Source organism: Hemiscyllium ocellatum, chromosome 4 (assembly GCF_020745735.1).
Source record: "Hemiscyllium ocellatum isolate sHemOce1 chromosome 4, sHemOce1.pat.X.cur, whole genome shotgun sequence".
NCBI lineage: Eukaryota > Metazoa > Chordata > Chondrichthyes > Orectolobiformes > Hemiscylliidae > Hemiscyllium > Hemiscyllium ocellatum.
This window is the reverse complement of record NC_083404.1, coordinates 26,679,331-26,751,419: the sequence shown is the minus strand read 5'-3', so window position 1 is coordinate 26,751,419 and position 72,089 is coordinate 26,679,331. Positions and strand designations below refer to the sequence as shown.

The 72,089-nt window shown below is 41.4% G+C and overlaps 1 protein-coding gene across 4 annotated transcripts; it reads right to left on the bottom strand.

The window, feature by feature from the left end:
• Positions 1–23,001: 23,001 nt before the first annotated feature.
• med30 (mediator complex subunit 30) lies at positions 23,002–71,133 on the bottom strand. 4 transcript variants are annotated; one of them, XM_060824175.1, is made up of 5 exons: positions 70,998–71,133; positions 64,579–64,787; positions 55,296–55,454; positions 38,401–38,511; positions 23,002–23,765 (listed from the first exon to the last, which is right to left on the bottom strand). In XM_060824175.1, exons 2-5 carry the CDS (start codon positions 64,747–64,749, stop codon positions 23,670–23,672), a joined length of 537 nt encoding a protein of 178 aa, XP_060680158.1. In that variant the 5' UTR covers positions 64,750–64,787; positions 70,998–71,133; the 3' UTR covers positions 23,002–23,669. The 4 variants fall into 4 exon arrangements, with proteins under 4 accessions (XP_060680158.1, XP_060680161.1, XP_060680159.1 ...); XM_060824178.1 differs by having other exon boundaries at positions 38,410–38,511; XM_060824176.1 differs by having other exon boundaries at positions 71,001–71,133.
• Positions 71,134–72,089: the final 956 nt, after the last annotated feature.

Below are 72,089 nucleotides of genomic sequence, written 5' to 3'. Positions count from 1 at the left end.
GAGTGGGGAGAGAAATATATCCCTGGTGGTGGGGTCTTTTTGGAGGTGGTGAAAATGTCGGCGGATGATTTGGTTTATGCGAAGGTTGGTAGGGTGAGTACCAGGGGCGTTCTGTCCTTGTTACGATTGGAGGGGTGGGGTGTGGACGAGATGCGTTGGAGCGCATCTTTAACCATGTGGGAAGGGGAATTGCGGTCTCTAAAGAAGGGGGTCATCTGGTGTGTTCTGTGGTGGAACTGGTCCTCCTAGGAGCAGATACAGCGGAGGCGGAGGAATTGGGAATACGGGATGGCATCTTTGCAAGAGGTAGAGTGGGAAGAGGTGTAATCCAGGTAGCTGCGAGAGTCGGTGGGTTTGTAAAAAATGTCAGTGTCAAGTTGGTCATCATTAATGGAAATGGAGAGGTCCAGGAAGGGGAGGGAGGTGTCAGAGATGGTCCAGGTAAATTTAAGGTCAGGGTGGAATGTGTTGGTGAAGTTGATGAATTGCTCAAACTCCTCACGGAAGCACGCAATGGCGCCAATGCAGTCATCAATGTAGTGGAGGAAGAGGTGGGGAGTGGTGCTGGTGTAATTACGGAAGATCAACTGTTCTATATAGCCAAAAAAGAGACAGGCATAGCTGGGGCCCATATGTGTGCCCATGGCTACCCCTTTAGTCTGGAGGAAGTGGGGGGATTCAAGGGAGAATCTTTCTCCCCACCCCCCCTCCTCTAGCTTATCTCTCCATGCTTCAGGCTCACTGCCTTTATTCCTGATAAAGGATTTTTACCCGAAACGTCGATTTCGCTGCTCGTTGGATGCTGCCTGAACTGCTGTGCTCTTCCAGTACCACTAATCCAGAACCTAGATTATGATTATGGTCAATGATGGCTTTTCCATTGTGCCTCCATATCTGTAAATCAGCAGAACCTCCCCAGTAGCTTCCTTCCCAGATAGGCCATGAACTGTTTTTGTCTGCATTGATGTTCTTCTGGAACAGTGGGAATGCCAAATGACATGGACAATCATCCTGCAGGGTATCCAGAATGTAGTTAGAGAGCTGCTACTTTCATCTAGCTTCACTTAGCAATAACCATTTGCAATTAAGGTGGTGAAAACTTTTACACTTGTAGGACATGGAAAAATCATTTTGATGGTTAGGTTAGGTTAGGTAGTGAGATCTCTTCAGGGCTTAGATCCTTTGAGTCAATGCGCATACTCAGCTTTCCAAGTTGGTTTACTGTGACCATGCTCCTGATGTGTTCTATAGTTGTCTCTTCCTTGATTATACTTGAAGGATTACTCTCCTCTTTTTCAGGTTCTGTCTACCTTGTCTTTCAGGCTGGCCTTATGGCAACTGCACACTTCCCCAGCAGATGCTGAATTGATCTTGCATTCTCATCTACTTTTAAAGTGATAACCTTCTGGAATACATCCTAAACTCTTTAAACACATTGTTGTATTTATCTAGGATGTGTTCCATGGTCAGTGGATTATTTTGCTGGGACACAGTGCAAACCTCTTTCAGCACATTGAGGGTTACAAGCCCAAATGTTAGACTTATGCCCACTGAAATGACTGGCATTTGCTTGGTCACTTTGTTTCATAAAATAGAGTCACACTGATGTACAGGATGGAAACAGACCCTTTGGCCCAACCCATGCTGACCAGATATCCCAACACAATCTATTCCCTCCTGCCAACATGTGGCCCATATCCCTCCAAACCCTTCCCGTTCATATACCCATCCAGATGTTTTTTAAATGTTGCAATTGTACCAGCCTCTACCACATCCTCTGGCAGCTCATTCCATACACACACCACTTTCTGCATAAAAAGTTTGCCCTTTAGTCTTTTTTTTATATCTTTCCCCTCTCACCTAAACCAATGCCCTCTAGTTCTGGACTCCCCCACCCCAGGAAAAAGATTTTGTCTACTTATCCTATCCATGCCCCTCATAATTTTGTAAACCTCTATAAGGTCACCCCTCAGCCTCTGACACTCCAGGGAAAACAGCCCCAGCCTGTTCAGCCTCTCCCTGTAGCTTAAATCCTCCAACCCTGGCAACATCCTTGTAAAAGTTTTCTGACCCTTTCAAGTTTCACAACATCTTTCCAATAGGAAGGAGACCAGAATTGCATGCAATATTGCAACAGTGGTCTAACCAATGTCCTATACAGCCGCAACATGACCTCCCAACTCCTATACTCAATACTATGACCAATAAAGGAAAGCATACCAAACTCTTCCACAATATTTGCATCCTGCCCTTTGTTTCTGGAGTAACTGTCAGCACAATGCTAGCGCTGGTCTTTACTGCCATGAATATGCTCTCACCATTGATTCATAACCTCAGCAATTTTGCATCAATCTTCTCCTGAGTGTAATGCTCTCCAGATCTGCTCCTATCGTTCACATTTTTATTGCACATTGTGCATGTTTATAACATTTGCATACATTGCAGGAATGCAAATTGTGGGCTCCAAGGACACTGGGTTCAGATCCATAGATTTGAATTACACAAATCCAGATTTTATTTGTGATATCAAATGGAGCAATGCTGATTTACTTTTAATTTGTCTGCAACTTAATGGGCGAGGCAGTAGAAGTCTTGCTTCTGATGCCATCTATTGGCAAGTTGGTGTGTTTGCAGGACATCATTCTTGGGGAGGTAGATAAGCCAGAAGTCCATAGACCACATTGGTCCCAATGACATAGATAGTGGGATGAGGTCCTGAAGGTATATTGCAGGGAATTCTGAAGAAAATTTAAAAAGTAGGACCTCAAGAGCAACAATCTTAGGATTACTCAAGTGCCACATGCTAGTGAGCACCAGAGGATCGATAGATTGAATATGTGGTTGGAGAACTAATGTAAGATGGAGAGCATCAGATTTCTGAGGAATTGGGACTGGTTCTGGCACCTGTACAAGCTGGATGCATTACACTCCAACAGGACTAGGTCTGATACCCTCACAGAGAGATTTGCTAGTGCTGTCAAGCAGGTTATAAACTATTTTGCCAGGAGGATAGAAATGTGAGGGGTGGCCCAAACTGGGAGAAAGTAAAGCTGGTAACAGGACCAAAAGATACTCAGGTCACTATAAAATGGGAGAAACAAGACAAGTTGGGGGCACTCTACCCCGCATGCAGCATTCACAACAAAGTACATCCATTAAAGGTACAAATAAAGATACATGGATGTATCTAATTGCCATTACAGAAACATGGCTGCAATGTGACTAGGACTGGGATTGAATATTCAGGGATGATGGATGTTTAAGAAGGAGAGACAAGAAGTAAATGGAGATGGACTTGTGCTGAGGACTGGGATCAGTACATTAGGAAGGGGGGAATCTCAGGTTGGAAGAACAATGAGTAGATTATATTAGGGTGGAATTAAGGAAAAGCAACAGGTAACAGATTATGTTTGGAGTTACTTACAAATCACCAACTAGTAGTGTTGTGGGGAATATCCTAATGAGGAGACATGAGAAGCATGTAGAATGGACAACACGGTAATCATGGATGACTTCCATCTGCATTTAAACTGGGTAAATCGATGGAGGACTCACGGTTTGAATGATGAGTTTCTAGAGTTTGGGGCAGCATGGTGGTTCAGTGGTTAGCACTGTTGCCTCATAGCACCAGGGTCCCGGGTTCGATTCCAATCTCAGGTGACTGTCTTTGTGGAGTTTGCACATTCTCCCCGTGTCTGCGTGGGTTTCCTCCTGGTGCTCCGGTTTCCTCCCACAGTCCAAAGATGTGCAGGTTAGGTGAATTGGCCAAGTACATTGTCAATTAGGTGCATTAGTCAGAGGGTAAAAAAGTTTGGGTGGGTTACTCTTCGGAGGGTCAGTGTGGACCTATTGGTCCAAAGTGCCTGTTTCCACACTGTAGGGAATCTAATCTAGAGTATGTCAGGGATTAATTTCTGGAGCAGTATATTAAGGGGACTTGCTAGTTTACATCCTGTATTATGTAAAAGTAGCAATTAATAATTAACAATAATCCTTAGGGGTAAGTGACCACAATGTAACAGAATTTTACATTATGTTTCACTCTGAAGCAAGGGTGCTAAATTTGAATAAGGGAGAGTATGAAGACATGAGGCACAATTGGCTGAGGTGGACTGAGAAAATACATTAAAAGGTGATGCATTGGTGATTACCTAACAAAATTCCATAGATTCTGAAAAGATTCCTGCAGATTGGAAGGGAGCAAATGTCACCTCACTGCTTAAGATGGGAGGGAGAGAAAAACAGGGAACTACAGACCTGTTAGCTTTATATCACTAGTATGAAAAATGCTACAATTGATTGTAAAGGATGCAATAGATTGGATAATAATGATATGATTGTGATAGCATGGATTTGTGAATGACAATCATGCATTGATTAACATCGTGGCGATTTTTTGAGGATGCCACAAACAAAACAGATAAGAGAAAGTCAATGGATGTAATCTACTTTGATTTTTGGGAGGCTTCTGATAAAGTGCTGTGCTGGATACCAGTTAGAAATGTTCAAGCATGTGTAGTAGGAGGCAATATAAAGCTGGTGAAAGCAGGGTAGGAATACATGGATCCTTTTCATAGGTTGTTGGCTGGTTGTGATAGGTGGGGGACTACAAGGATCACCACTTGGACCTCAGCTGTTCAAAAAAAAAATCAACATTTTCAGAGGCAGGGACCAAGTGTGCAAAATTTGTAAAATTTGCAGCTGATATAAAGCGAAGTGGGCACGTGTGCAAAGTGAGGAACATGTAAAGCAGTTTCAGGAGATTTCGACAGATGTAGTGAGTGGACAAGAACATGACAAATGAAATACAATGTGGAAAAATGAGAGGTTAACCATTTTGGTAAGAGTAACAAATATGCAGAATATTCCTTAAATCATAAATGGTGGGAAAATGTAAATATACAAAGGGATCTAGGTGTCATTGTTGATAAGTCACTGAAGGTTACCATGCAGGTACAGTGAGCTATTATGAAGGCTAATAGAATGTTAGCCTTTATCACGAGAGGTTTATGCACAGGATTAGTGAATTCTTGGTTAGACTACACATGAATAACTGTGTGGAGCATTGATCTCATTATCACAGGAAAGATATTAATGATGGAAGGAGTGCACATTAGGATCACCAGGCTTGTTCCCAGGGTGACATGACTGTCCTACAGAGAAAGACTGGGCAAACCAGGCCTATATCCTGTAGATTTCCATGGAATAAGAGGTGATCTCATTGAAACTCAGAAAACGATTATGATTAGACTCCTTACAGTATGTAAACAGGCCTTTGGCCCAACAAGTCCATACCAACCCTCCAAAGAGTATTCCCTACCCTGTATTTACCCCTGACTAATGCACCTAACATTATGGGCAATTTGGAATGACCAATTTACCTGACCTGCACATCTTTTGACTGTGGTTTGACCAGAGCAAACATGACAAGAATGGGCAAACTCCACACAATTGTCCAAGGTGGGAATCGAACCCAGATCCTTGGAGGTGTGAGGTAGCAATGTTAACCACTGTGCTACATGCCACCCAGTTAAAAGGAGAGGGTAGAAGTAGGTAAGATGGTCCTCAAAGTGGGGGATTCTAGAAGCAGGGAGCACAAGTTAAAAATTAGGGGAATCATAGACTCCCCACAGTGTGGAAGGAGGCCGTTCAGCCTATTGAGTCCACCACCGACTCTCCAAAGAGCAACCCAACCAGACCCACTCCATCCCTGTAACCCTGAATTTCTCATTGTTAATTCACTTAGCCTGCACATCTCTGGACACCATGAGCAATTTAGCATGGCCAATCTACCCAACCTGCACATTTGGACTCTAGGAGGAAACCAGAGCACTTGGAGGAAGCTCATGCAAACTTGGGAGAATGTGTAAACTCCACACAGACAGTTGCCCGAGGGTGGAATCAAATGCAATTCTGTGGTGCTGTGAGACAGCGGTGTTAACCACTGAAACACCATATTGCCCCATGGACTTATGTCCAAGAGGAGGAGAAATGATTTAATTCAGAGGGTTTTGAATCTTTGAAATGCAGTACAACAGAGAGCTGTAGATGTTCACTCATCGAGAATTATAAAGGAAGAGATTGATACATTTTTGATCAGCCATGATGTACAACGTTCTGAGGTTGGGGTGAGCCAATAATTGTGTTCATACTGAATTGCAGGATAGGCACAGTGGGCTCCTAAGCCAATGTTTGCATGTGTTTGACATAGTCAGCCTGTCTTTTATAAAAGCTTATCGAGGGCAAATTGGGCTCAATCATAAGGGATCTCATCATTCATGATTACTCTGCTGAGATTCAATATGCAAGAATGCACAATGCTGGGCTGAAATTTACAGGGGTAAGGAGCGATGATGTGCTACCATTGGGCGAAGACCACATTCCAAAGACAGTATCTTCCTTTACCCTCACACTTTTAAAAGCTTTGATAAAAAGACAAGCTGACTACTCTCACTCACTTACCCATACCAAGCTCAATTGGCCTTAACTATTTACATACAAAGATATTAAATAGGAACAGATGCCAACCATTCAGCCCCTGAAGCCTGCTCCGCCATTCAGTAAGATCATGACTGTGTTTCAAGTTCTACATTCTCAGTAACCCCAATAACCCTTTGGTTCCCCTGCCTAAGAAGAATGTATCCACCTCCATTTTAAAACTATTCAATGATCCTGCCTCCATTCTCGAAGCAGGATTTTCCAAAGTTGCAAAATACTGACAGCAAAAATATTTCTCCTCAGCTCCATCTCAAAAGGCTAATCCTTAATTCTAAATCAGTGATTCTAGTTTTGGCCTGACCAAAAGTTCCTGTCCACAAACACCTTTCTGAATCTTATAAACCTTAATGAAACTATTCCCATTCTGCTCAATTCTAAAAGAAACAAGTCCAATCTGTCCATGTAATAAGAGAACTCCCTCATTCCAGTTATCAAATCTCTTCTGAATTACTTCAAATGCATTTCCATCCTTCCTTGAATAAGGTATCAAAACTGTACACAGTATTTGTGACATGGTCTCACCAATGTCTTGCATAACTGAACAATAGCATCCTTAGTTTTATGTTCAATTCCCCTCATATTAAAGAATGGCATCCAATAGCATTCCTTATTGTATTTTGTATCTGTATAGAAACCTTTTATAAGCTGTTAATTATTGATGAATGGTGGGCAGGCTGCCAATTTTGACACCCAGATGTTATGGACGGGTGGGTGTTGGATTTGGCACCCAAACTATTTTACACGCCCCTACTAAGACCACTCCCAGCAAGAGCATGGAAAATCCTGATGAAGGGCTCTGGCCCAAAACGTCGAATTTCCTGTTCCTTGGATGCTGCCTGACCTGCTGTGCTTTAACCAGCAACACATTTTCAGCTTGATCTCCAGCATCTGCAGACCTCACTTTTTACATGGAAAATCCTGCCCAGTTTCAATATATTGTTGCCTGTGGATTCCTCTTTCAGTTTTGGCCAGCATCTTTCCTTACATGGGAAAAACAAAAGTTGTGGTACTGCCGTTCTTATTTTTAAAAAATACTTAAGTCATTATTTGGTAAATTGTTCTCTGCTCTATTCCCAGCAGGAAACATCAGTCATGCCCTCCAGATGTTTCTTATTTTTGACACAGGAAGGATTTCAGATTCCTCCCCATCACATGTCCTGACCTTCCTCCCAAAAGCAGTTAGTTTGATGCTGATTCAAAGGTCCTGAACAGCACAAGGCAAAACTAAACTTTGATGAAATGTGTCCTTTCTCAGAATACATCAAGTTCCTTATGACTAAATGGCAATCAGTCTATTGTTGGAATGAGATCAGAAGGAAACCTCCAGCGCCCAAAGTTCAGACAGTCTGCTGATGTTCAGGAGATAGTGACGTGTAGTCTGTCTACAGTAACAGCTGAGTTAGCCATTTCCTACTGTCAACCCACTGGTATATGCTCATAACAAGATTCAAGGTTGACAGTAAATATATTTACATAACCTTTGAAGTTTTAAATTCCTGCTGCACAAGACAGTAGAACGGGAACATTCCCTCATTTGTTCAATGGTTTTAACCAAAAATGGTAAGTGTAGAACATAGTAGGAAAATACTTAATTTCAGATTGGCTGCTATAAATACCACAGTGTGAATCAGTTACAGAAATCATTTTCATTCATTTTCTACTTCTAACTTTTGAAGTTGGCTAAATTGGAAGTTTTCCAAAAATTTGAAACTGCATTAAAAAAATTAGCACTACTTTGAACAATTCCCTATTTGAGTACACCCAGGACTATATAACGAACTGAATGTCATGTTGTTATTTCTATGATGTTTACCTTGTAAATGTGTGTCCATGGGAACCTTGAAATTTAAAGTTGGCCATCATATTTATATGTATTTCAATAAAGTTGCTAGTTGGTATTTTTTGTAAGTGGCCTGTCTTGCAACATCTGTTTGTGGATGGAACAGGGATATAGAGTTGGAATAATACAGCATGGACCTTTGGTCCAACCAGCCTATGCTGACCATAATCCCACACTGAACAAGTCACACTTGCCTGTGCTTGGCCCATATCCCCCCAAGCATTTATTTGTGTATTCAATTACATGTCTTTTAAATGTTATAACTGTATCCACACCCACCACATCTTCTGGAAGTTCATTCTGCACATGAACCATGGGGTGGTGGTGAGGAGAGACAGAGAAACAGGCTTCCTTTGGTTTCTCAATAATGCATCAGCGTGACAGCCTATATTTCAGTTTCAGGTGGAAAGGAAAAGGGTGGAGGCATTTAGGTCAAGTGGACATTAAGGCAATTCAAACACCAATGTTGTCGAGGAACCGGAGGCTTACGGGACGACGAGAAGAAGGTGAAGAGAAGGAGGTAAATTTTATGAAGGTGGGCATGTGGACAAAGTGGTGTAACCTAGATGCGTGCGTGCACACAGGGGGGAAAAATGCTCATGAGAAAGAAAAACATTTTATCATGTATCAGCCTCATGTTTTAAATGCTTCTATGGTCAGATTAATAAAGGTATGAAGTGGATCATATTTTTGAAAGCATTTCTCAAAAGTTAATGACAGGGATCATCAGTAATGCCTGTACAACCCCACTTTGTTAAAATTTGGGAGTGGAGTAGATCATTCCAAAGTTTCACAATGTAATTTGTGAACAGGAAGACCGTTTGAAGGTAGTACAGTAAATGGTTAAGATGGAAGCAGAGATTTGCTCAAGGGCATTGATAAATTGAGCGAATGAACAAAATTGAAATTGCTGGCAAATTTCAGCAGGTCTGACACCATCAATGGGAAGAAAGCAGAGACAATGTTTTCAGTCGGGTGAATCTTTTCGGGTCAGCGCAGTCGCCTGGCAGACACCATTTGGTATTTTCTTCTCCAGGCCTCCGTTTTAATGGCTCTTCACCAATAGGGCCTTGACTGCTCCAGGGGCAGTATCCCCCAGCTCCATCCACAATCCATCAGCCCCACCATGTTATCGTGGCTGGTCTCAGAACAACTCCGAATGCATTTCACAGAATCTCAGAATTGTTCTGGTGCAGGATGAGGTTTTACAGCCCATTGTATCTGCACCAACTCTTCACATCAACATCATTACCTAATGCCAATCTCCTGCTTTTTCCATATATCTTTGTATATTATTTCTATTCGAACAATCAACCAACGGTCTCTTGAATGTCTTAGTCTAACCTGCCTGCACCACATTTTCAGGTAGTGTATTCCAAACCTTAACTACTCAATCAGTTTAAAAGGTTTTCCCCTCACGTCACCCTTGCTTCTTTTGCACATCATTTTAAATGAATGCCGTCTCACTCTTGCTCATTTTATGAGCGGGAACAGCTTTTCCCAATCCACTCTGTTCAGCCTACTCCTGGTTTTGAAGACCTCTATCAAATTCCCTCCCCAAGGAGAACAGTCCTCACAATTGAAGTTTCTCAATTCCTGGACTATTCTTGTAAATTGCATTGTCATCTGAGCCAAAATCTGACAATACATTATCCTCTTTGGTGTCATTTTCTGAAATATAGTTTAAATGGGCTTTAGAAAGACAATGTGAATGATCAACCAACACCCAATTTTGTAGATAATCTTCCTAAAGACTGAGGACCAGTTTTGAATGGGTCCATGGAACAATTATGTTATGGAAGCTCAAATGTAGACAGCAAATTTAAAAGGATTAGAGTAATTAATGTTAGACCCATGATAGCCATTTGATGAAGAATGAAACCAAAATCCATTTTACTCAGTTTAGACTTATTCACAATGTAAAATAGTACAAGTATTAACTCAACCCTCACCCTGGTATGTGTCTCCTTAAAATATTCTTTAATTAACCTTATGGGTATGCTATGCCACACCTCTGAAGTAAGTAGGACTTAAACCTGAACCTTCTAGCCTCGAGATAGCAATATAGACTTTGCATAAGAACTCTCATTGTCTCTTTACACATGTGTAAATAGCAACCCAATCAATGCCCTTTACCTGCATATAGTTAAATACAACCATGTGGGTATTCCAAGATGAAGGACGGGAAAAATTTCTGGCTGTAAGAGCTGTTCCTTTTTTTTGAGGTGATTTCCTCAAGTTCCAGGAGCAGCAATTACTGTTTTATATGCTGTTGCATTGTTTTGGTACTTCGGAAAAGAAAAAGTCAAAACAGCAGCAGTTTTAAAAGGGAGAAGTACAGACAAAGGAAGCACCTGGTGAGGTCAGTGCAGAGAGAGAGAGAGAGAGAGAGAGAGAGAGAGAGAGAGAGAGAGAGAGAGAGAGAGAGAGAGAGAAATTAACACTGCCTTTACTGTTGAATTCATGGATCGCTGGACATTGGAGTGCATCTGGGAAAATTAACAAACAGTGAAATTCACAACTGATCTTGGAGGAACTATTGGGTGAAGTTCACAGCACAGAAGCAGACAAGTATATTGTTGTTTTAAGTGTGACCTACAGAAAGTCTACAGTATTGAATAGAGTGGGTTCTTTCTTGATTATATGTTTTTGGAGATATGTCTCTTGATTAAACTTAAAGTATAAGCCATAACTATTAATTTAACCTGGGGCAGTGTTTGTAGAGGAATAAGATGGTGTTAATTTCTGGGTCTGTAGATTGTGAAGAAGCAAAAATGGCCTATAGTAGAGTGAAATGTGTTTCTTGTCAGATGTGGGAGTTTAAAGAGAGTTTAAAGATTACAGCGGATTATATCTACCATAAATACTGCTGGTAGCAAATCTTATCAGATTGAATGGATTGGTTGGAGAGACAGTTAGAAGCAATGAGGAATTTGCAACAGCAACATTATGTAATGGATGGCAGTTTATAAGAAGGGGGGTAGTCTCCGACACAGTCATAAAGATGGGTTAACTCCAGGAAAGGTAAGAGAAGTAGGCAGCTAGTGCAGGAGTTTTTTGTGGATATACCCATTTCAAACAAGTTTGGAAAAGGTAGGGGCAGGGGGATGGATTCTTAGGGGAATGTAGCACCAACAGCCAAGTTTCTGGTATCGAGACTGGCTCTACTGCAATGAGGGGTAGATCAGGTTACAGGAGGTCAATTGTGTTAGGGGATTCTCTAGTCTGAGGTATAGACAAACAGTTCTGTGGCCAGCAGTGAAAAATCAGAATGGTGTGTTGCTTCCCTGGTGCCAGGATCAAAGATGTCTCAGAGAGGGTGCAGAATGTTCTCATAGGGGAGAGAGGCCAGCAAGAGGACATTGTTCACATTGGAACCAATGACATAGGAAGGGAAAAGGTTGAGAGTCTGAAGGGAGATTACAGAGAGTTAGGCAGGAATTTAAAAAGGAGGTCCTCAAGAGCAGTAACATCTGGATTGCTCCTGGTGCTACGAGCAAGTGAGGGCAGGAATAGAAGGATATAGCAGATGAATACATGGCTGAGGAGCTGGAAGAAGAATTCACATTTTTGGATCATTGAAAACTATTTCAGGTAGAAGTGCCCTGTACAAGAAAGATGGATTGCACTTAAATTGGAAGGGGACTAATATACTGGCAGGGAGATTTGCTGGAACTGCTCAGGTGGATTTTAACTAGTAAGGTGTGTGGGGGGGGGGAAGATCCAGGGAGATACTGAGGAAAGAGATCAATCTGAGACTGATACACTTGAGAACACAAGCGAGTCAAGCAGTTAGGGCAGGCAGGGACAAGGTAGGACTAATAAATTAAACTGCATTTATATCAATGCAAGGGGACTAACAGGGAAGGCAGATGAACTCAGGGCATGGTTAGGAACATGGGACTGGGATATCATAGTAATTACAGAAACATGGCTCAGGGATGGGCAGGACTGGCAGCTTAATGGTCCAGGATACAAATGATACAGGAAGGATAGAAATGGAAGCAAGGGAGGAGGGAGAGTGGTGCTTGTGGTAAGGGATAGCATTACAGCTGTGCTGAGGGAGGATATTCCTGGAAATACATCCAGGGAAGTTATTTGGGTGGAACTGAGAAATAAGAAAGGGATGATCACTTTAGTGGGATTGTATTGTAGACCTCTGAATAGTCAGAGGGAAATTGAGAAACAAATTTGTAAAGGAGATCTCAGTTATCTGTAAGAATAATAATGTAATTATGGTAGGGGATTTTAACTTTCCAAACGTAGACTGGGAATGCCATTGTGTTAAAGGTTTAGATGGAGAGGAATTTGTTAAGGGTGTACAAGAAAATCTTCTGATTCAGTACGTGAATGTACCTACTAGAGAAGGTGCAAAACCTGACCTACTCTTGGGAAATAAGGCAGGGCAGGTGACTGAGGTGTCAGTGGGAGAGCACTATGGTGTCAGCGACCATAATTCTATTAGTTTTAAAAGAGTGATGGAAAAGGATAGACCAGATCTAAAAGTTGAACTTCTAAATTGGAGAATGGCCTAATACAGTCAAAATTGGCAAGAACTTTTGAAAGCTGATTGGGGCAGATGTTCGCAGGTAAAGGTACGGCTGGAAAATGGGATGCCTTCAGAAATGAGAACGAGAATCCAGAGAAAGTATATTCCTGTCACGGTGAAAGAAAAGGCTGGTAAGTATAGGGAATGCTGGATGACTAAAGAAATTGAGAGTTTAGTTAAGAAAAAGTGGAGTGGAGGCCAGGATGCTAAATGTCTTCAAGGCAGAGATTGATAGATTCTTGATGTCACGAGGAATTAAGGGCTACGGGGAGAATGCGGGTAAGTGGAGTTGAAATGCCCATCAGCCATGATTGAATGGCGGAGTGGACTCGATGGGCCGAATGGCCTTACTTCCACTCCTATGTCTTATGGTCTTACATGTAAGGTGCAGACGGGATAGATCGAATGAATCTTTAGAAGAGTATGACGGCAGGAGTATACTGAAGAGGGGAATCAGGAGGGCAAAAAGGGGACAAGGTTCCCCGTGGGAGATTAATTAGCAAGGTTAGATCTCACGGAATACAGGGAGAACTCGCCATTTGGATACAGAACTAGCTCAAAGGTAGAAGACAGAGGGTGATGGTGGAGGATAGTTTTTCAGACTGGGGACTTGTGACCAGTGGAGTGCCACAAGGATCGGTGCTGGGTCCTCTACTTTTTGTCACTGACATAAATGATTTGGATACGAGCATAAGAGGTACAGTTAGTAAGTTTGCAGATGAAAGCAGAGGGTTACCTCAGATTACAACAGGATCTTGACCAGATGGGCCAATGGGCAGAGAAGTGGCAGATGGAGTTTAATTCAGATAAATGCAAGGTGCTGCATTTTGGGAAAGCAAATCTTAGCAGGACTTATACACTTAATGGTAAGGTCCTAGGGAGTATTGCTTGGAATGCAGGTTCATAGGTCCTTGAAAGTGGGGTTGCAGGTAGGTAGGATAGTGAAGGTGGTGTTTGGTATGCTTTCCTTTATTGGTCAGAGTATTGAGTACAGGATTTGGGAGGTCATGTTGCGGCTGGTTAGGCCACTGTTGTAATATTGCATGCAATTCTGGTCTCCTTCCTATCAATAAGATGTTGTGAAACTTGAAAGAGTTCAGAAAAGATTTACAAGGATGTTGCCAGGGTTGGAGGATTGGAACTACAGGTAGGCTGAACAGGCTGGGGCTGTTTTCCCTGGAGCGTCAGAGGCTAAGGGGTGACCTTATAGAGGTTTACAAAATTATGAGGGGCAGTCTTTTCCCTGGGGTTGGAGGGTCCAGAACTAGAGGGCATGGGTTTAGGGTGAGAGGTGAAAGATATAAAAGGGACCTAAGGGGCAACTTTTTCACACAGTGGGTGTGGTACATGTCTGGAATGAGCTGCCAGAGGAAGTGGTTGAGGCTGGTACAATTGCAACATTTAAAAGGCATTTGGATGGGTATATGAATAGGAAGGGTTTGGAGGGATTTGGGTTGGGTGCTGGCAGGTAGGACTAGATTTGGTTGGGATATCTAGTGGGCATGGACAGGTTGGACCGAAGGGTCTGTTTCCATGCTGTACATCTCTGTGACTCTAACTGATGCACAATTGATGGTGGGAGTTGTTATCATTAAAAACAGTGGAGAGAATTTAGAAGCTATCCGACCCTATTAATAACCTTTTGGCCTGGTTGAAGAGGTAGATGAAAGTGAAATGAAAGGTGACTCTTGATGCAAACATGAGTCTGAAGTAAGTGATGGAGTTACTCAGTTCTCAACTGCTAATTGATGATAGGTGAAGTGTGGTCTATATGATGAGTGTGACTGTTCTCAATGTCAATCCATCGTCACTGATCAACCTCTCAGCTGATATGAGGTGGTGAAGCTACATTTTAGATCATAGCTATTACTGTAAGTAAATCTGCCACTTTCATATAAACACTAATGATTACCCATACTACAGTAAGTTATTCTACAGGTTAAAAAACAAGTTGAAAACTAAATGTAGAATGAAAGAAGTAATGCAAGTTGATTTCCCTCAACCTTTCAATAATCTAGGAATTCAAACAATTCTTCTGACCAACATTCTTTTGAAGAATGTGAAGGGCATATGGGAATACTTGGAATGGTCACTGGGAGCAACACTGAAGCATTCATTGTGTATGCCATAACAACCCAGAATGGTTCCAAGCAAAAATTTCCAAAAATGCAACAATCCCCCTCCTCCTGCCTCATTATCTTTTTAAATACCTTTATCAAAATATCACATTACTGCCCACCACATTATGACAGATGAAGCTCATTTAGTCTCTCACTTACAATGCACACTCATCTTTACTGTACAACTTTGAAACAAAAATCTACATACGTGGATATTGGCAGGTGCCAGTTCATTATAATCCAGGGTAGGCAGCACCTGATACCTTTGGTCTAGATAGCATGATCTGGGGAGACAACTTCTGCACTTAGTTGAAATGTTTATGTTGGTCCAGAGATTCGTCAGCAAGTGGATACAAGTCAGAAAACAATCACTGCCAGTGTGGAATGCAAATAATATCTCAGTCTGATCACGTTGTGGATACTTTCAGGTTTGAGGTGAAATAAGGCCAAAGTCTTGGTACTGCATTTCCTGCTTTGATGTTGATGCCAACTTCCAACATCGGGGGAAGCAGGATCAAAACAAAATATCACTTTTTGAAAGACACCATGGGCATTAAGTTACAACACATCCAACAATGAAAGTCTTCATGAATTATGGTGGATACTTCTGAATTTTATCACCTACAATGAAAGTTTTTGTTTATATTTTTAAATGCTATTCCATTCCAGCAATCTGATTTACCTTTAACTGCAGCCACAATCTAGTTGCTGTGGTTTTACTTGGTATTTTTCTGGTCTGGTTATTGTTGGGAATCTTTGAGGCTCTGCAATAAAAACACTGTTTATTTAAAGAGATGATATAAAAGTGGACAATGTCAGAGGGTTGTGATGGGGGCTGGGCAGAGTCAAGTACTGGGAATTTCTATTTCCGGAAACCATAAAGGATCCAGTAATGCAATGGAAGGTAGCAGGATGAAAGAGAGGACAGACCGTATTCCGGAAACATTTGCTTGAATTTTTATTCTGCAGCCACTTACTGAAGGAGAATAGAATCAGGAGGGGGCAAATGTTGGCTTCTGGATATTAGCTTGGCAGCGGGGTTTCCTGTAGTCTGGTGTTTACTGGAAATGAGTGCAAACTCCAGTGCAAATATAGTGTTGGATTCCAGGGACACAGATCATGTATGTTCAGTGCTAGGGTACGCCCAATTGATAATTCTTCTGGCAAAGAATCCTCAAATCATGTGGCAGAGAGACAATTCTAACCATCATGGCAGTGCAACGTTTTGATAGAATTCTATCTTTTAAAAATCTAGACCCCCCCCCCCCCAATCTTTTCCCACATGCCGGCAAATATTTCCATTCACGTCCAATTCCCTCCGAACCTGCTTCCAATTTCCTCAGAGACTGTGCACTGCAGACTGAAACGACTTGCTGTGTAAAAAGGCTTCATGCTATCTCTGCCCTTTTGCCCAAATCTGTACCCTTTGATTACCGACTCTTGTATCACTGCAAAGCTTCTCCTTATTCTGTTAGGAACAGAATAGGAAACACCTGTTAGATTGTGACAATTTTCACAGCTTTAAAGGAGTAAATCCCAATTTCCAGACACCACATTGCTCATTCCTGCAAACATTCTAGAAAATCTCCTCCACATCCAAAATGGGTATTCCTAAAATAGGATGTCCAGAATCACCCACAATCCTCAGCTGGGGTCAAAATAGTGTTAATTCCTTGCTTTTGTACTTTATGCCTCTGGGCGGAGGGGTGCAGGAGAACAGAGACTGAAAGGAGGGAAGTGTGTGCATGTGGGGCGTGGGGTGGGGGAGTGAACATGAGAACATGGGGATGAGAGGGGAGTGTTGGATGAGGGAAGGGGCAGGAGAGTGGGAAACAGTGATAATCATTGTATCGCAGAGTAGCCAAGGCAGCACCATCCCTTTTGCAACTAGAGCAAGGTTGCCCCCAGCATGAGAGACAGAATAGGAGGAACTGCACCTCCAATCAAAATTCTCTCTCGGTCACACTCCTTCAGAGCCGTTTGCTAAGTCAGCACCAACAAATGTGGAAGGGGTTCAGCCTGTGATTGGAGCAGCAGCCAAGTAGGTGGCTGCAGTGAAACAATCACTGGGCAATTGCTATTCCTCAGAAGATCTGGGCATTTATTCCTTAGAAGCACAGATTAGTTCAACCTTGCACCAGTCTCTCGTGCGAATGGGCTTCCTGTGAAGCACGCAATCAGTCAGCAGCACATTTAACTCTGGGCTCTATTTGCAATTATTCAGATGGACAGGCTGCATGAGGTTTGCATGCTGCCCTATCACCTCACTTCAGTACTAGGCACTTGTGCACGTGATTCTCATGAAGTGGTCATATTAAATTGTTAACCTTGCATGATCTGCTATTAACCCAGTTTACAGGGATCACAGATCCACTGCACAGTTTCAAATTTCTAAGCACAAAAAGTTTGCTGGGTTACGTGCATAATGAATAACAAAAGCTGTCAGGTTGCTACTGAACATCACATCTAAGCCAAATGACAATTCTATCAATGTTGCAAAATGTTCATTGACTATCAGTTGTCAATATAATAAACTCTGATCATTATATTGACAGCCTGACAAATTTCTGTTTATGTATCTAACATGAGACATCTAATCCTTAATTAGGGCAAAAATGCTGCACTAGTTTTTTTTAAAGTTATTTAAGGGAAAAATCTCTGATGTGGAGACTAATGATAACTAATAAAACAATGACGGAGGTGACCATTGCTATCCAACACCAAGAGGAGTTGGTGGAGCTGTTGCACAACAATTAAACTTTGACAGTAACATAAAGGGCTTTTTGCCCCCAATTAAGTTCAAATAATTGCTACTTTTAAAATAAAATTAAAACTAAGTACTTGCTTTGTAGCTTTTAGCTAAATATCAAGGTAGAGAGTTTTTGTAATATGACACTTTAATGTGACTAATCACCGGTAATCATCAAACATCAGTCTCTTCCTTCCTTTAGCGTGCTTTCAATGACATCTTCCTGTAAACACAGACAATCCAATCATGTTGCCTTGTCTTCATATTCATGAATAAATAATGATTTATTTCACATTCATTTATTTTGATGTTTAAAAGATTCAACTCAAATATATTTTAAGCAATTAAACATTCTTGTGCAGTTTGCTTATAAACAACGCTTGCAATAAAGTTAAACCTACAAATGAGATACCATTCTTTAAGCTCCATACAATTTACATTCCAAATCCTCCTCAGAATAAACAGTAAGCACCAATTTCTCATCCATAAAACATCCATAGAAACTTAGATGTTTACGCTTCAAAAGTGAACTTCTCTCCAGATTGCAATAATCCTCCCCAAACAAAAGAAAATAAAATACTTTCTGCACATACAGCATTACCCAATAGTTATATAAGAAGCTCAACCAACATAGAAGGCTATTTTAAGTTTGAGAAAAGAAAATACAAAAAGGCAGGATTACATAGCATAGACTTTACACAGCAATTACAAAAGGGCAATGCGATTAGACATTCTCAACTCCACAATTACTTTCAAAGCAAAAGGAACAATCTTGATGCTAGCTTATGTATTGTAAATATTAATTGAGAAAATGTATTATCAGTGTTGAGAACTTTCCACAAAGCTTGAAGCAGTGTTAGTTTCGTCAATCCAATTACAAATTGGAGCACCCGGTGGAAACGATCACATACGGGGAGAATGTGCAAACTCCACAGGTGTTTGAGAGGAGTTTAGGTGATCATATTCCATCTTGGAATCTCAAATCCAATCCTATAAATGATTTATTTTTTCAAATGGCTATCAAGTGTTCTGAAAAGAAATTGTAGACCAATTCACCTTTTACCTTTGAATTTTTTGATTTCTAGTTGTTTGAGGTCAGTCATCCCTGCCCTAAGACATCTCTGAAGAAGTGCTCTGGGTTTCATCATTATCAGTTACTTCATCAATTTTCCCACCAACATAAAGTCAGAATTTGAGGAATAATGTATCTGCCTTGCAAGAGATATAATGAAGCAGTTCTCCTATGAGGACACATTGAATAGGATAGATCGATACCCTCTGGAGTTTAGAAGATGATCTCACTGAACCATACAAGATTGAGAGGTATTAACAGAGATATGGAGGAACTAGATCTAGGGTCATGGTCAAGGATGAGGGAGCAGTCATTTTGGCTAAGAAGAGAAATGTCTATCCTAAGAATCACAGGACCCTACAGTGCAAAAAGCCATTTGGCCAACAAATCTGCACTGACCCCCTGAACAGCATCCTACCCTATCCCCGTCACCTATCATCTACAATGGCTAATCCACTGAGCCACTCAGTCTGGACAATACGGTGCAATTTATCATGGCCAATCAACAAAGGTGCACAACTTTGGACTCTGGGAGGAAACCAGAGCACCCGGTGGAAACTATCACATACGGGGAGAATGTGCAAACTCCACACAGGCAATTCCCCGTACGAGGTAGTCACTCAAGACTGGAATCAAAGAACCCACATCTTTGGCACTGTGAGGCAGCAGTGCTAACCACTGAACCACCATTCCACCCTAAATTTTGAAAGTGGATAGCGATAAGATTTTCAGACTCAAATTAGGATTAGATCTGTTAGGTACTGGAGGTGGAAAATTCAGCCAGATTTTAGTAAATGGTGGAGCAAGCTGGAGGGTACTTATGGACTATTCCTACTGGAGGTGATTTTGAAAGCTAGGATTTATATGCATTTGAAGATGCAAGAATTGATTAGGGAAAAAGCACCTCACAAACTTGATTGAGTTATTTTGAGTAAGTAACCAAAAAGATTGATGAGGGTATAGCAGTAGACATTGTAAAGGGATTTTAGTAAAGCATTTGACAAGGTTCTTCATTGTGAACTATGAAGGAACTTCATGGTAAAGTTAGATCACATGGGATTCATGAGCTTGCCAATTGGTTACAAAATTGACTCAAGTGTAGGAGCTACAGGGTGGTGGTGAAGAATTTTTTTTCAGACTGGAGGTCTGTGACCAGCAGTGTTCCACATAGATTGGTACTGGGTCCGGTTTTGTTTGTCATTTATATAAATGATTTGGATGATTTGGATGAGAATAAAGGAGACATGTTTATAATTTTGCAGATGACACCAAAATTGTTGATACAGGGGACAGTGAAGGTCGTTATCAAAGATTACAAAGAGATCTTGATCAATTTGGTCAATGGGCTGAGAACTAACATTTTGGCAAAACAAACCAGGGTGGGATTTATACAATTAACGGCAGGGTCCTGGGTAGTGTTGTAGAACAAAGACACCTAGGGGTTCAGGTACATAATCCTTTAAAAAAATGTGCGTCACTGGTAGACAGGGTAGTCAAGAAAACATTTAGCATATTTGCCTTCATTGTTCAGATTTCTGAATTTAGAAGTTGAGGCATCATGTTGAAGTCGTACAGGATGTTGGTGAAGCCTCTTCTGGAGTACTGTGTTATAGAAAGGATATTATTAAACTGCAACGGCTTCAGAAAAGATTTACCAGGATGTTGTCAGGAACATGAGTTATAAGGAGAGAGGCTGGATAGGTTGAGACATGAGGGGCAATCAGAGAGTAGGACGTTGAGGGGTGACTTTATCAAGGTTTATAAAATCACGAGGGACACATATGGTGAAGAACAATGGTCTTTTCCCTGGATTGGGAAAGTTCAAAACTAGGGGGCATATTCTTAAAAGGAGGACATGGGAGCAACTTTTTCTTTTTAAAAACAGAGTGTTTCATCTGTGGAGAAAGCTGCCAGAAGAAACGGTGGATGCAGGTACAGTTACAACATTTAAAAGACATTTGGATAAGTACATGAATAGGAAAAGTTTGGAGGGATATGGGCCAAACACCAGCAAGTGGGACTAGTTTAGTTTGGAAACATGGTTGGGGTGGACTAGTTGGACCGAAATGTCTATTTCTATGTTCTATGATGAGAACACAGTAAGAATGAAATTAAAAAAGGGATAAACTAGTTACAGGGAGTGAAGATTTAAGAATTATATTTACGCAGATTCAACTTTGCATTGTATTTCATACATTTTCATTTATATAACTTTTATCTCAGTGACATACTGGCACTGGAATGTGTCCAGCGGAGATTCACACGGATGATCCCTGGAATGGTTGGTCTAACATATGAGGAACGGCTGAGGATCCTAGGATTGTATTCATTGGAGTTTAGACGAATAAGGGGAGACTTAATAGAAACTTACAAGATAATATATGGCTTGGAAAGGATGGATGCTAGGAAATCTTTTCCATTAGGTGAGGAGACTAGGACCCGTGGACACAACCTTAAAATTAGAGGGGGTCAATTCAGAACAGAAATGCAGAGACGTTTCTTCAGCAGAGAGTGGTGGTCCTGTGGAATTCATTGCCGCAGAGTGCAGTGGAGGCCGGGATGCTAAATGTCTTCAAGGCAGTGATTGATAGATTCATGATGTCACGAGGAATTAAGGGCTACGGGGAGATTGCTGGTAAGTGGAGTTGAAATTTCAATCAGCCATGATTGAATGGCGGAGTGGACTTGATGGACCAAATGGCCTTACTTCCACTCCTATGTCTTATGGTCTTAAATAAGTTGAAGATTATTAAAACAAAAGCTTTTTCAAATTCCATCATCAAATCTACGCCGGGACATAATACATGCGATTCCAAAGTTAGTCAACTGTTGGAGTAAGGCAGTGGCAAAGTAAAATGTGAATTAAAAACAACAGCATGATACATATCAAACGACAGAAAAACATTTAGACAAAAAATTCTTCAATCTTCATGTCCACCAGCCTGCTCACTGCTATAAAAAGTGGCCTAAGTGCAAAATGCCACTATATAGAAATTCAACTGCAAATGTCTGCCTACACCTCCTGCTTCTGATTCGATCTTGGTTTACACCACACTTGATGAATCTACTCAGGGACTTTAAACTTCTGTTCCAAACATGTACATTGTGAAATTGCTAACTGATGAATGATGTGGAACAAAGTATGTCTATCAATGCAGAGTTATCAATTCGAAGTCAGCAATTTCTAAACAAGGAAACAAATTTGAATAGTTGACCCGACCAAATCAATAACAGCGAGTAACACAGCATACTGTTACAATATCGATTTGCATTTACAGCTGTAGTGCAACTCTGCCAATCATTGCTTGCACTTTATATCACTGCACCAGCAGAATAGAATGGATCAGCATAAATATTTTGAATCTCTACTGAATTAAGAAGTGCCTAAAATGGCGTGTTCATTGATTTATAAAAAGAGACAGGCAGCAACATAGCGGTGTTTTTTGTGAAAAGTGGTTCTCTTAGTGTTTGAAAGAAGAGGAAATATTCTCCCTACTGCATCATAAGATGAAGTACCTGCAAATTAAAACTTTAGATTTAATGAGACTGTTGTAGGGAACACATTTTATCAAACTAATAATAATTTAAAAAGCTTTCAGAATTCAAAAGTTTAATATTTAAAACAAAATCTGACACACTGGACATTGAACTTCTCATTAATAAAGTGGAAACTTTATCTCAATAAACAGGAGGTGTTGGTCCCAGTCATTACTTCTCTCAGTAGATCATCTTCCTGCATCAACACAGTCAGCATTGGCAGCCAGTATTGTTTCCTCCCTAAAAACTAAAATTCCAATAAAATCACAATTATCACTATTTTAAAATATAACTGATTTCATGGGTAAAATTTATGTTGCAGGCCCAACCAAAAAGACTATTTCTTCCTGTGGTTCACATTGCCATCTAAACCCTGTACATTTGACTTATTGCCTTATACCCTGCATAGTAATTTTCAGAATTCAACTACTGTGGATACATGAAAATGTCAGTCAATTGCTCGTACCATTCCAAAAACCCAGACTGCTTTTGTAAACCTTAAATATTTTTACAGTACCCTGGAAAAAATCAACCTAGATATACAATTACCAAAATAAAGATTTGCAGTTGTGACAAAAACATTAATTTTTCAATGATTTTTCAAAAGTATACAACTTCTTCATAAAAGGTACCAGCTGTAACAACATCATTCAACAAATCAGAATTTCTATGCATAGGTTTAAGAACAGTGTTTTACAGAACTACGAGGTTGATGCATTGAAAGTCTATACTTGGATTAGGCTTTAAGTTCTCTACATTCAGTTAAAGTTTAAAAAGTTGTAGAGCATGTCCAATTTTAAAGACAGCAGCAGTGGACATTGTAGATCTTAAAATCTGAACAGTACACTAACAAACAAAAGGCTCAGCTACAAATGTAAGGTAATTCTCAAAATTTAAAGCAAACACAAACCTGTTTTAGACCAAAAAAGGTAAAACACACTAATTCCTTGGCTCCAGAATCAGCTTTGTTGGATTGGAATACAGGTCAGAGCCAACCACATAGTTGTCACAATTCCCTGTTTTAGCACTGTACTAAATTCCCTGCGGTTTAAGGTGTCTACCCTATACTGTGTCAACATGGAGAAACCTGGTATTTGCTACACAAATAGATTAATAAGTTTCTAAAATTAATATTTTATCAGAAAGTGACCTTCAGCTCTGGATATGCTCTTCTGTGCAGATTCTCTTTTGCACAAAGACTTAAAACTGCACACCAGCCATCAACCTTGGCTAGCAAGTGCTGGCTCTGATTATTGCCATGACTGGCATACATTCAGTCAAAAATACTAAAAGAATTGCTTGACTTAGTTTCTCATTGCTAACATTGCATTAATGTCCCATATCAGGTTCCGGAGTTGATCCATTATTTGCTTCAGTTGCTGGTTTTTCAGTTTGAGGTTCTGTGAGGGAGGAAAAAAAAGGAAAATATTCAGGAAAACAACACCCTTCAACAACTCTTGATATCCTTCAATTTACCTTTTATCCCATTGTTTCACTGAAAAGCTTTATTTCCCACATGAAGCCTGGCAAGTAATCTCATTTACTCTGCGGCACACCCTGGGAAATAGTTTGAAACAGGATAGTCCTCTTGGGACTTTTTTTCCATTTACAGAATTACAAATTTATGTATGTTTAATGTTGGTGTATGTGTATTAGATTAAAAATAGCCCATCCTCACCGCAAATACAACTTACCCAGATCAGTACTTTTCTGGGGGGAGGGGAGGGGGTAGTGTGTGCACGTATTTGTCTGCTTCTGCATGTGTCTGTGTATTTGCAACTCCTTCCACTTGTTTATTTCAAGCACTTCTCAAATGCCCATACCAATGAGACCTATTCTCCAAAAGGAATAATTGCAAATTGTCTCACAAACTTTGTTTTCTCACTATTTCTGGAACTATCAAACACCATGGTAGAATTTGGATTCCAGTGCCTACAACTGTGAAATGATAAAGCGATAGCAGGATGCATGAAGATTTCTCTGAGCATCACAGCTTCACTTGCACACTAGAATAGAATAGAAATTTATTGTCACATGTACTTATCATAAAAGTACAGTGAAAAAGTTTAAAGTTTCCTCACCATGGTGCCTACATCAAATGACAGAAGTGATACATAATTTAGAAAAAGTAAAAGTAAGACAAAGTTATTCATAATTAATGGCTCCTGAAAGCCGATTAAGGAATAATGGAACACCCGGAACACACAGCTAGGATGAGAATGCCATTCAGAGAGGAGACCACTACACGGCTCTGCCAAAGACCACCACCGTGGTGGACTGCCATCTGGAATACCTGGTCACTGAAGAAGACTATGACCTCCACACAGGGACAAGGCCACCAGGCCAGGCAGAGACCACCTTTCTCATCCATTGGGTGCCCGTGCCTAGCTACAGGCCTGGAGTTTCTGTCTAGCCTGAGAGTACAGGCCAGGGGAATCAGCTCAGGATCTATTCTTTGCTTGCCATGACCCCAGGCTGGGATGGAGCGGTGCCCGGCTTGCTCTGGCATTGCTACCGCAGGAGTCCTCCTCCTTCATATGCCACTCTCCAGGTATTCCAGTAGGTTTCAGCTCTCTCTCGACAGTTTCTCGCACTCTCTCGCTCCCATGAGGAACAGACTCTGCTCCTGGGGCTTGCCTCAGTCTCACTCCTGCTCCATCCATGTGGCAAACTACCACCAAAGGATACAAGGTAAACAATAGTGTTGGTCCTTGAATCATAGAATCCCTAACAGTCTGGAGACAGGCCATTAGGTCCAACAAGTCCATAATGGACCCTCTGAAGAATGATCCACTGAGACCCATTCTCCTAACCTATTACTTTACATTTACCCCTGATTAATGCACCTAACCTACACATGCCTGAACACTTTGCGCAATTTAGCATGGCCAATTCACCTAGCCTGCACATCTTTGGACTGCGGGAGGAAACCCACACAGACACAGGGAGAATGTGCAAACTCCACACAGTCGCCCAAGGCTGGAATCGAACCCGGGTTCCTGGCACTGTGAGGCAGCAGTGCTAACCACTGAGGCACTGTGCCGTTCCCCTATATTAAGCGAAAATATCAGGATGGCTGAAAGGAATTTGATGGAATCAAGATCAAGCTTGGGTACAATTACATTTTTAAAAATAAATCCAAAAGTTGGATCTTCTCATACTCAAAAGGACTGAATTGGTTTCAACTACTTTGCAGAAATTCCATGTGTCTCTGGTCAGGAGGTTAGCAGAATGTTAGATATCTGCTACTTCTAATATTCTGATGACAGCTGACATTATTACTGATCAAGTCAGATCCCAGACTGAAACATGGCTAGATAGATCTTAGTTTGATTTGATTTGAGGTTGTGAATATGGGTCACTGAATCTAAATTATTAACTCTGCTTTCTCTCCAAAGATGCTGCTAGACCTGCTGAGTTTTTCCAGCAATTTATATTTTGGTTTCATTGGAGTTAATAAAGTGATCTCTTCCTAAAACAAATACGTAATGCTACAGATTTTGATTTAACAATAAAATGGTTTGTTTACAAACAAGGTGAAGATAAAATAGAACAAATCAGAGCATTTATTGTTACAAATTCAAAGATTTCTAGATACACAGTATAATCCCATTAATCCCAAAACACTTGTTCATAAATTTAATTGAAAAACAGCTTTTGTACAGTACCAAAACATCACCCATACAATGTGCACATCAGACTCCCTGCATCTAACATCCTGGTAGATTTAAGTCACTTGGGACTTAAACTTGTAGACTGAAATGCAGATAATTTCTTCCTGGAGCTATTATACATCTGACCTTAAAATGTATTCAGCTTTAAGTGATCTCAGTTTATCCCAACACTTCAGGTTCACAACTAAGAACAATTCTTCACTCGAAGATAGTCTAGTTCACCACATCCTTCTCTTCTCAGCCACACTGGGCTATGCATTCATCCTTATCCAAGGACTTTGCAGACTGCCCACTCAAAGTAAAACTGAAACCAGTACTCTCCTTCTCTAAGTTATGGGGGTTTCCTTTTTGCTAAAAAGTTCCAGAAATCTAATAAAATTTGAGGCCCTATTATATATCTTGTTGGGTTGCAAAATAATCTAAGATAAACAAAATAAACATTAGTAATGCACAAACTCTTTCACTGTAATACCAAGTCTCAAAAATTGCTTTAAAGAATCATAACTACAAGTTAATTATCAACTTTAGACATAGAAAACCCATGTAACCAACTCAAATATAAATAACCAAATTTATAATAAATGTTTTATAATATTTTTCAGTTTATTATACTAAGAATTGCTTTAGAACCTAATGAGACAGAATCTCTGTGTATCACAAGACAAAAAAAAGCTGCATGTAATCACTTACTAAATCAGCAATTCCTGCTCCCCCCCAACCCCCCCCCCCAAAAAACCTGGAAGAAAGCTGGACATTAGTGGTGGCTGCTGCATACAGTGAGGTGGGGATGTACCAGACTTCACAATGAAAATGACCCAAATGATCAATCCAAAATAAACGGTCTGATGAACTAACCATTCGGCACATCTGGATAGTAGTAACAGGATAGGACAGAGTCAGCATGGATTTATGAAGGGGAAATCGTGCTTGACTAATCTTCTGGAGTTTTTTGAGGATGTAACTCTGAAGGTGGACGAGGGAGATCCAGTAGATGTAGTGTACCTGAACTTTTAGAAAGCTTTTGATAAAGTTCCGCATAGGAGGTTAGTGAGTAAACTTAGGGCGCGTGGTATTGGGGGCAAAGTACTAGATTGGATTGAAAATTGGTTGGCTAATAGGAAACAAAGGGTAGTGATAAACAGCTCCATTTCGGAATGGCAGGCAGTGACCAGTGGGGTACCGCAAGGATCCGTGCTGGGACTGCAGCTTTTTACAATATATGTTAATGATATAGAAGATGGTATTAGTAATAACATTAGCAAATTTGCTGATGCTACAAAGCTGGGTGGCAGGGTGAAATGGGATGAGGATGTTAGGAGATTACAGGGTGACCTGGACAAGTTAGGTGAGTGGGCAGATGCATGGCAGATGCAGTTTAATGTGGATAAATGTATGGTTATCCACTTTGGTGGCAAGAACAGGAAGGCAGATTACTACCTCAATTGAATTAATTTAGGTAAAGGGGCAGTACAAAGAGATCTGGTGGTTCTTGTACACCAGTCAATGAAGGCAAGCATGCAGGTACAGCAGGTAGTGAAGAAGGCTAATAGCATGCGGGCCTTCATGGCAAGAGGGATTGAGTATAGAAGCAAAGAGGTGCTTCTGCAGCTGTACAGGGCCCTGGTGAGACCACACCTGGAGTACTGTGTGCAGTTCTGGTCTCCAAATTTGAGGAAAGACATTCTGGCTATTGAGGGAGTGCAGCGTAGGTTCACGAGGTCAATTCCTGGAATGGAGGGATTACCTTACACTGAAACACTGAAGCGACTGGGCTTGTATACCCTTGAGTTTAGAAGACTGAGAGGGGATATGATTGAGACATATAAGATTATGAAAGGATTGGACACTCTGGCAGCAGGAAACATGTTTCCGCTGATGGGTGAGTGCCGAACCAGAGGACACAGCTTAAAAATACGGGGTAGACCATTTAGGACAGAGATGAGGAGAAACTTCTCACCCAGAGAGTGGTGGCTGTGTGGAATGCTCTGCCCCAGAGGGCAGTGGAGGCCCAGTCTCTGGATTCATTTAAGAAAGAGTTGGATAGAGCTCTCAAAGATAGTGGAATCAAGGGTTATGGAGATAAGGCAGGAAGCGGATACTGATTAGGAATGATCAGCCATGATCATATTGAATGGCGGTGCAGGCTCGAAGGGCTGAATGGCCTACTCCTGCACCTATTGTCTATTGTCATTCTGCTCCACCACCCATGGAGAGAAAGAGCAGGTACCTGCTGTTGTTTCTGCTTTCTTGGAGAACCCACCCACTGGAAATGTTACCAAGATTGGTGCTGGAGGGCATCAGGCAGGACTCTCCCAACTGTTTGAATAAAGACTAGAGCAATTATGGGGCAATGTACTTTTCCAAAAATAAATACATTCTGTTTAATAAAATGAAGTTTCATCATAAGGTTAATTTGCCTCTCCTAATTTGATAAATTATTGCAGATTTTAAGAAGATAAGTGCAAATTTTGGCCATGAACAGGGATAGATTAATCCTATGAGAGATCATTATAGTCAAGCCTGATCCTGTTCTCATCCCAAAGTCGGTTTATATCCCTCAGATTTTGGAGGCTGACTGGATTTCATGTAATGTAATAATAGTCAAGTTTAGTTAAATCAGCAGAAATTAGACATACATAGGAGATTTTCCAGGTTAAACGGCTTACTCACTTCTTCAGACAAAAACCTCCAAGTAAAAGGGAGAACACATGTAGATATTACTGCACCTGCTCATTTTGGCCAAAAACAGTTTGGTGAACATGATTATGACATGCTGGTGAAGGTTTAATTCTTGAAGCAAGACAAGAGAATGGGACACAGCAGAACAGCCATGGTCTGGTTAGGGGAAGGGGTTCCGTGAGAAAAAGGCCTACAACCTCCCAACTCGACTGTTAGCCAGTGATCACAGAAGTATGGACACAGAAGTTACCTGCTGATTCTTACCATCAGGGCTCACATAACAAATAATTACTTGAGCAAAGCACAGGGCTTTCAGAAGTTTCAGAACTCTGCTTAATGAGTTACTTCTTTACAGGGAGGGAAAGAAAATCTGATGAAATATTAAATTTATATCCTGGATGGATTATTTACATTTGTAAATGGCTGTCAAGTTTCTGAGGACTTAACATTTCTCCTCTTCCTGAACTGTCAAACAGCTGAGAGGGGTTTGGGTCTTGTTGACACGATTCTCAGCAGAGCAAACCCATTTTCTCGTTTTCACACCTTCATCTGCACTGATATTACATCTCTAAACTTTCTTTCACTATCATTAACACACCCTTTCGCTCCAGGCACAACTTGTTCAATTTGGTGTTCCTTCCCATCCGTCCAGCACAAAACCCAATTCTATCAGTTCAGAAGTCATATGAGGCTCGAAAATGTTAACTGTTTCTCTACCTACAATGCTGCTAGACTTGCTGAGTTTCTCCAGCACTTTCTGCTTTTATTTCAATTTTCCACTATCCACAGTATTTTGAACCTAGTTAAAACATTTAACCTGATTCCCAACACAATCCATGATAGACACTCTAGCCCAGAGAAAATTACAGGGATAGTTTATACTTAAACTACTGATAGTTTATTGGCCTTGGACTGTGCAAATAATTCAGAGTCCTTTTCAAACCGTTGACGTGAATTTTTCCATAAATCCAGGTGGCTAAACTTTCTCAGTTTAAGATGATTTCTCACTATGTCTTCTGGTTGGAAAGTGTTACCAAATAAACCATGCGATTCAGGTAGCTTGTTCTTTGAACTGGCCTGAGTTACTCCTATAAAAGAAAACAAAACGTGCTTCTAAACTCAACCCTGATGTCTCCTGAACTGGATTAAAAGCTGGCTTAAACCTAGATGGTTCTGTACTGAAAAAAAGCCAATGACGGTCATAAATACAACAGTTAAGAATATTTTTCCATTAATATCACAGGAGTATGCAGACACGTGCTTAATGAGAAAGATCACTTCAATTACTATCCATAAAATAAGAAATCAGAATCTAGATTAGAGTGGTGCTGGAAAAGCACAGCAGTTTAGGCAGCATCCGAGGAGCAGTAAAATCGACATTTCGGGCAAAAGCCTTTCATCAGGAATACAGGCTGAGCGCCTGAAGGGTAGAGAGATAAATGAGAGGAGGGTGGGAGTGGGGAGCTCTGGTTTCCAGCATCTGCAGTCATTGTTTTTACCTAGTTGATTTTAACCCTACTGCGAATCCTCCTGCAAGGGTGCCTGCCTTGAAGAAGTTTTTCTCCTCTCTCTACAAGAATCTCAGGCAGTCTCTTGCCTACTGCAACTCCCAGGTCATTTCCTTTGCCCTGAGGCTCTTCAGCACTGTCCCCATGACTTGTCCTAGCTATCTTCTTTTCCACCTATCCACTCCACCCTCCCCCTGACCTATCATCTTCATCCCCTCCCCCACTCACCTACTGTACTGTATGCTACTTTCTCCCCACCCCCACCCTCCTCCCATTTATCTCTCCACCCTTCAGGTTCTCAGCCTGTATACCTGATGAAGGGCTTTTGCCCGAAACATTGATTTTACTGCTCCTTGGATGCTGCCTGACCTGCTGTGCTTTTCCAGCACCACTCTAATCTAGACACTGAAATATAACATCCACAAGTCATCATGGCCACTTGTCGATATGTCAAAAACCAAGAACTCCCCAAATGGATAATGGGTGTATCTACACCAGATGGACAGCAATGATTTACAAAGGCAATTCACCATCATCTCAGGGACAAACAGAGATGGACAACAAGCAAGCATTGCTGGCAAGGCAGCATAACGCAGTAAGATATAGGAACAGCAGCACACCATCAAGCCTACTTCACCATTCAATAGGATCATGGCTGATCCAACATACCCCACACCCACTTTCCTGCCCTTTCCCAGTAAACCTCAATACCCCTACTGAACAAGCATTAAATATATAAGAAGTCTCTGCACGACAAGGAATTCCAAAGACTCTAAAGTCTCAGAAGAAATCCCTCCTCATCTGTCTTGAATTGGTATCCCGTTATTCTGACACAATGTCCTCTGGTCCTACACTCCATGACGTGAAACATCCTCTCAGCATTTACCCTGTCAAGACCCTTAAGAATCCTATATTTTCCGATGAGATCACCTTCCATTCTTCTAAATTCCAATGTATCCCAACCTGTTCAACTTTTGCTGGTAAGACAATCCCTCCATAGCAGGGATCATCCTAGGGAACATTCGCTAAACTGCCTCCAAAGAAATGATATCCTTTTTTAAATAAAAGGGACCAAATCTGCTCACAGTATTCCAGATATGGTACTCTAACCTCCTTGATATCATGGTCAATACTCCTATATTCCATTAGGTCAGCAGGTAATCAGGAAGGCTATGTGCTGGCTTTCTGGGTTTCAAGCATGAGTACCTCCAAGTCCCTTTGTGTTGCAGTTTTTTCCCTATGTAAATAATACTGTCCCTTTGTTCTCTCTTCCATAATGAACAATTTCACATCATCATACATTATAATCCATTTGTCAATTTTTAGCATACTTATTTAACCTATATCCCTCTGTAAACTGTTTGTATCCCTCTTGCAACTTGCCTTTCCACTTACTTTTAATGTCATTTGCAAAGTAGGCTACAATACATATTGCTTCTTTCTCCAAGTTATTTATATATTGTAAACAATTGCAGTTCCACTGGTCCCTCTGGAACCTCACTGGTTACAGGTCACCAATCTGAAAAAGAAACCCTGACTCGCATTTGCTGTTTCCTTCCCACTAGCCAATTCTCTATCCACACCAATACACTACCTCCAACACAATGAGCTCTTACCTTATGACTTAATAAGTGTGAAGGACTTTGTCAAATGCCTTCTGGAATTCCAAATACAAGTCTTCCAGCTCACATTCCATGAAAGACTAATAGAAATTGCATTCTGATGCAAGGGCATGAACAGACAGGAAAATAAGTATACTGTGCCTCACTTATTAAACTATGATGTTTAGTATGTGTCTGTGATTAGCCATCATCAGATTTGTGGTTAGACACCAAGACAGCCACGTGTGAGTGTCACAACTCTCAGTTTCAAGAAGTTGAATTCAGAAATTGCAGCATAATAAGTAAGTAATAGGTTCTTTTGAAAAAATGTCTGAAAAATACACTGCAGGCTCTTCCAGTGACTTATTACGTATGCAGTGCATGAAAGATGCCAAGTTCTCAAATTCAATCCTTCATTTACATTGAGCTAGCTGTTTTCAGCCAGGCAATTGAACAGTCACTATACCACCCTCGGTGCTCCAGGCCAGAAAGGATAAAAAAACTAAATGAAATATAAATTTTCCATCCCCAACTACTTTTCAGAGAATTATGGATTAAGGATGGTCAAAACAAAATGTGGTAAATCATCAACTTTAGCTGACAAGCTATTGATACTTTTTTTCACCAGAATTTTACATTTAAATATGAAATACAATTTAAATCAGGTACTTCAGCCTGGAATTGCACATGGCAACATACATGTTAAATAAGATTTCAACTTCAGTGCAAAGTTCAACCATTTTGGTCACTTGTTTGGCTGTCTTCAATGACAGAAAGGTTTTCCACTTACTATGTAAAATGTTTACAGCTTTTTCATTTTCCCTTTCCACGTTTTTTTTCTGAATTTCCAAATTAAGTGTCCTGACTTCTACCATTGTTTTCTTTAACTAGCCAGAGTGTAGCGAGGAAAATCCCTGGGAAGAGCTGCCCACGGATTGTATCACCCTCCAGGAAAGTAGATAGCATTGGGCCTGGTACCTCCTACACATTTAAGACATTGTACATTCAAGTTCAGGAATTTACTGTCCTGCTTAAAGTAAGCATTTTGACACAGATAATGAAGATCACAAACAGAACATAAATCAGGACTGAGTTCATGACATCAGCATAAGAGTGTGCTGAGAACCTGTGATACCAAATTAAGCTGATATAGAATTCCTTTAAATGTATCCATCGTTTAACAAATGTTAAAAACCATATCTGGAATTTTTTTTACAAACACATTAGTCAAAAGATCACAAAAACTTAATTTCTGATATTTAATTCCAAAATAGAAGCCAAAAATACTTCAGATAGATTTGAAGCTTACAATAACATTCATGGCCATTGTGCTGCTAACATATTGATCCTCTTTATGGTTAAGACTATTTACTACTGGAGCGCTCCAGTCTCATGCATTTCTCATGAAAGGCACTCACATAAGCTACAGAGTACAAATGAAGACACCAACAAAACACTTCCCAGATCGCTGTATAGTGCTCTTGTCAAGGTCTAGAATTCCAAAGAATCTTAAGTTTCTAAACAACAAAAATCTCTGACAGAAATGTTGCATAAATCCACCTTTTGTGGTCTGAAGCTGCTTTACCGTAAGGAGAGAGACTAGGCTAACATCTTAATTGATCAGATATCTGGGATCCAACAGATTCCAACCATATACATGGTAAACATCTTCCATCCTCTGTTTAAAATAATAGTTTAGCCTGAGATATTGGCTTACGTCAAATCAAAAATCTTTTTTTCTTTATCTATCAAAATTAGGGTAAAATAAAAAGGAATATATTAAATTCAGTTAATACCGTAATGCTGGCCTTAGACTGGTTAGGGATGTTTCTTAGTGGACTGTAAGGTGTATAGTTTAGAGACATTTTCAGGCACTAATCAATTGGTTTATAGTTTTGTAAACGTTTCAACCTTCATTTTATGATGTGAAACAGTCAATTATTACAGATTCAATTGAATTGCAGTAGAGTTTAGCAGTAAAGAAGTTTCAACTGATCTTGATAGCCTTTGGTTGGGAAAAGAGAGAAAGAAAGTGAGGGTTGCAGATGCTGGAGATCAGAGCTGAAAATGTGTTGCTGGAAAAGCGCAGCAGGTCAGGCAGCATCCAAGGAGCAGGAGAATCGATGTTTCGGGCATGAGCCCTTCTTCAGGGATGAGTGTCACTTTCCTCATTCCTGAAGAAGGGCTCATGCCTGAAACATCAATTCTCCTGCTCATTGGATGCTGCCTGACCTGCTGCGCTTTTTCAGCAACACATTTTCAGCAAAAGAGAGAAAGAGCTAGGGTATTGCTCTGCATGTGAAAGTCAAAAATGTCAGGACAACAATAAATCTCTGCAGTGATCATCAGGTGGGTTAGCAGGGTTATTTAGGTTCACACAGGCAGAATGGCAAAGGAACAAGGAATTTGAAAGCATTCACAAAAACTCCTACTTGACATAAGGAGCAGTGAACCCTTTAGAAAAAATGAAAGGCATAGATAAGGTGAATAGCCAAGCTCTTTTCCCCAGGGTAGGTGAGTCCAAAACCAGAGGGCATATGTTTACGGTGAGAAGGAAAAGATTTAAAAGGGACCAAAGGGATAATTTTTTTCTATACAGAGGGTGGTGTAAAAAATGTAAAGAGCTGCCAGTGGAGGTGGTAAAGGTGGAGACAATTCCAACATTTAGAAGACATTTGGACAGGTATTTGGATAAGAAAGTTTAGAGGGCAATGGGACCAGTTCAGGAAACTTGGGTCAGCATGGGCAAGTGATCTGACGGGTCTGTTTGCGTTCTCTATGACTCAAAATAAAATTATCTAATTGTATGTTCTATGGATCATTCAGTAACTTCCCTAAAGGTGCAGTAATTAATATAATGCTTCACCCTTATTAGTAGTAAAGTCTCAGAGTACAGGCCTAAATATGGTTTGCAAATCTCAGCATTGTGTGTGCATATATTTTAAAGCCTTTAAATTTTTGAAGAGCACGGGTCAATCTTTAACATTTTAGACACAGCTCAAGTAATAAATACGCAGTACTAAAGCTTTGGATCAAGTATGAACACTTTCCAATAGCAAGGAACAGAAAGGAAAACCATTTCACAAGAGAAAAGTTCTGGTGCTTAATGGCTGGTTCGACTCGGTGGTATAGGCACTGTTTAAAAGCAAAGCTATAAAGACAGATTTACAAGTGTTATCAGTAAGCTGATGGATCGGGATTTAAGAAAGAAAAATGTATGACTGTTTCTGCCCAATCTAACATTTTGGAAAATGTTTGGTCAATGCTTTGCAATTCTAGGAATGCCATTAGCAAAGAATGATTGATTACAACCGCTCAGTGACATTAACAGATGTTTAAACTTCACATTTGAAACTTTTTGGTAGCTGCTGAACAAACTGAACAACTTTTTAAACAAAGATCAGTTTTATGTAATAAATTAACTTCAGGTTTTGCTCAACTAGATTTCTTTTTTTTAAAAATGAGGCACTGATGTCACAATCCAAGTTAATACATACTTGAGTAAATATCATTAATTTCTGTTCTGTGTGTTATCATGTGAGCAAACGATCGTTTTAATAAAAATGAGAGCTTACATTTGCATTAATACACATAGCGATAATCTTTATTACCATGGACCAAGCAAGAGTTCAAAACTTGTGACTGCCAGTTACCCACAAATTTAAATTACCACCCGGGATTTCAGTTTAATTATACTGAATGATGGAGTTATGAAATGTTGGAGGGGAAAATATTGTCAGTTTTACCCAGATGATGTTGACAGATTGACTCAAACTTCCCCCCCATCCCACCCCACCCACGCTTAAAAGTATGAAGAAAGCAGAATCAGAATATACAAAATATTCTCCTGAAGAAAAGGCAAAGGAGAAACAGAACACTGTTTGCTTTCTTTTACAGGAAAGATGTAGATAAGGTCAAAACAAACAAGTTGTATAAATTAGATAATGAGCTTGGGACTAAAGTTCATAAGTTCAACACTCACATACCACAAACAGAAAAGAAGAAGAAAGAGGAGCCCTCTCACCCCTGCCGGCTTCACTGGAGAGCAGGCAAGCAGATGGTAGCTTGGGATTAACTGACATATTTTAAAAAACGTGTTTTTCCTCAGGGAGGAAGATTAAAGAATTTAACTGTTCCCTAAAATTGTAATGGAGGTGGATAAAGCTGAAGGGGGAGAAAAAAAGTGAATTTAAAAGGAATAAGGATCTTGGGTGAAACTATGAAGAGAAATCAGTTAATGTTTCGGGTCCAGTGACCCTTCCTTAGAACTGGACCTGAAATGTTAACACTGATTGCTCATTGCAGATGTTGCCAGACCTGCTGAGCTTTTCCAGCAATACCTGTTCTTGTTTCTCATTTACAGCATCTGTATTTCTTTCAGTTTCTGTTTTGAGGGAAACTTATTGATATGTTGAATGGTCTTTAAATCTGTTAAAAATTTATTATGTCCTTTCATCAGATTTGAAGCTTCACCTTAATTGTTAGTGCTGAGACACATTATTTTTAAAATTAGAAAACTACACCACAACAAAACGAAAGCTTATTTATTTTAGCTACATGTTATTATCTACAGAAGATACTTGTATTGGCCACGTCAGCTGTTCCAGAATGAATATGCTCCAATTACAGGTATCATGAAACAATTTTAAAAGATCTCAGTCAGCAGGAAACAAAATACAAACTTATTTTCCCCATAAAACAAAGTACTTTGAACAAAAGGTAATCTCTCTAGATCTACCTACCACTTTAAGCACAGTAATAAACTTTAACAGCAGCAATGAAAAGGGTGCGGATATGGCACCATAGGGTGAATTCACTTTCTTTTGACTTCTATAATGACGACTGGGCAAATGAAATCTCTCTTCTCTGCTAGCTAAAATCTTAGTTAAAGACTATAGTTTCAGTAACAAATATCACACCACAGAGTCATACAGTACAGAAACAGACCCTTTAGTCCAATTCACCCACACTGACCAGACATCCCAATTTGACCTGGTCCCTCCAACGCTCCACAGAAAACAGCCATGGCCTATTCAGTCTCTCCCTATATCTCAAACCCCATACCCCCCCAATCTCAGCAGCATCCTTATAATTGTTTTCTGCACCCTCTCAAGTTTAACCACATCGGTCCTGTAGAAGGGCAACCAGAATTATACACAGTATTCTAAAAGTGGCGTCACTGATGTCCTGTACAGCCGCAACGTCATTCCCTAACTCCTGTAGTCCATGTTATGACCAATGAAAGCAAGCGCCTTCTTCACCATCTCCTCCACCCCCCCACCCCGCCCCACCTAAATGCGACTCTACTTTCAAGGAACTATGCAACTGCACCCTTCGGTCTCCTTGTTCACCCAAATCTCCCCAGAACCCTACCATTAATGGTACAAGTCCTGCCCTGGTTTGCCTTACCAAAATGCAACACCTCATATTTATCTAAATTAAACTCCATTTGCCACTCCTCGGTCTATTAGATCAAGGTCCTGTTGTACTCTGAGATGATCTTCCTCACTGTCCGCAACACTACCTATTTTGGTGTCATCTGTAAACGTACTAATCATGCCTCCTGTGGTCTCATCCAAATCATTTATATATGAAATACAGTAGACCCAGCTCAGATATTTGTGGCACACACTGATCACAAGCCTCCAGTCTCAAAAACAACGCACCACCACCACATATCTCCTTACTTCAAACCAATTTTGTATCCAACTGACTAGCTCCCCTTGAAACCTATGTGATCTAATCTTATTAACCAGTCTACTATGCGGAATCTTGTCAAACATTTTGCTGAAGTCCATATATATAATATCTATCACTCTGCCTTCAATCTTCTTTGTCGACTCTTCAAAGAAAACCCCCATCAAGCTAGTAGGACAATTTCCCATACTCAAAGCCATGCTGACTATCCCTAATCAGTCCTTGCCTTTTCGAACATATGTAAATCCTGTCCCTCAGAATCCCCTTCAACAATTTACATACCACTGACATAAGGCTCATCAGTCTATAGTTCCCTGGCTATTCCTTATTACCTTTCTTAAATAATGGCACCACATCAGCTGCAGTGCTGCAGTCTTCTAGCACCTCACCTGTGGCTATCGTTGACATAAATATCTTGGCACAGAGCCCAGCAATCACTTCCCTAGCTTCCCTCAAGGTTCTCGGGTATACCTGATCTGGTCTCGGGTTTATCTTTTGTGTGTTTAAGACCTCCAGTACTTCCTCTTTGATATCATGAACACTTTTCAAGACATAAAATATTTATTTCCCCAAGTTCCCTGGCTTTTAAATCTTTCCCCACAGTAAATATCAACAAGGTACAGGTCACTTTTCTAAGATCAGGTCTTAAGATGTGTTACAGATCACAGTTTCTCATCCAAAAATTATACAACACAGACACTGGATGTACATAATGGAAAGGCTTTCTATAGCTCATCATGAGTGCAAAACAAATATCATTTCCCATTGCAGTTGTGCAATAAACTATGAACATTAAAACACAGCTTAAAACAGCAAAGTAACAAAACATGTGTAACTATATTTTAATGAAATTGTCAAGAAAAAATGTTGCTGTACCTTATTTACCTCCACAATTTCCCGCCTCTCTTCGTTTGCTAAGCGGAGTTGATTCAACAAGCTACGGTCTTCATGTTTTGTATTATCATCTTCCACATAAGGAATAAGTTGCTGTGGACACATAGCAAAACTTTAACTTAATCACCTTTCTACCCCAAGCCCAGTGTAGCCACTGTAGCTTCTGCACAGTAAGCTACATTTCTACTTACTTGAATTGCATGATCAAGCGCCATCTGGAGGATCTCTAACATACTGCCTCAAAATGGTTCAGAAAGTACTGAATGATGCATTAAATGGAGACCTTGTCTGTTCTAAATAACATTGCAGCAACTGCCAATTAATCCTTGTAAATATTTTCCTCAACCAATCTAACAGGGAAGAAGCATTTCATTTTTTCTGTGTTTTCTCTTTGGCAGAAAAATATCCATAAAGGTCTGATCCTTAACTACGGAACTATCATTGTTTAACCAGTGTAACAAGACGAAGTATTTCAGTGCCTACCCTTAATCTACCAAATTCCCACTGTTGTTCTTTCACAGGAATGTTTTTTGGTCTTAAACCTTGCATTTCTGTGCCTTGTAATGTTGCTAATCACCCACTTTAAAATATTGTCAAAACATTAACAATGCTTTGAAGATGAGGCTTATTTTTAAAATATAATGTAACATCGAACAGCAATTTGATGGAGCAATATTTTTTCAGATTTCTGAGGCACTATACCAAGTTTGGAGCTTAGTCACATTTGAATTAAATTTTCATATAATATCTGTGCTACTGTGGCTTGCCAAAGGAGCCAAAGAGTATATCAGGCAGTTAGCCCCAATTCAACTCGTCTGTTGTGTAGGTCAACATAAAGAAAAAATAAAAAACAAAGAGGGTTATTGCTCAAGTCCTTGTTATCAGCAAATGTAACGAGATCATCAATCTCTTCATCCAAGCCATTTACATAAATTCCAGAAAATTGTGGTTGCAGCATTTTGCCCTGGGGCACACCTGTTGTTAACATTTTTCCAAATAGAAACTGACACATTTATGCCTACTGTTTTCTGTTGGTTAGCCAATCTTCTGTGCATGCAATATATTGATACATGTACATCAACAGCTTTCATTTTCCACAATAGCCTTTGATATGATATTGTATAAAACTCCTTCTGGAAATCTAAGTATGGTACATCCACCAGTTCTTGTTTAGCCACAGCACCTTATGTCTTTGAAACTTAAATAAATTGATTCAACATCATCTGCCTTTCACATGTTGACTCTGTTGATAACCTTGATTTTTTTATTGCCTTGTTAATATATCTTTACTAATATCTTCGAACAGTTTCCTGCCATCTGCACCCCTTGATTTTGAATAAAGTTGCTACATTCAGCATTCACTCTAGGCTGTACAACTCTGCAGAGATTCTGTGAATTCCGACATGCTGACACATTGACTTCCAATGGCAGAAGCTGTTAAACACAGATCTCAGAAGTCTGCACAGGGGAAAACAATTACTTGTAACATTGGCTATTTTCACTATTTTCCAATCTAATGGAACCTTTTCTGAACCTAGGGACTTTTTGAAAATTCAGGATAATGCATCAACTATCTCAACAGCCAATTCGCTGGTGATTACTAATTTTGGGTGCCTCATTTTTCTGATTTACATCTATTTCTGGGATGTTGTTTGTATCTTTTATAATGAAGACATTGCAAAATAACTGTCCATCTGTCATCTCCTTAGTATCTGCTATTAATTCCCCAGAATCACTTTATAGAATGAACGCGCACTTTAACTTTTTAAAAATGTCTATAAAAACTTTTACTATTAGTTGTTATATTTCTAATTAGCTTTCTCTTATACTCTACTTCGTACCTCTTTTGAATCTTTTGTTCATTCTTTGGTTTTTAAAAAAAATATTCTACCGAACCTTCAGTCCCAGTTGATTGCCAATTAGAAGGCTGTAGGTTCACAACCTACATCAGAAACTTGAACTTGCACCTCAATAATGCACTATGTTAACATCTTTAAAATAACATATTAAAGAGCGATCACATCTGCCCTCTTAGGTGGTGGTGGTGAAATATCTCAGAACTAAAGAAGAACAGTGGGGAAGTTCTTCCAGTATCCTAGGAAGCACTCAACCTGCAATGAACATCTCTAAAACAGATCGGTTTGTAAACACATTGCTGCTTCACAAAAGCATTTCTTCCCCATTACAATAACAGGATAGTAAAAGTACTTAATCAGCTATAAAGTGCTTTGGCATATCATAGGCCAAGAAAGGCACAGTATAAATGCAAGTCAGAGTTTTACAAGACGGAAACAGACCCTTCAGTCCAATTCGTCCGTGCCAACCAGATATACTAACCTAATCTACTTCTATTTGCCACCACTTGGCCCATATCCCTCTAACCCCTTCCTATTCGTGTACTCATCTAGATGCCTTTTAAATGTTGTAATTGTACCAACCTTCACCAACTTCCTCTGGCAGCTCCTTCTATATACACACCACCCTCTGCGGGAAAGAGCAGCAGCTTCGGTCCCTTTTGAATCTCTTCCCTCTTACCCTAAACCTATGCCCTCTAGGTCTGGACTCCCCGACCTCAGGGAAAAGACTTTGTCTATTTACCCTATCTATGTCTCACATGATTTTATAAACCTCGAAGATTACCTCTCAGCCTCTGACACTCTAAGGAAAACAGCCCCAGCCTATTCAGCCTCTTCCTATAACCCAAACTCTCCAAACTTACCAACATCCTTGCAAATCTTGTCTGAACCCTTTCAAGTTTCACAACATCCTTCCTACAGAAGGGAGACCAGAATTGCACCCAGTATTCCAAAGGTGGCCTAACCAATGTCCTGTACAGCTACAACATGACCTCCCAACTCCCATACTCAATGCTCTTACCAATAAAGGAAAACATACTAAACGTCATCTTCTCTATATTATCTACTTGCGACTCTACCTCAAAGAACTATGAACCTATACTCCAACATCTTTGTTCACCGACACTCCCAAGGATCTTACCATGAAGCATGTAAGTCCTGCTAAGATTTGCCTTTCCAATATGCAGCACCTCACATTTATCTAAATTAAACTCCATCTGCCACTCCTCGCCCCTTTGGCCCACCTGATCAGGATCCTGTTGTACACTTGGGTAACCTTCTTCACTGTCCACCATACCTCCAATTTTGGGGTCATCTGCAAACTTACTAACTATACCTCCTACTATCACATCCAAATCATTTATATAAATGATGAAAAGTTGTGGACCCAGCACCGATCCTTGTGGCACATCACTGGTCTCAGGCTTCCAGTCTGAAAAGCAAACCTCCACCACTATCCTTTGTCATCTACTTTCAAGCCAGTTCTGTATCCAAATGGCTAGTTCTCCCTGTATCCTGTGTGATCTAACCTTGCTCACTAGTCTACCATGAGGAACCTTGTTGAACACCTTACTGAAGTCCATACAGATCACATCCACTGCTCTGCCCTCAATCCTTTGTTACTTCTTCAAAAAACTCAATCAAGTTCATGAGACATGATTTCCCACACATTGCATTTCCAAATACATGTAAATCCTGTACCTCAGAATTCCATCCAACAACTTGCCCACCACCAATGTCAAGTTCACTGGCTTTTCCTTATAACTTTTCTTAAATAGTGACTCCACATTAGCCAACCTCCAGTCTTCCAGCACCTCACCTGTGACTATTGATGATACAATTATCTCAGCAAGGGCCCAGCAATCACTTCCCTCGCTTCCCAAAGAGTTATACCTGATCAGGTCCAGAGATTTATCAATCTCCAAGCATGTTAAGACGTACAGCACCTCCTCCTTTGCAATATGGACATTTAACATGTCACCATCTATTTCCCCACATTCTATATCTTCGATGTCCTTTTCCACAGTAAACACGGACGCAAAATACTTGTTTAGTATCTCCCCCATCTCCTGTAATTCCACAGAGGCTACCTTGCTGATCTTTGAGGGGCCCTATTCTCTCCCTAGTTACCCTTTTGTCCTTAAAGTATTTATCGAATCCCTTTGGATTCTCCTTAACCCTATTTGCCAAAGCTATCTCATGTCCCTTTTTTGCCCTCCTGATTTCCCTCGAGTTTACTCCTACTGTCTTTATACTCTAAGGATTCACTCGATCTCTGCTGTCTATACCTGACATATGCTCCTTTTTTTTTCTTAACCAAACCCTCAATTTCTCTAGTCATCCAGCATTCCCTACACCTACCAGCCTTTCCTTTCACTTTAACAGGAACAGACTGTATCTTTGCACTCTTGTTAGCTCATTTCTGAAGGCTTCCCATTTTCCAGCTGTCCCTTTAGCTGTGAACATCTGCCCCCAATCAGCTTTTGAAAGTTCTTGCCTAATACCATCAAAAATTGGCATTTCTCCAATTTAGAACTTCAACTTTTAGATCTAGTCTATCCTTTTCCATCACTATTTTAAAACTAATAGAATTATGGTCGCTGGCCCCAAAGTGCTCCCCTACTGACATCTCAGTCACTTGCCATGCCTTTTTTCCCAAGAATAGATCAAGTTTTGCACATCTCTAGTAGGTACATGCACATACTGAATCAGAAAATTTTCTACAAACTTAAATTCCTCTCCATCTAAACCCTTAACACCATGCCAGTCCCAGTCTATGTTTGGAAAGTAAAATCCCCTTCAATAACCATCTTATTATTGTTGTGGTTCTGTTCACCGACTGGGAGTTTGTGTTGCAAACGTTTCATCCCCTGTGTGGGTTTCCTCCCGCCGTTCAAAGATGTGCAGGCTAGGTGAATTGGCCATGCTAAATTGCACTGTTGTCTTTCCTTTAGGCATCTGTTGCCTTAGACAACGGAACGAGGACATGCCGCAACCCAAAGGACTAGCCACACTACCATACATCAGGAGCATTTCCGAACTGACAGCCAGACTGCTGCGACCACTAGGACTCATAACAGCACACAAACCAACAGCCACTCTCAGACAACTCACCAGAACGAAGGACCCGATACCCAGCATGAGCAAAACTAATGTAGTGTACAAAATCCCATGCAAGGACTGCACAAAACACTACATAGGACAAACAGGAAGACAGCTAACGATCCGCATCCATGAACACCAATTAGCCACGAAACGACATGACCAGCTATCCTTAGTAGCCACACACGCAGATGACAAGCAACATGAGTTCGACTGGGACAACACTACGATTATCGGGCAAGCCAAACAGAGAACAGCCAGGGAATTCCTAGAGGCATGCACTCATCCACAAATTCCATCAACAAACACATCGACCTGGACCCAATATACCGGCCACTGCAGCGGACAGCAAGAACTGACAACCGGAAGCGACAGAGACAAGCCACTATAAATGCCGGAGGAAACATCACAGAAGCGCTTCACAGGAGGCTCCCAAGCACTGACGATGTCACCTAGACAGGGAATGAAATGTTTGCAACACAAACTCCCATCTCGGCGAACAGAACCACAACAACGAGCACCCGAGCTACAAATCTTCTCCCAACTTTGAACACCTTATTATTCTTACAGGTAACGGAGATCGCCTTACAAATTTGTTTCTCAATTTCCCTCGCTGACTATTGTGGGGTCTATAATACAATCCTAAGAAAGATCATCCCTTTCTTATTTCTCAGTGCCACCAAAATAACTTCCCTGAATGTATTCCCAGGAATATCCTCTCAAAGTACAGCTGTAATGCTATCCCTTATCAAAAACACCACTCCCGGATCCTCTCTTGCCTCCCTTTTTATCCTTCATATAGCATTTCTATATTGGAATAATAAGCTGCAGTCCTGCCCATCCTTGAGCCACGTCTTTGTAACTGCTATGAGATCCCAGTCCCATGTTCCTAACCTGCCTGAGTTAATCTGCCTTCCCTGTTAAGCCTCTTGCATTGAAATAAATGCAGTTTATGGTCTCTATTTTATTCCTGTCTGTCCTGACTGTTTGACTAGCTCCTTTTCCCAACTGTACTAGTCTCAGACTGATCTCTTCCCTCACTACTTCCATGGGTTCCAACCCCCCATCTTACTAGTTTAAATCCTCCCGAGCAGCTCTAGCAAATCTCTCTGCCATTATATCCAGGTGCAATCCGCCCTTCTTGTACAGGTCACTTCTATCCCAGAAGAGATACCAATGATCCAAAAATGTGAATCCTTCTTCCATACACCAGCTCCTCAGCCATGCATTCATCTGCTTTATCCTCCTATTACTCCCCTCACTAGCTCTCAGCAGCAGGAATAATTCAGATAGTACTGAAGGGCGGCACGGTGGCACAGTGGTTAGCACTGCTGCCTCACAGCGCCAGAGACCTGGATTCAATTCCTGCCTCAGGCGACTGACTGTGTGGAGTTTGCACATTCTCCCCGTGCCTGCGTGGGTTTCCTCCGGGTGCTCCGGTTTCCTCCCACAGTCCAAAGATATGCGGGTCAGGTGAATTGGCCATGCTAAATTGCCCGTAGTGTTAGGTAAGGGGTAAATGTAGGAGTATGGGTGGGTTGCGCTTCGGCGGGTCAGTGTGGACTTGTTGGGCCGAAGGGCCTGTTTCCACACTGTAAGTAATCTAATCTAATCTACTACCCTTGAGGACCTCCTTTTTAAATTCCTGCTTAACTTTCTGTATCCTCCCTTTAGAATCTCATCCTTTTCCCTTATATGTCATTAGTTCCAATGCATACAACGATCTCCTGCTGGTGTCGCTCCCCTTTGAAAACATTCTGCACCCTCTCCAAGATATCCTTGATCCTGGCACCACGGAGGCAACGCACCATTCTGATTTATAGCTGCCGGCCACAGAAACATCTGTATCTCTGGCTCAAGAGTCCCCTATCATAATCGAATGCTTGAAATCTAATGTACCCCTCGTTACATTAGAGCCATTCTCTGTATCAGAAACTTGGCTTTTCTTGCCACATTCCCCTGAGAGCTGAAAATGTGTTGCTGGAAAAGCGCAGCAGGTCAGGCAGCATCCAAGGAACAGGAAATTCGACGTTTCGGGCATAAGCCCTTCATCCTGTTCCTTGGATGCTGTCTGACTTGCTGCGCTTTTCCAGCAACACATTTTCAGCTCTGATCTCCAGCATCTGCGGACCTCACTTTCTCCTCGAAGACATTCCCCTGAGAATCTATTTCCCTCGACATTTTCCAAAGCAGCATACTTGTTTGAGATGGGGACAGCCTCAGGAGACTCTTGCACTACCTACCTTCCTCTCCGACCTTTCCAGGAGTTAACCCATCTACCTGACTGTATCTGCGGCTTTTCTTCCTTCCTATAACTGCCATCCATCATGTCCCCTAGCTCCTGTAAATTCCTCTTTGCCTCTCACTGCTGCTGCAACCGATTCATGCGATCTTATAGGATTCGCAACCAAATACACTTACTGCAGACATAATTATCAGTGACATGGAAACTCTCCCTAAACTCCCACATCTGATAGGAACAGCACATTTGCTACTAAAGGCCATCTTTGCTCCTTCGCAATCTACAGACCAAGAAAAAAGTCTTATTACTCTTAAAAAAAACTTCTCCAGGCTAACTTAATACTTATGATTTATATTTTTGAAATTTAATCAAGAGACAGATCTCAACAAAACAATCAAGAAATAACCCACTCTACTCACATTGTAGATTTACAGCAAGGTTACATTTAAAAACTGTGCACTTATTTGTTCTTTGCTGTAAGCTCTCTTCATTAAGTTACAATGTCTATCTCACCAGTAACTATGCAGTAATTACATTAAAATGCTTTTGAGATTCCTTAATGATTTCAATAACTTTTTGAATATTATCCTTATACTTGGCAGTTGGCCATATTGTTGGAAGTAGAAAAAGGATTCTGGGTAATCCAAGATGGAGGACAGGAAAAATATGTAGCTGTACCAGCTGCTCATTGAGGTATTTTAGGTGTTGGAGGTGATTTCCTCGAATTCCAGGAGCAGCAATTACTGTTTTATATGCAATTGCAATTGTCTTGGAACTTTGGAGAAAAAGAAGTCAAAACAATGGCACTTTTAAAAGGGAGAAAGACAGACAAAGGCAGCGAGCACATGCTCTGTAAGGGAGAGAGAGAAGAAACCTACCCTGCCAATTGACACAGCAGTTAATCTGTGCAGTTATTGCCCTTGCTGTTTGAATTCATGTATCGCTGGATATTGGAGCGTGTCTAGGAAAACTTAAACAGTGAAATTCACAACTGATCTTGGAGGAACCTGTTTGGGAGAGGTCACAGCACAGAAACAGATAAGTGAATAATTTTAAGTATAGCCTTGCTGTAAATCTACAATAGTGAGTAAAGTGAGTTCTTTCTTGATTATATATTTTAAATATAAGCTATAAGTATTAGGTTAGCCTGGAGCAGTTTTTTGTCGAGCAATAAGACGGTGCTATTTTCTGGGTCTGTAAATTGGAAGGAACAAAATGGCCTTTAATAGTGTGGTATGCTCTTTTTGTCATATTTGAGAGTTTCGAGAGAGCTTATGAGCTACTGAGGATTATATCTGCAAAAAATTTCGTTCATTGTGAATCCTGTCAGAGTGAATGGATTGGTTGGAGCGACAGTTAGAGGCAACGAGGAATTTACAAGAGCTGGGGGTGTGATGGATGGCATTTATAGGAAGGGTAAAAAGCCTCAGATACAGTCAGATAGATGGACTAACTCCAAGAAAGGTAGGAGGGCTAGGCAGGTAGTACAGGAGTCTTCTGTGGCTATCCCCATTTCAAACAAGTATGCTGTTTTGGAAAATATAGGAGTGATGGACTTTCAGGGGAATGTAGCACAAACAGCCAAGTTTCAGGCATTGAGACTGGCTCTAATGAGGGGTATGGTTGAAAATGTGTTGCTGGTTAAAGCACAGCAGGTTAGGCAGCATCCAAGAAATAGGAAATTCGACGTTTCGGGCATAAGCCCTTCATCAGGAATGAGAAGAGTGTGCCAAGCAGGCTAAGATAAAAGGTAGGGAGGAGGGACTTGGGGGAGGGGCGATGGAGATGTGATAGGTGGAAGGAGGTCATGGTGAGGGTGATAGGCCGGAGTGGGATGGGGGCGGAGAGGTTAGGAAGAAGATTGCAGGTTAGGAGGGTGGTGCTGAGTTGAGGGAACCGACTGAGACAAGGTGGGGGGAGGGGAAATGAGGAAACTGGAGAAATCTGAGTTCATCCCTTGTGGTTGGAGGGTTCCCAAGCGGAAGATGAGGCGCTCCTCCTCCAGCCGTCGTGTTGTTATGTTCTGCCGGTGGAGGAGTCCAAGGACCTGCATGTCCTCGGTGGAGTGGGAGGGAGAGTTAAAGTGTTGAGCCACAGGGTGGTTGGGTTGGTTGGTCCGGGCGTCCCTGAGGTGTTCTCTGAAGTGTTCCGCAAGTAAGCGGCCTGTCTCCCCAATGTAGAGGAGGCCACATCGGGTGCAGCGGATGCAATAGATGATGTGTGTGGAGGTACAGGTGAACTTGTGGCGGATATGGAAGAATCCCTTGGGGCCTTGGAGGGAAGTGAGGGAGGAGGTGTGGGCGCAAGTTTTACATTTCCTGCGGTTGCAGGGGAAGGTGCCGGGAGTGGAGGTTGGGTTGGTGGGGGGTGTGGACCTGACGAGGGAGTCACGAAGGGAGTGGTCTTTGCGGAACGCTGATAGGGGAGGGGAGGGAAATATATCCCTGGTGGTGGGGTCTGTTTGGAGGTGGCAGAAATGACGAAGGATGATACGATGTATACGGAGGTTGATGGGGTGGTAGGTGAGAACCAGTGGGGTTCTGTCTTGGTGGCGGTTGGAGGAGCGGGGCTCAAGGGCGGAGGAGCGGGAAGTGGAGGAGATGCTGTGGAGGGCATCGTCGATCACGTTTGGGGGGAATCTGCGGTCCTTGAAGAAGGAGGCCATCTGGGCTGTGCGGTGTTGGAACTGGTCCTCCTGGGAGCAGATGCAGCGGAGACGAAGGAATTGGGAATATGGGATGGAGTTTTTACAGGGGGCAGGGTGGGAGGAGGTGTAGTCCAGATAGCTGTGGGAGTCAGTCGGTTTGTAGATATCTGTGCTGAGTCGGTCGCCTGAGATAGAAATGGAAAGGTCTAGGAAGGGGAGGGAGGAGTCTGAGACAGTCCAGGTGAATTTGAGGTTGGGATGGAATGTGTTAGTAAAGTTGATGAACTGTTCAACCTCCTCGTGGGAGCACGAGGCAGCGCCAATACAGTCATCGATGTAGCGGAGGAAAAGGTGGGGGGTGTTGCCAGTGTAGTTGCGGAAGATGGACTGTTCCACATATCCTACGAAGAGACAGGCATAGCTGGGGCCCATGCGGGTGTCCATGGCAACTCCTTTAGTTTGGAGGAAGTGGGAGGATTGAAAAGAGAAGTTATTCAGGGTGAGGACCAGTTCAGTCAGTCAAAGGAGGGTGTCAGTGGAAGGGTACCGGTTGGTGCGGCGGGAAAGGAAGAAGTGGAGGGTTTTGAGTCCTTCGTGATGGGGGACGGAGGTGTACAGGGACTGGATGTCCATCGTGAAAATAAGGCGTTGGGGACCGGGGAAGCGAAAATCCTGGAGGAGGTGGAGGGCGTGGGTGGTGTCCCGAACGTAGGTGGGGAGTTCTTGGACTAAAAGGGACAGAACCGTGTCAAGGTATGCGGAGATGAGTTCGGTGGGGCAGGAGCAGGCTGAGACAATGGGTCGGCCGGGGCATTCAGGTTTGTGGATTTTGGGCAGGAGATAGAAACGGGCGGTGCGGGGTTGTGGGACTATGAGGTTGGAGGCAGAGATCCCCTGAGGTGATGAGGTTGTGGATGGTCTGGGAGATGATGGTTTGGTGGTGGGAGGTGGGGTCGTGGTCGAGGGGGCGATAGGAGGAGGTGTCCGCGAGCTGGCGTTTGGCCTCAGCGGTATAAAGGTCAGTGCGCCAAACTACTACCGCGCCTCCCTTGTCTGCCGGTTTGATGGTGAGGTTGGGATTGGAGCGGAGGGAGTGAAGGGCTGCACATTCTGAGGGTGAGAGGTTGGAGTGAGTGAGAGGGGTGGACAGGTTGAGTCGGTTAATGTCGCGGTGGCAGTTGGCTATAAATAGATCGAGGGTGGGTAAGAGGCCAGCACGGGGTGTCCAGGTGGATGGGGTGCGTTGCAGGCGGGAGAAGGGGTCGTCAGAGGGTGGGCGGGAGTCTTGGTTGTGAAAGTAGGCATGGAGGCGAAGGCGGCGGAAGAATTGTTCAATATCTCGCCGCGTGTTGAACTCATTGATTCAAGGGCGTAGGGGAATGAAGGTGAGGCCTCTGCTGAGGACTGATCTTTCATCCTCAGAGAGGGGGAGGTCTGGAGGGATGGTGAAGATCCGGCATGGCTGAGAGCTGGGACCTGGTGTGGGACTGGAGCTGGGGGTGGGGGCGGGGGCGGGGACAGAGATCGATGTAGGGGCGGGGTTAGACGTGGTGACGTTGCTCGGTGTGGGGGCGGGGTCAAGCGTGGGGGCGGGGTCATGCGTCGTGACGGAAATAAGCGTGGGGGCGGGGTTACGTGTGGTGGCGAAAGTCGGCGTGGGGGCGGGGTTATGCGTGGTGACGAAGGTTTGCGTGAGGGCGGGGTTACGTGTAGTGACAAAAGACGGCGTGGGGGCGGAGAAATCTGAGGCGTTGTGTTCCTGCAGGTTAGTGATGTCAGTGGGGGCGGAAGTGGCTGCGGCGACGGCAACCGAAGGGGCGGAAATGGTTGTGGCGACGAAAGAACCGTAGTCATTCCCGGTAGTCGCGGGGGTCGCGAGTCCGTCGGCGATCTTGGAAGCGGTTGTCTGTGCAGTGATCGCCGGGGCGGTTGTTTGGGCGGCGATCGCGGAGGCTCCGAGGTCGGTGGGGGCGGAAGTGACGTCATGGTTGGCAGCGGCCGTTAGTGCCGTGGGCGCTGTAGCGGCCACATGTGTAATGGCATCCGACAGGCCGATAGAAGATTCTGGAACAGTTGAGGAACCATGAGTGTGGGGGTAAGTACATGAAAGTTTTCGGTACTTACTGTCTTTAATTTCTGATATGGCTAGGAAGAACTGTTTGTTTAGTGTGTGGATTCTGCTGTAGATGAAGAATAGCAGGGGTCCTTTGCAGGTCTGTGAGAGTGTTGTCCTGAGCTGGGGTAGGGCTGATTGCAGGGAATGTAGGTAGCGACACATGGCTGCAAGGGTGGAGCGGAGGATCCGGAGGGAGGTCTGGTGCTGGAGGCTTCGGATTTGTTGTAGGTACAGGTTGTCCTGGTTGGTTCCAAATTTTGTTGGTTGGAATGTAGTTCGGAGTCCGTGTGGGATCAGTCGGTTCCGTAGGCAGGTGCTGAGGAAGGAGATGTGGCTGTGGTAGCGAGTCTGTTTGAGAACGTGGCTGAAGAGTTTCTGTGCAGAGGAGGTGACCTGGGGGGTGCAGTGAGAGAGAGACTCACTGAAATCCTTGTAGAGGGAGGAAGAGAGCTTCTTCAAGGAAGGCATCCTTGCAAGAGGATTCGCAGTAGGTTAAAATCTTCAGGTAAAAAATGAGGTCTGCAGATGCTGGAGATTTATCTAATGAGGGGTATGTCGGGTTACGAGCGATCAATTGTGTTAGGGGACTCTCTAGTCAGAGGCACAGACAGACATTTCTGCGGCTGTGTGTTGCTTCCCTGGTGCCAAGATCGAAGATACCTCTGAGATGCAGAATGTGAGGGACCAGCAGGACATTGTACACATTGGTACCAACGACTTAGTAAGAGAAAAGGATGAGATTCCAAAGGGAGAATACAGAAAGTTAGGCAGGAATTTAAAAAGGATGTCCTCGAGGATGGTAATATCTGGATTACTCCCAATGCTACAGTCTAGTGAGGGTAGAAATAGGAGGATACAGCAGATGAATGCATGGCTGAGGAGCTGGTGTATGGGAGAATTCACATTTTTGGATCATTGGAATCTCTTCAAGGGTAGAAGAGACCTGTAAAAGAAGGATGCATTACACCTGAATTGGAAGGGACTAATATACTGGCAGGGAGATTTGCTAGAGCTGCCCAGGGAGATAGTGAAGAAAGAGGTCAGTCTGAGCCGGTACAGCTGAGAAGAGAAGTAAGTCAAACAGTCAGGGCAGGCAGCAACAAAGCAGATCTCAAGATAGGACTGATAAGTTAAACTGCATTTATTTCAATGCAAGATGCCTTGAAGGCAAATTAACTCAGGGCATGGTTAGGAACATGGGACTGGGATATCATAGCAATTATAGAAACATGGCTCAGGTATGGACAGAACTAGCAGCTTAATGTTCCAGGATACAAATGCTATAGGAAGGATAGAAAGGGAGGCAAGAGGGGCAGGGGTGTAGCAATTTTGATAAGGGATAGCATGACAACGGTACGTAGGGACAATATTTCTGGGATTTGGGTGGAACTGAGAAATAAAAAAGGGATGATCAGCTTATTTGGATTTTATTATAGACCCCCTAACAGTCAGTGGGAAATTGAGAAACAAATTTGTAAGAAGATCTCAGTTGTCTGTAAGAAAAATAGGTTGGTTATGGTAGGGGATTTTAACTTTCCTAACATAGACTGGGGTTGCCAGAGTGTTAAGGGTTTAGATGGAGAGGAATTTGTTAAGTGTGTACAAGAAAATTTTCTGATTCAGTATGTTGATGTATCTACCGGAGAAAATGCAAAACTTGACCTACTCTTGGGAAGTAAGGCAGGGTAGGTGACTGAGGTGTCAGTGAGGGTGCACTTTAGGACCAGTAACCATAGTTCTATTAGTTTTAAAATAGTGATAGAAAAGGATAGACCAGATCAAAAAGTTTGAAGTTCTAAATTGGAGGAAGGCTAACTTTGACGGTATTAAGTAAGAACTTTCAAAAGCTGACTGGGGGCAGATGTTTGCAGGTAAAGGGACGGTTGGAAAATGGGCAGCCTTCAGAAATGAGCTAATGAATGTGCAGAGACACAGTCTGTTCCTGTTAGAGTGAAAGGAAAGGCTGGTAGGTGTAGGGAATGCTGGATGACTTGAGAAATTGAGGGTTTGGTTAAGAAAAAAAAGGAAGCATATATCAGGGATAGACAGCAGAGATCAAGTGAATCCTTAGACGGCAGGAGGAGTATACTTAAGAGGGAAATCAGGAAGGGCAAAAGGGGACATGAGATAGATTTGGCAACTGGGGTTAAGGACAATCCAAAGGGTTTTTACAAATATATTAAGGACAAAAGGGTAACTAGGAAGCAAATAGGGCCTGACAAAGATCAGCAAGGCAGCCTTTATGTAGAGCTGCAGGAGATGGGGGAGATACTAAACAAGTGTTTTGTATCAATGTTTAATTTGGAAAAGGACATGGAAAATATAGAATGTGAGGAAATATCAACAAACACATTGACTTGGATCCCATTTACCACCCCCTGAGAAAAAGAACAGAAAATGACATCACCACACGAAATTACATCAGCAACTCAAAGAAACCCAAACATATAAATAGAAAGTGGGCTACACCACCAGTGTTTCATCCAGCGGTTCACAGAAGATGTTACATGATATGGTGATGCAACGTTTGAAAACAAACCTTTCAACTCAGCGAGCAAACCTAACAGATAATGACATCTTGAAAAATGTCCATATTACAGAGGTGGTGGTGCTGGATGAATTGAAACACAAAAGGTGGATAAATCCCCAGGAACCAATCAGGTGAATGCTAGAACTCTGTGGGAGGCTAGGGAAGTGATTGCTGGGTCGCTTGCTGAGTTATTTGTATCATCGATAGTCACAGGTGAAGTGCCAGAAGACTAGAAGTTGGCTAATGTGGTGCCATTATTTATGAAAGGTGGTAAGGACAAGCCAGGGAATGATAGACCAATGAGCCTGATGTCGGTGGTGTGCAAGTTGTTGGAGGCAATCCTGAGGGACAGGATTTGCATGTATTTGGAAAGGCAAGGACTGATTAGGGATAGTTTCCCATGCACAAAGCCATGTTGATATATCTCACAAGCTTGACAGAATTTTTTGAAAAGGTAACAAAGAGGACTGATGATGGCAGAGAGGTGGAAATTATCAATATGTATTTCAGTAAGGCATTTTACAAAGTTCACCATGGGAGACTGGTTTGCAAGGTTAAATCTCATGGAATACAGGGAGAACTAGCCATTTGGATACAGAACTGGCTCAAAATGGTAGAAAGTAGTGGTGGAGGGTTGTTTTTCAGATTGGAAGCCTGTGACCAGTGGAGTGCCACAAGGATCAGTGCTTGGTCCACTATTTTATGTCATTTATATAAATGATTTGGCTAGGAACATCGGAGATATAGTTAGTAAGTTTGCAGATGACACTAAAATTGGAGGTGTAGCGAACAGCAAAGATGGTTACCTCAGATTACAATGGGATTTTGATTAGATGGGCCAATGGGCTGAGAAGTGACAGATGGAGTTTCATTCAGATAAATGCGAGGTGCTGCATTTTGGGAAAGCAAAGTTTAGCAGGTTGTATATACTTAATAGTAAGGTCATAGGGAGTGTTGCTGAACAAAGAAACCTTGGAGTGCAAGTTCATATCTCCTTGCAAGTGGATTCACAGTTAGATATAATAGTGAAGGCGGCCTTTGGTATGCTTTCCTCTGTTGGCCAGAGCATTGAGTATAGGAGTTGGGAGGTCATGTTGCAGCTGCACAGAATGTTGGTTAGGGCACTTTTGAAAAATTGTATGCAATTCTGGTCTCCTTCCTACTGGAAAGATGTTGTGAAACTTGAAAAGGTTCAGCAAAGATTCACAAGGATGTTGCCAGGATTGCAGGATTTGAGCTATAGATAGAGGCTAACTAGGCTGGATCGGTTTTCCATGGAGCAAAGGCTGAGGGGTGACCTCAGAGGTCTATAAAATCATGGAAGACATGGATAGGATAAATAGACAAAGTCTTTTCCTTGGGTGGGGGAGTCCAGAACTAGAGGGCACAGGTTCAGGGTGAGAGGGGAAAGATATAAAACGGACCTAAAGGGCAATATTTTCATGCAGACGGTGGAATATGGAATGTGCTGCCAGAGGAAGTGATGGAGGCTGGTACAATTGCAACATTTAAAAGGCATTTGGATGGTTATAGGAATAGGAAGGGTTTGGAGGGATATTGGCCAAGTGCTGACAAATGGGACTAGATTAGATGGTTGGCATGGACAAGTTGGACTGAAGGATCTGTTTCCGTGCTGTACATCTCTGACTCTGTGATTCCAAGTAATCAACTAAACCATTTGAAGAAGACATTTCTTCCAATTAATTCAGAGTGACATCATAGGACGGTTTTCGAACAACATAATTAGTTTGGCATTAATCATAAGCTCCAAAAAACCTTTTGGGGAAATGTTTATAAAAAAAATTGATGGATAGTCTTCACATAATAATTTTGTTCAGCTCAAAGTCATCTGGCATATTAGCAAGGTATAATCTACTATTATGAAATTGAAACGACCTACCACTTGGGGCCTCTCTCCATTTTCACAGAGCCATAGATTACAATCTGTAAAATATGCTGCAGCTTTCACCATCACGGGTGTTAGGATAATTGGTCAAAAACACCCAAGTTGGAATTGGATTCTGCATTCATGTTTCAGGATAATATTGTGTGGACTGTGGCCCAGACAGTGCTGGCTGAAAATGTAAGACAGTAATAGCAACCTATGCTCAAAATACAAGCTGGAATTCACCATAACACATGGTTCAATGCAAAAGATAGAGATCTTTGAATAAATTAGAATTTGAATTAGATAAGTCACTACAGATACAACTGCAAGGGAGTGTTGACAGGGAAGTGAACATGAGCAGTTGCTTTCGCCTCACATTCATACATATTTATATGCTCCTTGAGTTGACCAGGACATACTAAACGCTTCATTATTTTCTGTACCTCTGTCAGTTGCCCTCTAAAGACAGCATTAACCAACTCTAGATATTTCTTACCTCCATCGGGACAGGATCTAAGCCAGCACAATTTTCATTACATTTGTCATAGACTAGTCGCAACTTCCTGAACAGCACAGAGAGCTGTCGAAGGTGCTCTTGCAGCTTCCCCTGCCTATCCTGATGGGTGGCAGCGTGATATGATACACCATTTGGCAACTGAAATGCAGATAGCATAAATTGAAAGATTTTTGTATTTAAAAAATAAACATTATCTTTAGCAATTCATTAACAAATCCTTGCAACTAACCAAAACACCATGTGGTGCTCTCTCAGAAATCACTGGGTGTTACTTGTTGACCAATATTTTTCTTAAGTTTACTGACGCCAGCACTTACATTCAGTTTCGGCAGAATGCACTTTAATCATAAAGTTTGCAATGTCAGCATACAAACAAAAAGCACATTGCTGAAGAAAGAACAGGATTTCTTCAGCTGAATTGCAGATAGGAGGAAAACTTACAATAATCTAAGTACGGTGACAAAAATTATATGCTTTCTTGACAGGTTAGACCTACCGGATTTAATTCAATATTTCAAAAGCAAAAAAAAAATACTGAGGAGAAAATGGAGGGTTGTGTTAACCAGGAAAAGATGATAACATTAAGAAACGTAAAAACACAGTCAGAGATTAAAGTGATGACCATGCTAAAGAAGTTATTTTACCAGACTTCAGTGTCAACAAGATTCCTCTCCACCTCCAAAAACCCTGGCAGTTATGTGCCTGACTTGAGGGACATGGTTTACACAATTACAATATGACATCCATTGCCATACACAGAACCCCTTCTTCCCTTATATACAGCTAAAAAGTACAGGAGTCAAAAATCAGAAACAAAATGTACCAGTCGGCTGTGTTTTACATATTCATTTTATTTTTGTCAATTTCTTTAAATGTCCCCTCTCAGGTTACAGACCCTCCTTGCAGTGGAAAGTATTTCCTCGCCAGGTTCTCAAACAGAAATTGTCATTCTTGAGCAGATCCCCCATTGACATGGAGGAGTTGGACCGATGGGTCTGTTTTTGTGCTGTACAACTCTCTGACTTTTTCTATTCAATGATTATCTTATCAGCTTCTAATCTTTCAGGTAACTTAAGTCCCTTATCCTTGACTGTTAGAGTAAATATCCTCTGCACTTTTTCCAATATTCCTTAAGTGTATTTCCCAGACTGACATTTCTTCAGCTGGCACCTAACCAATGACTTATGAAGATTCAACATAACTTCTTCACTTCTGTAATTTATGCTCCATGCATTAAGCAAAAGGTCTCATGCATTTATTTTTACTTAAAACAGCCATTGCAATTATTCAAGAGCAATGTAAAACTACATGCTTGGTGCCACACTGTTCTCTTCCACAGCTAAAATTATACAATTTTGTTTATTTTCCTCTTTTTCAAATTAAATTGCATCACTTTACATTTCTCTGCCTTATGAATCTATCCATCTACCCAGCAGCTATGAATCTACCCTTTCAAGACTCCCCCCAGTCTGAAAGTCATTTAATTTACTATCAGCAATTTAAATCTATAGACCAGTTGGCTTTTTAAAAATATTCTAAGTATTGTTAAGTGTAGTATTTAATTAAATCAATCTATTTCTACTTTATCTATTTATTTTACACATTCTATATACATGGTGACATTAGCAGCATCTTCCTCTAGTGAGGACAGGTGCAAATGATTAATTTAGCATCTCAGTCATGTTATCCCCTCTACTACATGCAAGAACCAAAGGTTAACTTCTATTTCAGCCTACCGGTGCCAATCTCTCACATTATAAGCCATAGAACAGGTATTACAGCACCCCTTTGTCTAACTGGTAAGGCCCGTACCAGCACCACTGAATGGAAGCTGATCTGATTTGGACACATGTATGTGCCCAAATATCTTTCAGTTGTAACTGAATCTGCATCTACCACTTATTCTGGCAGTTCATTCTACAAACCAACCGTGTGAAAAGGTTGTCCCTCGGGTCCCATTTAAATCTTTCCCTGCTCACCTTAAAATTATGCCATTTAGTTTTGAATGCGCCTACCGTAGGAAATAGATCTTTGCTATTCCCCTTTCCATGCCCCTCATGATTTTATAAACCTCAAAGTCATCCCTCAAACTCCTATTCTCCAAGAAATAAAAACTCGGCCTATTTCCTTCCTCTCCCCCATCTCACCTCTACTCTCCATCTCCTATCCACTCACTCCTTGCCAAACCCCTCACTCTGTCAACAACATAAATTTCACTCATTCCTAGAGGATATTGATTCTGAAGAAAGGCTGCTGGACAGGACATGTTAACTTTGCTTCTCTCTTGTTGCCAGACCTGAGTTGCTCCAGAAATTTCTGTTTTTGTTTCAGATTTCAAGCATCTGCAGTTCATTTTATTTCAGTTGTCTTAGTTGCCTACCATTGCCCCTTTACACATTTGATTCCGTTCCCACTAATTTGTACAGTACGTTGTTTACAAAGAAGTTACCAAGATTTAAATGAATACATGATCTTGAAGAGAACAAGGAGTTTTAAAACAAATGAAATTACTATTCCAGATAGCAGCTACCAGAGGTTACTTACAGAATAGAGCTGGCTAAGTGAGACTATTGTTCACACACTCAAACTAGCCTGACAGAGAATGGAACTCAGCCGTAGAAACAACATATATTAATAAAGTAGTAGGAATTCTTTGTTAGGGTTCCAGGTTGAGGGATGAAGGTAATTTATATCCTTTATTTGGACCTTTAAGTAGCTTCTGATGAGACTGCTGTACAAACCCTGCACCAAGGTCCTTCCTAGATGGGATATTGAAAGTAAACAAATCTTTTGAGAAGAATTGCAGTCAATGACTGCAGATTCACTGATGAATGCACTATTTGAGACCCCTCAGATACTGAAGCAGTCCGTGACTATCATAGCTAGGTCTGGATAGTGAGGCTCAGACAAGCAAGTGGCAAGTAATGTCCGTGCCACAGAAATGCCAGACAGAAACCACCTCCAAAAGTAGAGGATCTAACAATCACACCATATGACATTCAACGTCATTACCACTGCAGAATTCTCCACTGCTAATCACTGTTGACCAAAAGCCAATTGGATCAGACACAGACATGCAATGGCTGCAAGAACAGGTCAGAGGCAAGGAATTCTGCAGCATGCAACTCATCACCTTTTCCCCCAGTACCTGTACACCATATACAAGACACAAATAAGGAGCATCCACACTTCTGGATGAGTGCAGTTCCAATAATATTCAAAAAACTTAATACCATCCAAGATAGATTAGTTCATATTATTAAAGGTCGTGACTGGTACACTAATGTTCACTCTTCAAAGCACCAAAACACAGTTGCAGCAGTGTGTACAATCTATAAGACACACTGGAGAAGCCCCTTCAACAGTACCTTCCAAATCTGTCAGCTCACTCATCCAGAAGGACAAAAGATAGCAGATGCATAGGAACATCTGTGCTGAAAGACATATAACATACATAAATGCCTTTCTTAGAATTTGGGTTTTAAACTAAAGGTTTAAACTAAAACATTCTGCTAAGGTGATTTGTTGCTTGCACTAGCCTGAACTAGTTCTGACAGAGAAACTAAATTTTTTTTTCTAAATTTAACTCTATCTTCTGAGCAGAATGTTTTAGTTTTAAAGCTTCCAAAGCAGCAGAGTTTGGCTAGAAATCTGCAGGTTATTCAAACTAAGAAACTGAAAATTTAGATTCAGATGTGTGTGAAGTTCATGTCAGTAGATTTGAATTGAATTGACTCACTGAATTGTTTTTATAATCCATGGCAGATACACTATAAGGTGCCAGTTAGTAAGAATTCTGAAGAGTTGAGAGAAGGGCACCATTTCTGAATTTGAATCTCTACAGAGTGTTGGAAAACAGTTTGAAATATTGTTTTGTGATCTTTCTAACTGTCTACTATGCTTATATAGCTTGGTTTATTTTGCATCTTTTATATACTAAACTTCTGTTGTTAAAGAAAATCCTCATGTGAATATGTTTTGGTGATAAACCAAATTAACTGAACAGAAAAAATTTAAATATCTATCAAGTCAGGTTTCATTCTGTTATCTGACTTGTCCAATACTACCATCAGCTGGGACTATAATACACCATCACATGCAAGTTCAGCTCTAGTATCCTGACTTGAAACTGTATCTCTATTTCTTCACTGTTGGGTAAGATGCCTGGAATGCCCTTCCTAACAGCACTACCCCTGACGGAGCAGATTCTCAAGGGTCATTAACAATCTGTAATAAATACTAGCCCACTCAGCAATGAGCACTATCCTGGAAATAACTTTTTAAAAAGAAAAAAAAATCAGTAAATGTGGCTGCAGTGCATCTCTTCATACAACTTGTTCGCATAGTTAGTAAGTAGTTGAGGTTGCAGACTAGTTACAGTTTGCGAAGAGGAAAAATGACCGAATTGTCCAGAGTCAGTTTCATTAGCCAATCCTTTATCCATGCTACATATTACCCTAAATACCATGAGCTCTTAGATATCACAGTAACTAGAGTTCTTGTGGCACAATGGTAGTGTCCCTACTTCTGGGCCAGGAGACCTGGGAATCAGGACCATCTGCTCCAGAGCTGTATAATAACATCTCTGAACAGGCTGATTAGAAAAATATATTAAAAGCACAGTAACGTTTCATGTGGCACCTTATTGAATGCTGTTTGTAAATGCAAATACACTACAAATGTACTTGTTCTCCTTTAACTAACCTGCTTATTATGCCTAAGTCGTCCAACAAATTTGGCACATTTGATTTCCCTTTCATAAAACCAAGCTGACTCTGCTTAATCATATTATGGTTTCCCTTCCAAACACAACATTGGTTCCAGAATTTTCCCAATAAAAAAACGTTAGGCAAACTGTTTACTGCTTTCAGCTTACTACTGAGATTTTCCAGGATCTCAAAAATTTTAGAAGACTACAACCAATGCATCACTGCAGCCACTTCTTTTGAAGTGCCAGAATGTAGGACATCAGGTCTAGGGGACCTGTTAGTCTTTAGTCTCGTTAGACTGTCTAGCATTTTGTCTGTAGTGATGATAATTATTTCAAATTCCACCCTCGCATTCGTTCCCTGATTTCTGTCACTGAGATAAATTGCGTGTATTCCACCATGAAGACTGATACAAATTATTTGCTTAAAATCTCTACCACTTTATCCTTTAAGGGTGAAACAATCACTTTGCTTTTTATACTCTCAAAACTCTTACTGTCTATTTTCTTCTATCATGCTAGGTTCATAAGCAGCTACATCAGGCTAGTAGGAAGGCAAATAGCATATTGACCTTTATTGCAAGCATAATAGAGTATAAGAATACAGAAAACTTCCTAGAATTTGACAGAGATATGATGAGATCACATCTGGAATATTGTATGCAGTTTTGGTCTCTTATATTTAAGGAAAGATCTCCTTGTATTGGAGGTAGTACAGTGAAGGTTCACTAAATTGGTTCCTGGCTCTTATATGACGATAGATTAAGTAAATTTGGCTTATATTTGCTAAGGTTTAGATGAAAGAATAGATCACTGAAATATATTATATCCTGATGTGATGGGTCCAGAAGACAGATGTTACTTCTTCTAGCTGGGGAATCCATGACACAAAGGCTCAGTCATACAAAAGGCAATAATTATACATTAAAAGCTCATTTGTAAATCTTCTCTATTTGAGGATGCCTGACATTAAGTATATTTAATTCTGAGAAACAAATTCTTAGTCTCTTAGGGAATACAGAGACATGGATGCAGGTGCAAAAGTGGAGTTGAGGTGCAGGATCATGCATGAATGTATGAATAATGAACTGGGGCCAGATGGTCTACTCCTGCTCTTATTCCTGATGTTCTTATTTATTTACTGTTACTTTTTCTCATGCTTTGCTGGTTTATAAAATGTTCTCAATCTTTTCACGTAGCACTAAACTTTGCGACATTGAGTGCATTCTGCTTCAATTTAATATTGTCCCTTATTGGCCATTCATTTTTCATTGCAGTCTATTTTCTAAGTGGAATATATCTTTGATGAGAATTATGAAGCACCTCCCACAATGTATGCCACTGCTTATCTACTGTTTCACATTTTAACTATCTCCAGTACATTTTAGCCAGCTCTCTTAATACACAAGCTTTAAGTCCCAAGTGTCATATACCTGACTGAATGTAAAATTCTATCTTCTTTTAAAATTCACAAAACTACTCAAAATCTAGTCAGTGAAATTAAGATACAGATAGCTTCCTAAGGTGGTGACAACAGTATTGCAAGCTCAACAGTGCAGATATCCAGCTCTTTATCTTGTAGCTATAAAGTCCAGGTAAGGATGGGGTTTGGGGTGCACGTGTGCATGCATTCATGTTTCTGTTTGATGGAGGTGGTGAACGAGGGGAGAGAGAGGGGGATGACTAAACTGTCTGGCTTCTCTCCGGCCAAAGCACATTTGCAAAAGAAAGAAAGAAGGGTGTTAGTATTACACTGCAAATGAAAAACTGACATTTATTTCACAGCTGTTATACAGCATTACACACAAAATATTGCAATAACAGAATCTGCTGTTGCAGCAATTCTGCACCCATAGATCAAGAGAGCTTATAAGCACAGCACATTTCATTTGTGAACTTTCCAATTCTGGATTCAGCAGTACAACAGTCTAATTAATCAGCAAGTGAATGGTAGTCAATGAAAAAATAACTGGATTAGAATAGAAAGAGATCGTTCATTTTGAATCATTTTGAGTTGACACCAGCACTTTTCAGAGCAATGGAACATTTTAATTTTCAGAAAATAAAATGATTCAAAAATGTAAACAGAAAATAAATGACCTAGTAGGAAATACCTGTTCTTAAACACATAGGTGTTTCATTTGGAAGCACTGGTCAAACGTGTGGGAGCTTTATAGCATACAGAGAGTAAATTAAATTCTCTGATAACTTTATTTACTCCCTTTTTCGCAAAACCAGAAACAGGCACTCATGGACATTTATATCACTATCTGTAAAATCAATTTAACATGACAATTTATCAAACCAGCCACTTCAAGGTATAGTTAGTTCCATCAAAAAGAATATGGGGAAACAGATAAAAAAAATGTCCATATTACACAGGAGATGGTGCTGGATGTCTTAAAACGCACAAAAGGTGGATAAATTCCCAGGACCTGATCAGGTGTACCGTAGAACTCTGTGGAAAGAGAGGGATCTGATTGCTAGGCCCCTTGCTGAGATGTTTGGATCATCAATAGCCACAGGTGAGGTCTCGGAAGACTGGAGGGTGGCTAACGTGATGCCACTATTTAAGAAAGGTGATTAGGAAAAGCCAGGGAACTATAGACTCGCAAGCCTTACATTGGTGGTGGGCAAGTTGTTGGACGGAATCCTGAGGGACAGGATTTACATGTATTTGTTTAGGCAAGGACTGATTAGGATAGTCAACATGGCTCTGTGTGAGAGAAATCTTGTCTCACAAACTTGACTGAGCTTTTTGAAGAAGTAATGAAGTGGATTGATGAGGACAGAGCGGTGGACATGATTGATATGGACTTCAGTAAGGCATTCCCCATGGGAGACTGGTTTGCAAGGTTAGATCACATGGAATACAAAGTGAACTAGCCATTTGGATACAGAACTGGCTTGAAGTTGAAGACAGAGGGTGGTGGTGGACGGTTGCTTTTCAGATTGGAGGTCTGTGACCTATGGTGTTAGGTCTACTGCTTTTGTCGTTTATAATAAATGATTTGGACATGAACATTGGAGGTATAGTTAATAAGTTTGCAGATGTCAGCAAAATTGGAGGTGGGGCGGACAGCAAAGTAGGTTACCTCGGAGTACAATGGGATCTTGATCAGATAGGCCAATGGACCAAGAAGTGGAAGATGGAGTTTAATATAAATAAATATGAGGTTCTGCATTTTGAAAGGCAAATCAGGGCAGAACTTATACACTTAATGGTAAGGTCCTGGAGGGTGTTATTGAATAAAGAGACCTTGGAGTGCAGGTTCACAGTTCTTTGAAAGCGGAGTCGCAGGTAGGTAAGATAGTGAAGAAGGCGTTTAGTATATTTTCCTTTTTTGGTCACAGCACTGAGTGTAGGATTGGGGGAAGTCATGTTGCGGCTGTACAGGATAGTGGTTAGGCCACTTTTGGGATATTGTGTGCAATTCTGGTCTCCCTCCTATTGGAAGGATGTTGTTAAACTTGCAAGAGTTCAGACAAGATTTACAAGGATGTTGTCAGGGTTGGAGGGATTGAGCTTTAGGGAGAGACTGAATAGGCTAGGGCTGTTTTCCCTGGGAGTGTCAAAGGCTGGAGGGTGGCCTTATAGAGGTTTATAGGATGAGGATCATGGATCAGGTAAACAGACGAGGTCTTTCCCCTGGGTTGGGGCAAGTCCAGAACGAGAGTTCATAGATTTAGGGCAAGAGTGGAAAGATTTAAAAGGGACCTAAGGGGCAACTTTTTCATGCAGAGGGTGGTGCATGTATGAAATGAGCTGCTGAAGAAAGTGGTGGAGGCTAGTACAATTACAACATTTAAAATGCATCTGGATGGGTATATGAACAGGAAGGGTTTAGATGGATATGGGCCAAGTGCTTGCAAACGGGACGGAATTAATTTTTGATATCTGGTCGGCATGGATGAGTTGGACCAAAGTGTCTGTTTCTATGCAGTATACCTCTATGACTTTATAAAGCCCAAAATGCTGTTCCCTTGCTGTTTCCATTTTGATAACGTCTCCAATTTGGATCTAACCAGACATGAAGTAACTGCATACATAAACAACAAGTCCTTCTGCAATGGGACTGTGTCAAGTTACCCCAGAATACTGCAAACTATGCAGTACTTTATCATTAGTTAATCAACTGCTGGAAACTGGTTCACACAACAAGCATGCTTTGGATTTAGAGGCTCATCCTCAAATTGAAATTCTAACAATTTGTACATGACAAGAATTTGTAACATAGGAGGTTGTCATTTGGTTTGTGCTGGTTTACTACTCAAAACTATCTAAACCCACCTCACTCCTTTTGACTGTTTTTCAAATATCAATCCAATTCCTTTTTAAGTTGAAGTTACGGGATTTAAAGCAACCTGCAGCGTAGTATTCAATGTGGAAAATACCTATTATGGGAAAAGACATCCTCTAATTTTCTTTTCAATTCTTCTACAATAAATCCTATTATCACTGACTGCCAGATAGTCAGCAGAGCTTCAGAATTCTAGCTCCATTCACTGCATCTGTGTTGCAATGACACCACAGGTTAAAAAAAAAACACTGACCTGCATGTTCCTTAGAAGCTGGAATATCTCCATGGTTCTCGAGACAATGTCTTGCACGGTCTCTTGTCCAATTCGGCAGAGGGAAGCTGTATTAACTTCACGACCAGCCTGGCCCTGGGGTCCAGAACATGCTCCAGGCATCCCGGTACCAGGCACTGGGGGTGTTGCCATGACTCCCTTTCTTCTGACACGTCAATGTTATTAAAATGCTACAGAATGAATTTTGCACAAACAAGACAATAAGCATTTCAAGGTATGAAAGTATTCTTAATTTCTTTACTAAATTATGTGTTTGCATTGCACAAAATCTGCATATTAGTTTAATGATTAATAAAACATGAATCTTGATTTTGATATCTGACAGTGTAATTATAACAAAACTGTAAAATATTCAGAGGTTCTGATGATGCCATTAGGTAACAGAAAAACATTCTTAACAATACCAGAACACAGAACGTGTTGCATCACAAAACAATCCCTTGTGGCTCATTACCCACATGTATACACGCTATTTCATTTCCATTTGCTAATCACATGCACAATTTGCAGCTTCTCCATGTGTGTCAAGGCCCACAATTGCAATCCCAATGAACTGCAAACGTGGGAATTTAGTGACATACATGTTTGTTAATTTTAAAAAAGTAAGAACTTAAAGAATTCAGATGATAAAAGAAACAGGACTTTACCCAAAATAAATGGGGTCTTACATCAGTTGCATCCTTTGGTTAAAAACAAAATTAATGTTAGGTTTTATTTTCAAGGCGATGCCTGTCACAGTTATGGGTTCAGACCAAACACACAAAAGCAGCTACTATGTCATTTGTTACTCAACGGTATCTTAATTCTAGCCACATACTTTGTCTCTGTAATATTTTGCACCTTTGGTTTACAAAGCTTTTTCGTCATATTTGAAACTACTTCAACTAGCATCTACTGTTTTTTGAGAGAGACTCTTCTATGCTACTACCAGCCCTGTTTTGAATAAATGTTTCCTAATTTCTCTTCTGAATGAAAATTATCAGACCTAATTCAATCAAACAATTCAAACATATCATTACACACCTGAGGCAGATGGGACTTGAACACAGACCTCCTGACCCAGAAATATGAAACCTACCACTGCGACACAAGACTCCTGTGGCTCTCATTGCAAGATTATATTGCTCTAGACTCCACTACCAGTAGCTAAGGTCTCTCTCTATTCCAGTTTTAAAACCATCGATCAAATGATAATTTAAATCTTGCATGAATCACGAGTCTAACTGATGTAACCTCAGCTCAAACTAATTCTTGATTTCTGGTAATATTTTTGAAAATCTGTGTTGCGCATGTTCCAAGGTTAATTCATCCTTTGACCTGCAGTGCCCATAAATCTATACAGTACTTCAGCTAAGGCCTAACATGAGGGTTTTGTATACCTGTAGCTATATTTCCTCCCTTAGAATTTGATTCTTGTTTATCTTTAATAACTTAAGTGATTTGTATATGTGAAACCCTAAATCCTTTGGGATTGCCACTGTTCTAGCTTTCCACCAATTAATTAATACAAGTTCACAAGAAATAGATGTAGCGGTAGACCATAAACCTAAAATAAAGCAAAGAACTGAGGATGCTGGAGATCTGAGACAAACACAAACCGAATTTGCTGGTGAAACTCAGCAGGTCTGGCAGCATCTGTGGAGAGAGAAATGTTTCAAGTGGAGTTAATGTTTCAAGTCCAACATCTGAAGAAGTGTCACTGGACTCAACGTTAACTCTCTCCCTCTGCAGATGTTGCCAGATCATAAACCCTGTTGAGCCTGGTCAGTCATTTCAATATGATTATGCTTATCACGTTCTTTCAGAATCATGCATTTCTCATTCTTCCAAATCCCAGACAATGTGGGTCCAACTTGCATATATGATCATGGCTGATCATCCTTAATCAGTATCCTGTTCCTCCTTATCTCCATAACCCTTGATTCCACTATCCTTGAGAGCTCTTTCTTAAATGAATCCAGAGACTGGGCCTCCACTGCCCTCTGGGACAAAGCATTCCATACAGCCACCATTCTCTGGATGAAGAGGTTTCTCCTCATCTCTGTCCTAAATGGTGAGCATAGTGAGCAAAATTAGGGCACATGGTATTGGGGGCAAGGCACTAACTTGGACTGAAAGTTGGTTGGCTGAAACAAAGAGTAGTGATAAACGGCTCCATTTTAGAATGGCAGGCAGTGACCAGTGGGGTACTGCAGGGATCAGTGCTGGGACCGCAGCTTTTTGCAATATATGTTAATGATATAGAAGATGGTATTAGTAATAACATTAGCAAATTTGCTGATGATACTAAGCTGGGTGGCAGGGTGAAATGTGAGGAGGATGTTAGGAGATTACAGGGCGACCTGGACAGGTTAGGTGAGTGGTCAGATGCATGGCAGATGCAGTTTAATGTGGATAAATGTATGGTTATCCACTTTGGTAGCAAGAACAGGAAGGCAGATTACTACCTAAATGGATTCAATTTAGGTAAAGGGGCAGTACAAAAGAGATCTGGGTGTTCTTGTACACCGGTCAATGAAGGTAAGCATGCAGGTACAGCAGGTGGCGAAGAAGGCTAATAAGCATGCTGGCCTTCAGAACAAGAGGGATTAAGTATAGAAGCAAAGAGGCTCTTCTGTAGCTGTACAGGTGCCTGGTGAGACCACACCTGGAGTACTGTGTGCAGTTCTGGTCTCCAAATTTGAGGAAAGACATTCTGTCTATTGAGGGAGTGCAGCGTAGGTTCACGAGGTCAATTCCTGGAATGGAGGGACTACCTTATGCTGAAAGACTGGAGCGACTGGGTTTGCATACCCTTGAGTTTAGAAGACTGAGAGGGGATCTGATTGAGACATATAAGATTATTAAAAGGATTGGACACTCTGGAGGCAGGAAACATGTTTCCGCTGATGGGTGAGTGCAGAACCAGAGGACACAGCTTAAAAATACGGTAGACCATTTAGGACAGAGATGAGGAGAAACTTCTTCACCCAGAGAGTGGTGGCTGTGTGGAATGCTCTGCCCCAGAGGGCAGTGGAGGCCCAGTCTCTGGATTCATTTAAGAAAGAGTTGGATAGAGCTCTCAAGGATAGTGGAATCAAGGGTAATGGAGATAAGGCAGGAACAGGATACTGATTAAGGATGATCAGCCATGATCATATTGAATGGTGGTGCAGGCTCGAAGGGCAGAATGGCCTACTCCTGCACCTATTACCTATTGTCTATAGCCTCATCATTGGGCAAACACCACATTCCAGGGGGATGTTTATTGAATCTTCAAGGTACTACCTCCAGTAAAGTATACCTTAGCTTAAGCAAATAGACTAAAATTGCACAAGGCTTTACTGAGAACATATCTGGAATGCTGCAAATGTGTTGCTGGTCAAAGCACAGCAGGCCAGGCAGCATCTCAGGAATAGAGAATTTGACGTTTCGAGCATGAAGGGCTTATGCTCGAAACGTCAAACTCTCTATTCCTGAGATGCTGCCTGGCCTGCTGTGCTTTGACCAGCAACACATTTGCAGCTGTGATCTCCAGCATCTGCAGACCTCATTTTTTACTCGAAGAACATATCTGGAATACTATGTATAATTGTTGCAAGATTTTGATATTCCTGATACTCTTTATTTTCTTGGACCAAAAATGGATAACCTCACAATTACATGCAATGAAATACATCAGTAACAACACGGGTTTACCCACTAAAATAATCAGTCTCAATGTAATTTTGTGCTCCCACTTTAGCAAACATGATTAACAGCAAATCTGGATGCATGGTTCTTTATTACGACTAATGCAGATACAACATATACATGTCCACAACTCTTATTGTCAAAAATTGTGTGCATTCAAATCCATCAAGTGTGATGGAGTTTGTTCAAAGAAACAGCACAAATGGATAATCTTCAACTCATCAGAACTGTATGACAAACAGGAAGAAAGGTAGCCACCACGATACACGAACACCAGCTAGCCACAAAAAGACATGACCCTCTCTCCCTCATAGCCCTACAGACGGAGGAACAAAACCGCCATTTCAACTGGGACAACACATCTATCCTGGGACGGGCTAAGCAAAGACATGCCAGAGAATTCCTAGAGGCCTGGCACTCCAATCACAATGCCATAAACAAACATAGATCTAGATACCATCTATCAACTCCTCAGAAAATGAACAGGAAATGACATCACCACAAACCCCAGGAAGCCCATCCAGGACAAACATATAAATAGAAAGCAGGAGACAACAGCTTTGCTTCACTTGAAGGTCGCCACTGATGATACCTAGCCAGGTATCAAACCTACAGCTCAGCGAGCAAACCTACACCCTGTTACTGAGGATGAGCAACAAATGCTGTGCTGGCTTTGCTTGTGACACTCACATTCCATACATACGTTAAAGCATTTTCCCTTCCTTTTGGATTTTCTTCCAAAACTATTTTGTCTATTTAATCTCTGACCTTCAAAACCTAAGAAAAAAAAACTTTAATCCTTTCCTTTAATTTTTGCTCAGCCATCTCTGCCCTACTTATAGAAGATGGTAAAAGGAATTGACAAAATAAAATATAGAATGAGGGGTAATAATTTTAGGATTAGGAGTTGCAGATTTAAAACAGTTGTGAGGGGAATTTACTTTTCTGAAAGAGTTGTGAACCTGTGGAATTCATCATCCCAGAGTATGGTTGATGCCAGGATAGATTGGATTTGGTTTATTATTGTCACATGTATTGAGATACAGTGAAAAGTATTGTTTTGCATGCTATCCAGACAAATCATACCTTGTTAAGTACCTCATGGTAATAGAACAGATCGCAGCGTATATTTTTATAGCTACAGGGAAGGCACAGAGAAAGATCAATTATAATATGAGAGGTCCATTCACAGGTCCAATAACAACAGGGAAGAAGCTGTTCTTCAACCTGGTACACGTTTGCAAACTTTTGATCTTCTGTCAATGGAAGAGTATATAACTAGGATGGGATGGGTCTTTGATTATGTTGGCTGCTTCCCCGAGGCGACGGGAAGTATAGACATTGTAAATTTGAGCAGACAGACATGTTTAATTAATAACACTTTGAAGGGTTACAGGACGCAGACAGGAAAGTGGAGTTGAAGCGGAAATGAAATCAATGATTGCAGTGAATAGCAAAACAAACTGAGGGACTGAACTGTCTACTCCTAATTCTCACTATCTACAGTATTCCAATAAATATTCTTATCTTCCATGATATAAATTACAATAACTAATACCAATTTGTGTGTTTCAATTCTGACCATCTATTCACTCAAATAAACAGCAATATTTCCTCTTAGGTAAAAGAGCTTCCAATATAGAACTAATTGGTTTCAGTTTTCCACATGTATCTATTTCTAGGTAATTTAAAGTAGTTTGGGGTATGGGGAGAAGCAAGTCACTATTTTATGAAGTTTAATTAGTGTGCAGGCGGAGAAATAACACGAGAGACATTTCAGAGCCTCAAAAGAAAAGGTAGGAGACAGCAGATGCCAAGCACATACTTGCATTAGATATGCTCTGTATGGAGGACAAACAACAGGCATTCCTCAAAGGGTTTATCATTGCCCGAGAAACCAGGTCAGAAACTCTGCTGCAATTCCTTCAAGCCACCAACACTTAAAATGGTGTCAATGGCAACATAGTTAATGGCAATCTAAATGAATAGGGCCTATTTAGATACCTATGCAAACATTCTAGCCCTGATGTAAATGTAATTCTCAAAGATTGTTTCGTGAGCTGTAAATATTGTTCCTAAGCCAGTAATGAAAGAGATATGAAGTACCCCCATCCCAAAGTGTGTGCGTGTGGGGGAAAGAGGAGAGAGGAGCGAAGATGGGTACAGAAGAAAAAGGGAATCAAGTAAAGCAGACTCAACCATTCTCTTATTTCTGTATGTGACAAGGCGGTGAATACATGAAGTGCAACCGTTATGGATATGCCCACATGTGATAGCTGGCCTGGGCTCCGTCCGCTGACGGTAGAGGGAAGACCCTCACCCCAATGGAGTGAGACCCTCACTAGGTCAGCACATGATCCGGGGGAGCCGGTGTTGGACTGGGCTGGACACAGTTAGGGGAACACGGCTCCTCGCCTTTAATGGGGAGACCGCTCACACTAAAACCAAACATCAGCAGGTTGATGCCAACCGAATTACTACCCCCTGACTAAATGCTTCCTAAACACACGGACCCACTTCCCTCACAAACTGTGAAACTTTTGAATATATAAAAACACATGAGGCTGTTATCTGCCTGAACTGAACGTCAGTGCTTCCAGCCATGAAGGTGCCCAGAACACCAGCCGCGACAAGACGTGAACGGGCACAGCCGCTTCGATCTCTAAACGCCGTGTCAATGCTGAAACGTTATTCGTCTCAATACTCACAACCCAACCTCATCTCAGGTTCCCAATCCAGAGAAAGGAACCAAAAGCGCGGCTCACTGTCACTCGGTCCACCGGCTGGCTCAGGCACGAAACTACAACTTGCGCCTGCGCACTGTGCCCAGCCTCCGGCAGCCGCGCCTGCGCACTGCACACAACTGCCGGGAACTGCGTCTGCGCACTGCACACAGCTGCCGGGAACCGCGCCTGCGCACTGCACACAACTGCCGGGAATCGCGCCTGCGCACTGCACACAACTGCCGGGAACTGCGCCTGCGCACTATGCCCAGCCTCCAGGAGCCGCGCCTGCGCACTATGCCCAGGCTCCGGGAGCCGCGCCTGCGCACTGCGCTCATCTGCCGGGAGCCGCGCCTGCGCACTGCGCTCAGCCCGCGAGGATCCTGGCTGTGCGGGGACTGAGGCCCAGGTTTCTTTTGTCTGTAATTCTTTCACGTTGCAGAAGTTCTGTGGAAACTTAGGTTCTTAGTTTAAAGGGCTACTTCGGATTTATCAAAAAATACGTTTTAACTATACTTTTAAAGTAAGAGAATAACTAAATTCGGAGAGTGCTGCAGTGTTGTGAAGAAGGGTCACTCAAACTGAAACATTAACTCTTGTTTTCTATCCTCAGGTGCTGCCAGGTTTCTCCAGCAGTTTCTGTTTTGGTTTCACGTTAATGTTCTTGCAGGGAAGGGTTCGTATCCACCATGGCAGTGGGTCGAATTTACATTTGGTTAATAAAATCTGCAGTTCACAGTTGGCCTACGGTGTGCCTGTGAAACACTATCTGGATGACAATGTTATCCTTATGTGGCCCGGTTATGTGCAAATCCAGACCACTGTCCTCTGAAAACAATGGCAAGCATAAAATAAATAGAGAAAAATGTTTTAAAAAACAGAAATAAATGCAGTCTGGCTGAATGTAGATAGCATTCACAAAATGTCAATAACTTGAATGCATAATTTTGAGGTAAATAGAAATAATTGATATGAATGTGATATGGTTACAGTGGTCCTGAGATTGGTAACTAGATTTACAAGGATATGCTACACGTAGGAGGAATATTCAAAAAGGAAAAGGAGCACTTTAGAATT

Coding starts and splice junctions, on each gene's coding strand:
- med30 (XM_060824175.1), bottom strand. CDS start 64,749: ATGGCAACACCCCCAGTGCCTGGTACCGGGATGCCTGGAGCATGTTCT. Junction 55,455..64,578: donor AGCTTCTAAGGAACATGCAG/GTCAGTGTTTTT, acceptor TCTGCATTTCAG/TTGCCAAATGGTGTATCATA. Junction 23,766..38,400: donor AAATTGTGGAGGTAAATAAG/GTACAGCAACAT, acceptor CCTCCCTCACAG/AACCTCAAACTGAAAAACCA.